This window comes from Nuphar pumila, chromosome 14, assembly GCF_984573655.1.
Source record: "Nuphar pumila chromosome 14, dmNupPumi1.hap1.1, whole genome shotgun sequence".
Lineage (NCBI taxonomy): Eukaryota > Viridiplantae > Streptophyta > Magnoliopsida > Nymphaeales > Nymphaeaceae > Nuphar > Nuphar pumila.
In genome coordinates, this window is record NC_143262.1 from 31110024 (window position 1) to 31171446 (window position 61423).

The window sequence follows — 61423 nt, forward strand, 5'->3', positions numbered from 1 at the left end:
GTTTACTGAAACGAGAGTAACCAATACCGTTCTTGTAAAAAGAAACTTTTTGAGAAGCTAGAAGTTTATCTAGGTTCTCTTTTCCTTTGGTAAATTTGAAAATCGTTTTCATAAGGCTTTCAGTTTTACTTTTCAATTCTGAAATTTCTATTTAAAAATTTTTAGTCTTTGAACTTGTGAACATAATTTCAGAAGCAAGCATGAGATTTTTCTTCTTTAAATCAGAATTTTCAATGATAAGTTTTTCATTTTTCTGAGAAAGATCTAAATTTTCAGATTTTAAAATTTTGTTTCTATGACTTATTTTTCTAGATTCTTTATATAATTCTTGAAAGGCATCTAGAAGTTCATTAAAAGAAAAGTTAAATTTAGGACTTACAGATCTTTCTTCTGCCATGAAGCACATGTTTGCAGTTTCTACTTCATCATCACTTGACTCTTCGCTAGAGGATGGCTCTGAGTCATCCCATTGGGCATAGAAGGTCATTTTCTTGAAGATCCTTTTCTTTGAGTCTTCTTCTTTCGATCTTCTTTTTAAAAGGGGACAGTCACATTTTACATGACTTGGCTTTTTGCATTGGTAGCAAATGATCTCTTCTTTCGGATCCTGCTTTTCTTTGAGCTTTTTAGACAACCTGTCCTTTCTCATAAATTGTTGAAATCTTTGGGTAAGAAGAGCCATTTCATATTCTTTTTTGGAATCATCTTTGGAAATGGCTGGGAAGGCAAGAGTTTTCTTAGATGGTTGTTCTTCTTCCCTTCATGTGGACTTCATAGGCCATAAGATTTCCTATTAAATCGTCCAAGGTAAGTTTGGATAGGTCTTGGGCTTCTTCAATGGCAGTGGTCTTTTTCTTTCAGTCGGATGTGAGAGATCTCAACACCTTTTTTACCTTGTCAGACTAGGAATAATTTTCTCTTAGAGATTTAAGATCATTGGTGATGGTGAATCAGGTGAACGTTTCAGTAATGGTTTCATCTTTGATCATTTTTAATAGTTTGTATTTTCAAACCAAAGATGAGATCTTGACTTCTTTTACTCTGTTTGTTCCTTCATGAATAACTTTCAGAGAATGCCATATATCATAAGCAAAATCATAAAATATAGATATTTTGTTAAATTCATTTTGATCAATGACACAATATAATGCATTCATGGCTTTTGCATTTAAGTTTGCCATTTTTCTTTTCTCATCAGTCCATAAAGTATAGTCTGATGTAGGAGAAGAATAAGGGCACTCTACGATTTTCCATACTGCAAAATCTACAGACTTGAGAAATATAGTCATTCTACACTTCCAATAACCATAGTTAGTACCATTAAAAAAAGGAGGGCGAGAAGAGTGTCGACCTTCAATGTCACGAGCATAAGAGGTTGATGTCATTTTTGTGCCAGAAGACTTGTTATGTCAAAATCAGCAAAACCTGCTCTGATACCAAATAAAATTCCACTAGAGGGGGTGAATAGTAAAATGTAAGCACATATCGAGAATTAAAAATAATTGCAAGCACCACACAGTCAACACAAGATATATACTGGTTCGATTAAGTCCCTGACTTACATCCAGTCCTCAAGTCTTACCACTTGAGTAAACCACTATTCACTCTTTGTTAAACCCAATAAAGATAAATAATATAAGCACCCTCGTACAAACAACCCTATAGAGGTTTTCTTCTCAAACCCAAGAAGGAATAATAACAACACCCTCGTACAGACAACCCTGTAGAGGTCTTCTTCTCAAACCCAAGAAGGAACAATAACACCCTTATACAGACAACCCTGTAGAGGTCTTCTTTTTAAACTCAAGAAGGAACAATAACAACACCCTCGTACAAACAACCCTATAGAGGTTTTCTTAAACCTGAGAAGGATCAAAAAACCGAAAAACAGAAAGTTACAATACTTTCCTATAGAACTTTCAGAATGATATGCAAAAGATGAATGCACATTTGAAATGTCACTCTTTTGAAGATTCTCACAGAATGTTCTCTCTTTCAAAAATAGGCAGAATAATCACTCAGGAGAACAAAATGTTCTTTTTGCTTTTTCTCAAACACACACTCGATTTTTTGTCAGAGAGGTTTTCTTGTCTTTTTCTCTTTCTCTTTCTTTTCTATGCTCTTTTTATGTGTGTCGTATAAGTGTATTTATTAGAATATTTATGTGTGTTTTGAAAAACTCTTGTCTAGATAACACCTTTTTGTCTATATATAGGATTTCAAAAAGTCATGTCTTTTTGAAATACCATTTGAATTGATTATCCTTTTTTATATGAGGTGCCTAGTCATCTCAAAACATCCTTTTTATGAAAAGTTGTGTACCTTTTAAAATGTAATAATGTGTGTACTATGTCACATTTTCATAAGTCATCATTTCTTAGATTAATGTATTTAAGTCATAAATGTTGGTGTAAAATAAAATAATGATTGTTTTCTCAAATCGTCATTTCTAAATTAAATGATTTGAGGTACATTAAATGTTTGAGTATTGTATTTTGTCATTTCTCAAATAAATGATTTGTAGTATATTAATTGTTTGAGTATTTTAAAAATAAGACTTATATTACAAGTTGTCATTTCTTGAATAAATACTTGAAAGTACAATTAATGCTTGAGTAATACTTATATTATAAATAGTCATTTCTTGAGTAATTGCTTTGAAGTACCATTAATGCTTGAGTAATAAGTAATGTTCTCAAATATAAGTCGTCACTTCTTGAGTGAGTGTTTTTGAAATTATATTTAATACTTTAAGTAATATATAAATAAAAATAGTCATTTCTTGAATTAATTGTTTTGAAATACAATTAATGCTTTCTTGAAAAATCGTCAATTCATATGTGAATGCTCTTATCTTATGAGCTAGTATATCTTATCACTTTGTCTTTTTCATAAATGCTTTAGAAAGTACAATGATTGTTCTAAAAGGTTTGATTTAACCTTATTGAAATAATTCAAAACATACTCAAAGATTACTTTGAAAAACTTGTCTTTTTGCATATAAATGACTTATATGTTTAATATGTGGTTTTAAAACACATATAGAAATATGAATTATGCATGCTTTTTGAAGGTTCTGTTACATATGACTGTAAGAAAAAAGAAACATTCTTGAGGTAGCTGATCATTTCCATCTTTGAGAGACTTTATGAAGATTTAGCCAATCAAGCTTTTCCTTTAGAATCCAAGTATGATTGCTTCAAATGTTGCACGTGATCATATAGTCTTCACTATTCTTTAGTGAAAGAACCTTGCATCAAATACACGTTAGATACACAGCAAATCATATCAAGTCATAATATAACATTTCTCAATATCATCATGTTAAGCATAAGCATATCATATTATATCAATATCACATCACATATTCATCATTAAAACATTGTTTCTCAATAGTTGTGTGGTTTCTTCAGCCTGTTGAGAAAGCACACACCAACTGGGAAACTGAAATCCCGCCTTCTTGATATTGTTATGGGTTTGTATCCGGTTATGAAGAATCAACCAAGCCAATACCTTGGTCCTCGGAGATGATCCCTTCGCCCATAAAGCAGTTTTGGGGATCCAACCCTGACCTGGAGGTAAAAGAGAACGGTAGACCTTGTGGATTTGAAAAACTCCCATGTTTGAGACTGCCCATTAAAGCCAAGATCTGTCTACCCCCACATCCAAATCTCTGTCAAGAAACAAACGTAATGCCTTAAACCACATTTTCCTCAAATGCGATGTGTATGGTCCACGAGCCCCCCGACGAACAACAAGCAAATCGATTAGACCATATTTCAGTCGAAGAAAGTTTGCACATGCATCCTGTGAAGTATGAGCCAACCAACATTGCTTCACAGCCAATGCCACACTCCTTTTACGCAAAGCAAAAATTCCTAAGCCAGCCATAGTCTTTGGCATAACGATGGAGTCCCATCCCACCAAGTTTCTCTTATAAGGTCCATTTACACCACGCAATAAAACCCTTGACAGGACGCGCTTAAGTTGTTGCTCAACGTTGACTGGCATAACGCAAATCGACATGAAGAATTCTAGAATCGCTGACAAAACATGCCTGATCAAACTAATTTTGCCTGCAAGAGACAAATATCTGGCACGACAAGACTAGAGCTTAAGACACAACTTGTCAACAACCGGTGCCCATGATGTTTTAGAGGTTGACTTGACTTGTAGGGGGAGCATCAAGTACTTGATCGACAACGTCCCTAAAGCACAGTTAAAAAAATTTTCCGCCGCCTTTTGACTGGTCGGATCACCATTCAGAAGCGTGACCGAACACTTATTTTCATTGAGCCTCAACCCGGACAAAGCTGCAAAAAACATGAGAATAAGCCTTACGAGAAGCATCTGCTATAGTGAAGCCCTTCCAAAGACTAGCATATCGTCTGCATATTGTATAATATGCCTAGAAAAACCTTGGATATCCAACGACTATATGAAGCCCCTTGTCTGTGCGCGTCTAAGAACCACCGCAAGTTCTTCTGCCACTGTATTAAACAAAAGCGGAGATAACGGACATCCCTGTCGTAGGCCGTGCGGCAATGAAAACTGCTCACCCTTTACTCCGTTAATGGACACCATGGCTTGTGCATTGGTAAGGAGCTCTAACACCCATCTGAAAAAATGGTTGCTGAATCCCATGTGATTCACCACTTGCAAAAAAAAAGGCCAGTACATAGAATCATATGCTTTATTAAAATCAAGCTTCAACACGAAGTAAGGAGTATGACTCGCATGCATGAAATGAATGACCTCTGAAGCCGAGATATATGCTTGTTAAACTCTCCTATTAGGAATAAAAGCAAACTGAAAACCAGAAAATAGATTAGATGCCACCAATTTTAGTCTTGATGCTAAGACCTTTGCGACTATACGATACAAGGCTCTCATTATGGAAATAGGATGGAAGCGCATAATATCTGTGGCGACGCTTTCTTTTAGAATAAGGGAGATTAAACCGACATGACACTGCCTAGGCAGTCTAGAGTTACGATGAAACTCATCAAACACTATACACAAATTACTCTTCACTACTCTCCAAAAAACTTTAAAAAAATCTACAGGGAAACCATCTACTCCCGGTGCCTTCCAACCCGACAAATCTTTAATTGCGCTCATGATTTCTGCTTCTGAAAACCTACGTTGCAAGGTTAAGACCTGATCCGGTTGAAGAGAAGGAAATAACTCATACCCAATATTACTCTCCGTATTTGGTGGAATAGAATGAAGCTTCTCGAAATAGTTAGAGATCACCGACACAAGATTTTGCCCTTCCCACAACACCCCATCAATTGTGATCGATTGAAGGATACTTCGTCTAAACAGATCGAAAGCAAATGAATGAAAAAAATGAGTATTTTCATCCCCTGCCGCCAACCATTTCACCCGAACACGCTGCATCCATTTCAACTCCTCTTTTATCCTCCAACGTTTCAATAATGTCATCCGATCAACAAGTCTACTTTGCAACCCCTTCAACTGCGCGTCCGACAATCCTTCGGTGGAAGATAATAGGGTGAACAATGATGAGATATATGCCTCTCATTCAGCCATCTCATGAAACTTACTCACAGACCGCCTTTGCAACCAAAGTTTAATATCCTTAGCTAGGCGCAAAAGCTTCTTTTAATATCGGATAGCAGCCCTATCTTCATGAACCCTCGAACTCCATGACCCCTCAACCACTGAATGAAACTCTGGTTCAGTTAACCACCACTGCTCAAAAGAAAAACGATGAACTGATCTAAAGCCTCCTCCCCATTGCACGATCACCTGACCATGGTCGGACACGGTTGAGGGAAGAATCCACCCCTTTATATCTGGGATGATTTCGAGGAATCCAGTTGAAATTAAAACTCTATCTAGCACCCTACAACATGGTCGTGCCCGTCGGGTAGACCAAGTAAACCTTTTTTCAGACAATGACATGGAGTATAATTGATTAGCGGCAACGAAATCTTGGAATCCTTTGATCGGCGGATTAGGCATCACTAAATTGTTCGAATCTTGAATAAACAATAAATAGTTAAAATCTCTCAATAAAATATGGCAATCACCAGCCAGAGTGAGCACTCGATTTAGATCCTCCCATAACAATAATCTCCTAGAAGCGCAATTTGAGCCATACACCAAAGTAAGCATGACCATACGGTTTAGAGCTTGTACAAAAAAAATGATGGAAATTGAAAACTGACCCAGATCCACCTGAGCCGCCCCCAATGAAGACTTCCACAAAATTAAAATACTCCGAGCATGATTAACAACAGCTTTAAAACAGAAACTCGCACCCCTCCACAGCTCTGAAATCGAAGCAATAGAAACCTCTTGCAGCTTTGTTTCACAAATAGCATAAACTAAAATGTCTAGCACGGAGGCAAATCTGATGGGGACGAAGCACAACATAAGCACATTTTCAGTTAATCCAACTTCGGTAGAGAAATGCAGCACAAAAATTGCATTAGAGAAGGGTAAAAATGTCTTTTTATAAAGGCTAACCAAAGTCTTACCATAAGTAAACATTCAAGGTTAGACCAGGTGGTTGTTTGAGAGTTATTTACTTAATTCACGACCTATTCGTAAATTTTCAAAACTCAGGTAGGTCTTTGTAATTACTTAAAAAAAGTGTTCATGAAGCGGCGCTGCATGCCCTGACAGCCACCCATCTTTGGCATCTCTCGAGAATGGTGTGTCTGGGTGTCTGTTAGCGGCGTCATGTATCACCGGTGCCGCTGCATAAAAAATGCGGTTACCTCCAGTTTCGGGTTTGGGTCCGATTGTGAGACCCAATTCAAATTCGGGTCTGATAGTTTCCCAATGAAGCGGACCCCAATTATACCCCTACTTTGCATTGCTGATTGGACATCGACTGTGTTTTCATACTCACCGCCCTAATGTCTGACTCTCGTGAGATGTCGTCCCAGTGGGGCCCACATACTCACTACCATCAATGGTTCAGATTCAAATATCACCAAACTATGGTGACGTTTCATATGACCAGATCTTTCCTGGAAGGCAAGACTAACCAACCAGCACCCGCTGCGTTCCTTTTCATGGGACAAGGCAAATTGCGAGAAGCTGCGTTTCTCCGAGCCATATGAGAAGATGGGACTCTCAGCAATCGTTTTCGATTGCATTCACGGCCCAACTGGCCTTCCAGGCTCTCAAGAAGAGGCCTCCATCATTCTCTTCCTCACCACCATGCCTCGGTCCTCCTCCTTCCCCTTCCCAAATCAATCGCCTCCTTCAGAGTTGTTGCAACTCAAAAGCATTAAACCAAGGAAAGCAAGTCCACCAACAGTTCATCGTGAATGGTTTTCACAGAAACTCACATTTAAGTATTGGTAGAGTTTTATGCGGGTTGCGACGATTTCGGGGCCGCACGCCAACTGTTCGACGAAATGCCTCATAGAAACGTCCTTGCTTGGACTGCCATCTATTTGAGGAATGCTATGTATGAAGATGTTATTGAGATGTACTGGAGAATGAGATCCATGGGTGTTTACGCAGATGATTACTTGTTCCCGAAGGTCCCCAAGGCTTAAGCCCAGTTGTTGGATTTAGAAGAGGGAGTTCGAATTCACCATGATATGATACAGCTGGGTCTGAGTGTAACGACCCGATCCGGGGCCTCTCGAGCCCGGGTTCGTGGACGTTAGTTCCCAGAGGGAAATTTCTCCATAATCTCAAAAATAGCTCAAAATCGTGCCAGATATTTTTTTTTTCTTTTATTCAATACTTGAAGGTCCATACATCCATTTACAATAGCATAACCATCCAAAGACAAAAGCAGAATAAAAAGTAAAGGAAAACTATACTTCTGATGTGGCTGATGTGGCAGAATCGTACTAAGTCCTGAGAGTGGTGGCAGCAGTCCCTGAACCTACAGTTGCAACCAAAAGAAAGGGGGTGAGTCTACAACCCAGTAAGATTCCATTTACAAATAGACACGACCGTTGCAACTGTAGTGAGCTCTAAGCTCCTAGTCTTAGTTTAGTTTGCTACTTATGCACACATGTTAGTTATGAGTTTTACCCCCTTTACCGCATCGCTATTATCATTTTCAGACAACTCTTCTACTCTAATCGGCTATTCCGGACATAGCCTCCTCGGGCGTAGCAACCCATGTAGACAACTCAGAGTCTACAATGTTGGCCAGACTTATGAACCACTCACAAACAACGTAGTCCAAACCGGCCCAGACTACGGACACAGGTGCTGCAGCAGCTCACCGGTTGCAAGCCGGGAGCGAAGGGACTCAAACGGTAGCTACCCGAAGAGCCAAGGTGGCTATACCTGCCCCCAAGGTGTCTCAAGGAGCTATACCTGCCCCCAAGGTTTTGTGGTCCATGCTACGTCCTACATGTGTCTAGTGGGCAATGTTTTAACCCCTAAGGGTCACCTAGAAACGTCTGAGATATTCCCAGGTTGCTTAAGAGGTACACACCTCAACATTGCCCCAGACCATGCCTCCTAGTAGAGTTCCCATCATACATTTGGTGGTCATCCAATAGACAACTTTTACTCGACATTCACACCTTGAATTTTGTGTGTTATACAATCCTCAATGTATATCCACTAATTACTTTTTAACCCATGTTTACATGTCTGAACTGTTAAAGATGGTAACCCACCATAGATTAATTCACGGCCCTTACAATGCCCCTTCCAAGGCATAAGCGTGACATATCCCCAAGGTAATAACTACCTTGAGACTTCGGAACTCTACCCTCAATTTTCACTTAATACATCAATCTCATGCATGCAATCATGTCATGCCACATTTATTTCATCACTCAGAAAATATGCATGATCAGGTTTAAGCATCACACTTGAACTTTATAGATTCCTAAGCATGCAAAACAGTGTCTATCCTCAATAACAGAACTAGCATACTTGAAGCATTGGAATCACATTAAAGAATGCCTAAACTAGCTAGCATGTGTTTTAATTAACTAAGGAAGAATTTGCAAATGTTCACTTACCTGGAACGCTTAAATTCCAATCGCAACCCTTGATCTGAAAACAACGAATAACTCATATAATCAAAATTACCAAAACACCCTTAAACTTAATTGTCGACTCTGACTCTATTCTTTCAGAGTTTGTTCACACATCCCCTACTAATAGACTCTACCCAAGCAGTAGAATCCATGGATTCAAGAATCACATAGATCTGACTTCGGGCACTTAGCTATGGCTTGTATATTTTGTGTAGACGTATCAAGGGCAAAATGGTCTTTTTGCTCTTTCAATAACTCCTATGTCTTCTTTACATCATGTTATATTAAGATCCACATCCATAATAGAATTTGACCACTTAGGTCATCAACTCAACTATGATTTGGATCATGGATTCGGTATTCTTGATCCAAACCTGCTTGAAAAGGGTTTGTATGGATCTAAACCAGGTCGTCTAATTGAATCCAATCTGAGTTTTGGGTACAACTGAGATCCAAACCCAAATCCAATTTGTAATGGAAAAATCGAGTCTTCGCTACTTTGATTTTTCCACCGCACTCGATAAACCAATCGCACACGCATCCGATTTGTCTCGGTCTAGACTTAGTCGGTCTGACCCATATTGGGTCTACCTTTGGTTTGGACTGAATCTTTCCCCCATCACAAACCCGATTCCATCTGCTTACTAGTCAGGACCCGACTTGATCCGAATAGACTGAAACAGTCTGTCACGGTATATAGACCCGACTTGGTTCGTTAAGACCGAGTCAGTCTATCAGAGTACTCAGACCCTAGCTCAGTTTGCGTCGATCTGGCTCGATCCGGTCATGCTCAAATCGGGCAAAATGGCTGACTTAGTCTGCAGAAAATGCATACCGATTCTGCCTTGCATAAATTCTGCAAAAGTACTGGCAACACCATTGTTGCCGAACTGTTGCATCTTCTGTAAATGGTCGGTGCACGTGGTGATGAGGGCGGCGATCGGACATACTGCCTCCATGCGACAGCCGATCCTCTCCTCCCCATTTCTGTCACCAACGAGAGGCAACGATAGAGGGGAAATCCCTTTGTCGTTCTCCTTCTTCTATTGCAAGGCTGGGACAGGGTTCTCCCTGTCCCTGTTTTTTGTTTTCTTCAACTCACCGACAACAGAGAGGTTGCCGGTGACCCCTCCCCCTGCATTCGGACAAAGCACGAGAAAGGGAGACTCACCTGACGGCGATCAGCGATGTCTGCTCCTGTTTCTCCTACGCGCTTCCTCTCTGCTCCTCTAGTGATCGAATGGGGAGATGAGAGGAGGCCCCCCATGGCTTTTATAGCCATGGGGATTGCTCGGTTACCCCGTCCCACCTTCAGAATTAAATGGGGGCAGCCCGCTTCCTCTCCCACGATCTGATTCATGGGAGAGGAAGGGGCGTCATCCCCCTCTCCTTCCGTAACCCCCCCACGATGGGGGGAGCGTTACAATTCCACCCTTTTTACAAAAAAATTCGTCCGGAATCTTTCTCGAAAATAATTGGGGAAATTGTGCGTGCATATCTGCCTCATTCTCCCATGTAGCTTCATCTTTACAATGATGCCTCCATCTCACTAGGACCATTGGGACAACCTTGTTTCTTAGCTTATGCTTCTTAAATTCAATTACTTCAATTGGTTCTTCCCGAATACTTAAATCTTCTTGGATGTCTAACACCGACTCCACTGTATCCAGTATATGCGAAGGATCTGGCACGTACTTTCTTAACATGGATACATGAAATACATTATGTATTCTAGAAAGCGATGGGGGTAATGCCAACTGATAGGCTGTAGAACCTATTCTTTTCAAAATCTCAAATGGTATGATATATCTTGGACTTAGTTTGCCCTTCTTTCCAAACCTCATTGCCCCTTTAAACGGTGATATCCTTAAGAAGACGTGATCACCTAACTCAAACTCCAACTCACGTCGCCTCTTATCTGCATAACTTTTCTGACGACTTTGGGCTGCTTGGAGTCTTTCACGAATGAATCTGATTTGCTCCTCCATTTGCTGAACCAATTCCGGTCCTAAGGTTTTTCTTTCACCAACTTGGTCCCAGCATAGCGGCGTCCTACAACGTCTCCCATATAAGGCTTCATATGGAGCCATCCCAATACTAGCTTGGAAGCTGTTATTATAGGCAAATTCAATTAGCGGCAGAATATCGTGCCATGAGTTGCGATACTCTAGTGTACATGCTCTCAACATATCCTCCAGCGTTTGGATGGTTCTTTCTGACTGCCCATCCGTCGGCGGGTGGAAAGCTGTGCTCATTTTCAACTGAGTTCCCAATGCTTCTTGAAAGCTTTGCCAAAACTTGGAGGTAAATTTCGAATCTCTATCAGAAACAATGGAGTCTGGCACTCCGTGCAATCTCACTATCTCTTTTATGAAAAGACGAGCTAATTGTTCAAAGGAACACGTTGTCTTGCATGCGAGAAAATGTGCAGACTTGGTCAGTCTATCAACAATTACCCAAATCGCATTCATTCCCTCTTTGGTCTTAGGAAATCCTATAACAAAATCCATCCTTATATCTGCCCACTTCCATACAGGAATAGGTAGTGGTTGCAATAGGCCACCCGGCCTCTGATGTTCAATCTTTACTTGCTGACATATTAGACACTTACTAACATACTCAGCAATATCTCTCTTCATTCCATTCCACCAGAAATTATTCTTCAAATCCCTATACATCTTTGTACTTCCAGGGTGAATGGAATACTTTGAATGATGTGCCTCTGCAAGCAATTGTTTCCTAAGTTCCTCATCCTTAGGAATACATATCCGATCCCGAAATCTCAGCATACCTTGGTCGTCTACTTTGAAATTTTGATCTTCACCATCGTTTATTGTTGACCTGATTCTTTCTAACTCTTGATCTAAGAGTTGCTTTTCTTTGATTTTGTCCCAAATTTCTGACCCTAAGGTTGTTTGGACAAACATCAGTCGACCCGGAAGGCATTGTACTTCTGCTTTTTGATCTACAATGCTCACCAGCAGACTTGATATGGATAGTCTTGTGACTGATTCTGCTTTTCGACTGAGTGCATCGGCTACTACATTAGCTTTCCCCGGGTGATACTTCAGCTCAAAATCATAATCTTTTAATAATTCTAGCCATCGACGTTGCCTCATATTCAGTTCCTTTTGGGAGAACAAATATTTTAAACTTTGATGATCAGTGAATACCTCAAATTGTTCTCCATATAAGTAATGTCGCCATATTTTGAGTGCAAATACTACTGCAGCCAATTCTAGGTCATGAGTTGGATAATTTATCTCATGCACCTTTAGTTGTCTTGAAGCATATGCGATAACCCTGCCATGTTGCATCAGAACGCAACCCAATCCTTTATGTGATGCATCGCTATAAACGGTAAAACCTCCAGTGCCAGAAGGCAAAACTAACACTGGTGCCGTGGTCAATCGCTTCTTGATTTCTTGAAAGCTTTTCTCGCACTTTTTATTCCACTCGAACTTCATTTCTTTCTTTGTGAGCTTAGTCATGGGAGCTGCCAATATAGAAAATTCTTCTACAAAGCGTCTGTAGTAACCAGCTAACCCAAGAAAACTTCGAATTTCTGTGGCATTCTTGGGTGTAGGCCAGTTGGTTACCACTTCAACTTTTGTTGGGTCTACCATCACTCCCTCTTTACTGATAATATGTCCCAAAAATGACACTTGATCAAGCCAGAATACACATTTAGAGAATTTAGCATATAGCTTCTGATCTCTAAGTATTTGCAAAACGATTCTCAAATGTTCTGCGTGTTGTTCCTTACTGGCCGAATATATGAGGATGTCATCCACGAACACCACCACGAACTTATCCAAGAATGGTTTGAATACTCGGTTCATTAAATCCATGAATGCAGCTGGTGCATTCGTCAGCCCAAAAGGCATGATTAGAAATTCATAATGACCATATCTTGAACGAAACGTTGTCTTGGCAACATCTTCTTCCCGAATCTTTAGCTGATGATATCCAGAACGTAGATCCAACTTAGAAAAACAGGCTGCACCTTGCAGTTGATCAAATAGATCATCTATCCTTGGCAGAGGATACTTGTTCTTTATTGTCACCGCATTTAATTTCCTGTAGTCGATACACATACGCAATGACCCATCTTTCTTTTTCACGAACAAGATCGGTGCGCCCCAAGGTGATACTGATGGTCGGATAAATCCGATATCCAACAATTCCTGTAGTTGATCCTTGAGTTCTTTGAGTTCAGCAGGTCCTATCCTATATGGAGGAATAGAAATGGGCGTTGTACCTGGAGCTAGATCTATCTGGAATTCGACTTCCCTATCCGGTGGAAGTCCTGGAAGTTCTTCCGGAAAAACATCCACGAATTCCCGTACAATCTCTACTTCTGTGACTGAAAGTTTATCATCATCCTCAGTTTTCATATAAGCCAAGTATCCAATCCAGCCCTTCTGTAGATACCGGTTGGCTTGAAGACATGATATGATTGTCGGTTTTGCAAGTTTTCTAACGCCTTGAAAAGTGATAGTTGAAGTTCCAGGGTGTTGAAAACTGACACTTTTTCCTTGACAATTAATCGTTGCATGATGGTTAGATAACCAATCCATGCCTAAGATAACGTCCACTCCCTTAAAGTCCAGTATTAGAAGGTCTACCGACAGTAGACGTCCTTCGACTTGTACCATGCATCCTTGGATGACTTCATCTATATACGCCGACTTTCCTACTGGTGTCTCTACTTGATATTTTATTTTTAGAGGTACCAGTGAAACAGGTAATAGTGCAGCAAAAATAGGGGTGACAAAACCATGTGTAGCACCTGAATCAATTAGAACATGTGCACTAACACCAGAAATTTGGAGTGTACCTTCCACCACGTCAGGGCTAGTCAAAGCTTCTTGCAGAGTTGCTGCATAAACTCGTCCTGGAGCAACTGGTTTCTCCCTGGGTTTTGTTCCTTCTCCCTGTACGGGCTGGGGACATTTCCTTGCAATGTGTCCCATTTGACCGCAATTGTAGCATTTAATATTCTTATCATCACAACGACCTTCATGTTTGAAGCCGCAAGTCCTACAGTTGTTGCCCTTGGAAGGCGCTCCTCGGTATCGAGGTTTCTTTGCTTCAGGTTGTTCAGGCTTCTTCCCCTGCTGCTTATTGTTGTTTTCTGCACTACTTCTCTCATGTGGCTTCGAAGATCTGTCGTTGCCTTGCCTCTTCTTGAAAAACCTTCGGGACGACGAACTAGTTTGTCCTTGTTGTACTTGCTTTGGTTTCTCTTATATCTCTGATTTTGTTGTTCGAGCATCCCAAAACTCGTACCGAGATGCCATCTCCACCAACCTGTCGAACCTCCGAATTTGCAGAGGTCCCACCATCCTCAGAACTTCAGGTTTTAATCCGCGCTCATATAGCTTGCATTTTTGCTTCTCAGAAGATACTAAAGCCTTCGCAAATCTGGATAATGAATTGAACTTTGCGGTGTAGGCTGCTACACTCATACTTCCCTGTTTGAGCTTTCTAAATTCTTCTTCTTTTTCCATCCTCTCGATCTTGGAAAAGAATTGTCTGTAGAACTTTTTCCTAAAGGTAATCCATGAAACAAACTCTCCACTTCCCAGGACATCTCTGATGGATCGCCACCAGTACTCAGCGTCCCTAATTAAGTTTGATGTCGCGACCCATGCTTTCTGGTCCTTTGGGCACTGTATCGCATCCAGTGCTTTCTCCGCTTGCATCATCCATTTCTCTGCTGCTACTCCTCCAGAAGTTCCGTCGAATGTGGGCACTCTCATATTCTTGAACTTCTCAGCCCAAGAATTGCTTCCTGATGCTACTTGGTTTTGACTTTAATGTAATGAATTTTGTAATAGCTCATACAAAATTCTTTCTGTGGTATAACCGGGAGGCACACCACTACCAACTGTAGCACGTTCGTGTCGAGGTGAAACTGGTGAGGCACCTCCACCTTTTGCTCCCATGCTTCTTGGAGGTAGACTATCTGATGCTTGTGGAGACACAGGGCCAATGGGGCTTGCCACACTTCTCCTTGCAAAGCCCTCACTCACATGCCTTGCTTGAGAAGGGCCTGCCTGTCTCTTGCTTACTTGAGAACCTCTTGACTGGTACGATGTTCCCTGACGAGTCCTCATACTGCAATATGAATAAAGTGATTACTAAAATTCATGCTTGCTCCCACACAGGTTTGCACATTTGACGTAAGAACTTACTATTTATTAATAATAACAACGTTTTTACAACTTTTCACGGGTTCTTCCGTAATATAACCCGTTACTTACTACTATCACTAGGCAACCATAGGCCTTTATTACACGATTTAAACAAAACAAACACTAAGGTGTCGGGGTACGAGGGGTGTAAGTAGGTTCTTCTTCTTCCTCAGAGTCTGATGGAACCCTAACTGGTGCTGGCACTGCCATGTTGCTAAGAGCACGTAAGTATGTGTGCCTATTCATATGTCCCCTGCCTCTCCTCAGTAAGGCCATTCCTCGAAGAGGTTGCACTGATTCTCTTATTTGTTCATTCTCCATGACATTAGTGCCTCTACCTTGTTGCGCCATCGACTCTTGTACACCCTCATGACCGGATGCACCGGGTTGCTCCTGACTTCTCCCGCTACTGATAGTATTGCTCGGTCCTGCCCTATATTGGCCGAAACAAGACCTGTCACAGCCCGAGCAACATGCTGCATCTCTCCTACCACCTCGATTTGCCAGTGAACCTCTTCGGACGTGCCTATATGGAGGACGTCCTCGTGACCCTGGCGATTCTCCAACGGATGGTTGGGGTGGTGCTACCTCTTCCTCTCGATCATTGTACCCCCAGTTGTTGATTATGACTGAAACTGGGGCTGGAGAAAGAACGGGAGGTGTCATACTCCCCATTGCCCTGGTGACGTCCATCATGGCTATCACGAAGAGCGAAAGAACGGCAACCATCTGATCCGTTTGGATCACATCAGGATGCCTCTGCCTCCCAGAGTTCCTACCGCCTCTACGGTCGCTCTCGTTGCCACTATCGTTGTTAATATTCATTCCTGCTAACAAGAGACACTCATAAGTTCAGGACCTTCCTATGACTCTTTTGCCACATATTCCTTTGGATGGTTGTAATTATCGTTCTTTTAGGACCTTCAACTTAATTCAAATTCTAACTAAATCTTCCTCTACAATTCAATTTTTCTCATTGAAACCTGTCTCTGATACCACTTGTAACGACCCGATCCGGGGCCTCTCGAGCCCGGGTTCGTGGATGTTAGTTCCCAGAGGGAAATTTCTCCATAATCTCAAAAACAACTCAAAATTGTGCTAGATTTTTTTTTCTTTTATTCAATACTTGAAGGTCCATACATCCATTTACAATAGCATAACCATCCAAAGACAAAAGCAGAATAAAAAGTAAAGGAAAACCATACTTCTGATGTGGCTGATGTGGCAGAATCGTACTAAGTCCTGAGAGTGGTGGCAGCAGTCCCTGAACCTACAGTTGCAACCAAAAGAAGGGGGGTGAGTCTACAACCCAGTAAGATTCCATTTACAAATAGACAACTTTTACTCGACATTCACACCTTGAATTTTGTGTGTTATACAATCCTCAATGTATATCCACTAATTACTTTTTAACCCATGTTTACATGTCTGAACTGTTAAGGATGGTAACCCACCATAGATTAATTCATGACCCTTACAATGCTCCTTCCAAGGCATAAGCGTGACATATCCCCAAGGTAATAACTACCTTGAGACTTCGGAACTCTACCCTCAATTTTCACTTAATACATCAATCTCATGCATGCAATCATGTCATGCCACATTTATTTCATCACTCAGAAAATATGCATGATCAGGTTTAAGCATCACACTTGAACTTTATAGATTCCTAAGCATGCAAAACAGTGTCTATCCTCAATAACAGAACTAGCATACTTGAAGCATTGGAATCACATTAAAGAATGCCTAAACTAGCTAGCATGTGTTTTAATTAACTAAGGAGGAATTTGCAAATGTTCACTTACCTGGAACGCTTAAATTCCAATCGCAACCCTTGATCTGAAAACAACGAATAACTCATATAATCAAAATTATCAAAACACCCTTAAACTTAATTGTCGACTCTGACTCCGTTCTTTCAGAGTTTGTTCACACATCCCCTACTAATAGACTCTACCCAAGCAGTAGAATCCATGGATTCAAGAATCACATAGATCTGACTTCGGGCACTTAGCTATGACTTATATATTTTGTGTAGACGTATCAAGGGCAAAATGGTCTTTTTGCTCTTTCAATGACTCCTATGTCTTCTTTACATCATGTTATATTAAGATCCACATCCATAATAGAATTTGACCACTTAGGTCATCAACTCAACTATGATTTGGATCATGGATTCGATATTCTTGATCCAAACCTGCTTGAAAAGGGTTTGTATGGATCTAAACCAGGTCGTCTAATTGAATCCAATCTGAGTTTTGGGTACAACTGAGATCCAAACCCAAATCCAATTTGTAATGGAAAAATCGAGTCTTCGCTACTTCGATTTTTCCACCGCACTCGATAAACCAATCGCACACGCATCCGATTTGTCTCGGTCTAGACTTAGTCGGTCTGACCCATATTGGGTCTACCTTTGGTTTGGACCGAATCTATCCCCCATCACAAACCCGATTCCATCTGCTTACTAGTCAGGACCCGACTTGATCCGAATAGACTGAAACAGTCTGTCACGGTATATAGACCCGACTTGGTTCGTTAAGACCGAGTCAGTCTGTCAGAGTACTCAGACCCTAGATCGGTTTGCGTCGATCTGGCTCGATCCGGTCATGCTCAAACCGGGCAAAATGGCTGACTTAGTCTGCAGAAAATGCATACCGATTCTGCCTTGCATAAATTCTGCAAAAGTACTGGCAACACCATTGTTGCCGAACTGTTGCATCTTCTGCAAATGGTCGGTGCACGTGGTGATGAGGGCGGCGATCGGACATACTGCCTCCATGCGACAGCCGATCCTCTCCTCCCCATTTCTGTCACCAACGAGAGGCAACGACAGAGAGGAAATCCCTCTGTCGTTCTCCTTCTTCTATTGCAAGGCTGGGACAGGGTTCTCCCTGTCCCTGTTTTTTTTTTCTTCAACTCACCGACAACAGAGAGGTTGCCGGTGACCCCTCCCCTGCATTCGGACAAAGCACGAGAAAGGGAGACTCACCTGACGGCGATCAGCGATGTCTGCTCCTGTTTCTCCTATGCGCTTCCTCTCTGCTCCTCTGGTGATCGAATGGGGAGATGAGAGGAGGCCCCCCATGGCTTTTATAGCCATGGGGGTTGCTCGGTTACCCCCTCCCACCTTCAGAATTAAATGGGGGCAGCCCGCTTCCTCTCCCACGATCTGATTCGTGGGAGAGGAAGGGGCGTCACCCCCCTCTCCTTCCGTAACCCCCCCACGATGGGGGGAGCGTTACACTGAGGCCTAACTTGCATAGTTCGAATGCGTTGATAGAGATGTACTCAAGATGTGGGGATGAGGAGGCTGCCCGTGGAGTGTTTGTTGAGATGCCTCAGAGAGATGTATTGTCATGGAACTCCATGATTGCAGGTTATGTTTATAATGGTATGTATGGATCGGCATTGGAGCTGTTTGATTTGATGCGGAAGGGTGATCTGCGACCAGATTTAATCACTTGGAATACTGTTCTCGCTGCTTATTGCCAGTGTGGACTCCTTGAGGAGGCGTTTGGTTTCTTCAATCAGATTAAGAAGTGTGGATATACAATGCCTAAACAGGTTACATGGACAACTTTGATAGTTGGTTACTCAAGAAACGGTCATTACCAAAGGGCATTGGAGTTTGTTCAAAGAAATGTTAATTGCAAATGTTCACCCAGATGCTGATACTCTTTCTTGTGTTATCTCAGCATGCAAGAATTTACAATCTTTTTTGAGTGGGCGAGAGGTCCATAGATATGTGATTAAAACCTGTTTTGGGCTCGAATTCTACAACTCTGATGGCAGTGCTCGTGTGACCCTTTACTCAGGGTGTGGCAAAATTTATGATGCAAGAAAAGCTTTCAGTAAGATGAATGAAAGAGATGTAGTTTCATGGAATTCTATGATCATGGGTCTTATGCAATCTGTCTGTGGTGGTTCGGCATTGAAGCTTTTGCATGACATGCAAATGAAGGGACTTAAGCCTGACCAATTTACAATAACCGCTCTTTTGCATATCTGTTGTAGCCAAGCTTCAATGAGAGCAGGCAAACAGGTTCATGCTCATGTGCTTAAGAATGATTATGATTTGGATACTGCAGTTTGGAATTCATTGATTCATATGTATACAAAATTTGGATGTGTGGAATATGCATATGTTGTTTTTCAGAGTATAAGAATGAAGGATGTCATCTCTTGGAATGCTATAATTGGAGGTTATGGTATGAATGGCCACAGGTCAGCACTCCGCCTCTTTAAGCAGATGAAGGAATTGGGAGTGGAACCAAATCATGTGACATTTACGTCGGCTCTTTCTGCTTATAGTTTTTTGAGAGAAAGTCAATATATTTATTAATGTATAGATAAAATAAGCAGTTGTGGGAGTGATAAGATATCACCCCACAACACTGATACAGCATAAGCAGGAAATACAGAAAACAAAATCAGTGCAGGCCCTGTTTTTGCACATCCTAACAGAGCATAACAGAAGAACCGATTAGATGCAGGCCCTATTTTTTCCAATCCAATTCAGGGTTTGACCAGACCATTTACAACGAGCTTTGTCACTGATTTTCCATCTCAAATGATGCAGTAACCCCTCTATATCAGTTAGAGAACCCTGAAAGATGCGATGGTTGCATTCTTACCATAGAAGCTTCCATGTTGAGAGGATCCACACCCTCCAAATAAACTCCGGTTACGGCTTGAATTTTAGAAGATAGTGCAGATCTGAGCTCCAGGATCCACATGCCTCTTCCTACAGACATTAAGGGTCATTCATGTCTAGGTAGGACCCATAAAAGTGTTGTGGTAGCTGACATGACTTTTCTAATGGTTGACAAGTCAAAGATTTAGAGTCTCAGTCAAAAGCAGGAGAAGTCGGACATGCGTCAAGCCTCGAATGCATGACAATTAAGGAGTGAGGTTTACCTAAGGGGCGTGTGATGCTGGAGAGTTCTAGAAAATGTCTCATAGTTATAGAAGATTAATTAGAGATAATTAAGTTAGTTAATTAATTATAGGATAATCTTTTATTTTATTTGTTCTTCTAAAGAGTTCTTTGCTAAGAAAAAGTCATAGTTTAGTTGGTTTCTTTATACAAGTAGGATTCAACCTAAGCTCTATCTATATAAGGTCTTGGAGAGTCCTATGAATCATTGATTAATGCATTGAATTTTCTTAGAAGGCCTAGTCGTCTCCCTTTATCTCTATCTTCTAACACCCTCTTTTCTCTCTCTTTCTTCTTGGACGACTCTACCGCTTTGACGTCTTCTTATCTTCTCTCCCTTTGGTCTCACCTGGCAATACGTGTGTGGTGGTAAATGCAGTCTACGTAAATGGCCCATCCCTTCATGTGTTTCTTTTCAGAGATCCAAGAAGACTATATTGTTCAAAAAAATAATACAAAAGCTTTTACATTCGTGGTTTTGTTGTACCGCCCTCTTCGAAGCCTAACTTATATAGTCAGCCCTCTAACCCTCTAATATTAGTTCTCTAAACTTTTCTTTTCATAGCCTTAGAACCAAAATCACTTCTACCTGATTAACTTGAAAAACCTTGTTTTCACTTATTAACCTTCCCAACCATCTAACAATCTATTTTACTATTTTCTGACCTATAGCATCCTATTCTAACCTTGATACATGTTCCTAAGTGATTAACAAGCCCTTGGTTCAATCTATATCAAATCTGAACCAAAACTCTCTCTTATTGACCTCTTAGGTTGTTTTTAGCTTACCTGATTTTTTTATTTTTGTAGGCCTTTTCTCATAACCTCTCAAAACTTTCACCACAGTTACCCTTAGACTACTACCTCATCATGTTCAATAGAGGTTCGTACCCTAGATACGTTCAGCCTAGCTTAAGAAGGCTAAGAACCTCATGTTTGATCATCTCACTTTCGTCGAGCTTAGACTAGAATACTCATTTTTTGATAGCTCGGGGCTTCCTTTGTATCCCAGTTTTGAACCTTCAAAACTGAATCTTAAGGAAAGCCTAACAACTTTCAACATGCTCCCCTTGTATCCAGTTGTGCAGCGATCAAGAGTTCCCTAGCAAAGTCATGGTTTTCCCAAATCAACTTGATGTCACCCTAAGCATGATGAACCAATGATCGCATAAAACTACATTCCCAAATCAAGTGAAGCGTCGACTCTTCTTTGCAAAAACATCTGCTTGCAAGGTACCTTCCTCTATGTTTCAGTCTAAGTTTCATGTTGAGTCTATATTGGAGGATGAGCCAACCTATAAAAAAACCTTTTAGAGGAAGATGCCCCCCCACCTCCAATGCCTTCTTTGGAAGCTAGGTCATCGACGAAGAATCCAACGCTCTATAGAGAGAGGAGGCACTAAAGGAACAACCAGTCAACATGTTCATGAGAATTATCCACTGTTTGAAGGTTGACTTCAAGGGATTTCTTATCGGCACCAAATCTCATGTGTTACCTTGTTGTGACCACACATCCCCCACCCAAGAATATTTCCTACGAGCTGCATCATATAGTGTGGGAAAGATGTCCCTGAGACACCGGTCTTCCAACCAGCAGCCATGCCCAAAGAGTGTCATATTTTCATCCCCAGCCTCAACCCTTATAGCTTGGCAAAATGCATCAAGACCCAAAACCCAACCCTTCCATACCCCCGAACCTATCTTCTATCGTGGTTTTCCATCAATTGCCAAGGCCAACCAATCAAGTCATATTATTTCTAGAATATTTTTGCAATCCTGCCTTCCTTCCTCCATATTTTTAGTTAAAAGAGCCACACTAAATCTAAACAAATTAGGGATTCCCAACCCACCAAGGTACAAGGCTTAGAAAATAGTCAACCACTTTACCTTTGCCTTGGCGCCACCCTCCAAAGCACCATTCCAAATGATTTTTTGGAAAATAGAGTTAAACCGTTTCTCCATTTTTTTTAGAATATTGAAAATTTGTAAGTACAACACCATACAAGAAATGTTGAGGCACATTGGCATTGGAGTGAAATTCTTCTGTTAACCGAAACAAGTCACTCTTAATGAAACCCCACATTTCCTTGAAAAACTCGATAAAAAAAAATGTATAAGCCTGAAGTCTTACCATTAGGTAAAGACCATACCATATATTTGATTTTTTTTCATTTTGAAACTCCCTGTGCATGCCACCCGACCAGCCTCGCCACAATGGTAGAGAAGCAACAACAACAACAACAACAACAACAACAACTACGCCTTCATCCCAAAACAATTGGGGTCAGCGATATGAACCAAAAAAGAAAATCATTCTGGGTCCTCCACATGAATCCTTCTTCTCCAATCATTTCTATCCAATGCCATGTCCTCGGTGAGGTTCAAAGCCTTCATATCCTTTCCTATCATCTCCATCCAAGTCTTCTTAGGCCTACCTCGACCTTTTTTGACTAATATATTTTTTCATTTGTCGGAGCATCATTAGGCTTTCGCCAAATATGTCCAAACCACCATAAATGATTTTCTCTCATCTTATTTTCAATGGATGCAACGCCTACCTTCTTACGTATCTCCTCGTTTTGAATCTTATCTTTTATTGTATTTCCACACATCCATCGAAGCATACACATATCAACTACACTCATTTTTTGAATATGATGTCTCTTGGCAGCCCAACATTCTGTACCATATAATAAAGCGGGTCTAATTGTCGTCCTATAAAACTTTTCCTTCAACCACAATGGCATTCTACGATTGCACAGCACTCCAGTTGCACTTTTCCATTTCATCCACCCAACCTTTATCCTATGGTTTACATCTTCATCAATTTCTTCACCATTTTGAATGATAGATCCCAAATATTTGAAACAATCATCCACCGATATTTCTTGCTCGCCAAGCTTCACTACACTCTCATCACTATTGCGTTGCTTACTAAACCGACATTCCATATATTCTGTCTTGCTCTTACTCAACGTAAAACCTCTTGCTTCCAATGTTTGTCTCCATAATTCTAACTTAGCATTAAACCCAGCTCTAGACTCATCAATCAAAACAATATCATCAGCAAACAACATACACCACGACACATTTTCTTGAATTGATTTCGTAAGCTCATCCATCACTATAGCAAATAGGAAAGGGCTTAATGTAGATCCTTGATATAACCCAACTGTTATAGGAAAATTGTTTGTCACCCCTCCACAAGTGCATACATTGGTTATCACTCCTTCGTACATATCTTTAATTATACTAACGTACTTGAGAGAAACACCTTTCTTCATCATTGTTCACCAGAGAACATACAATGGTAGAGAAGCGATTTTTAAAATAGCTAGAAGCACTAACTAAAATATCTGATCCCTCAAATTTTTGACCCTTGATCACCATTGTTGGAATAGTGTTTATCCTCCTTGTAGAGATACACATGTTAAAAAACCGCGTATTCAACTCCTCCGATTTGAACCAATGTGCCTTAGCTCGTTGCCACCATCTAATACACTCTCTCAATCTTCATTCGCTAATCCTACAGACTAGTTGTTGGCGTTCACCCCCCCCCCCCCCCCCACAAGTCAATAGCTTTATCCTCCTCCCTATGTTGGAGCACTCTAAGTTGAGACTCCCATTCATTGAGAAGATTAAACTTCTGTACTCCTCATGTATAAGACAACATTTTACAACAGATTTTACCACCGTAAGACGACCACACCTTTACATTTTAGCACCGTAACACCAACATAATAGTAACACAGATTTATAATTTTAGCTTCCAATACTCTCAGCTTGCCAAACTTGGTTAACGAGCTCAAACAAGCTTCATGCAAACTAAACTGAGCCAACCCACCTGTAGTTGGGTTCATTTACTGAATCTAGCCTTTAGCTTGAGATCCTAAGAATGTTTGGATTTAGTGATTTAAATTATTCCCTGTAAATGGTTATACGACTCATTGAATGGCGTGAGAGATGGAACTTGCACATTTGATAAAATTGCTGATTGTATAATCTATTTTCTTTTTAACACAGGGCTGCCTGGTTGTGATGTTTGGAGAATGTGATTAAGCTAATAAAGGTACAACTTAACAACAAAAGTAAATGTAACGAGAGACACGGGAAGTTCAACTTCCATGCACTCTAATCACCTAATTTTCTTTTCTTTTTTCTTTCTTCTTTCGTTTTTTTTTTTTCACATTAGAATTCAAACTTGAAAGCTCTTGGTTAATTATGATAGTGCAACCTAACCATCTAGTTATTTCATCCGACCCTTCTAATCACATAAAAGGATTTTAGATGCTACATTATGATTTTGATCTCATAGTCATACAATAGATTCCTTAAATGGGTGCTCCATTATCTCTAGTCTACCATTCGTTTCAGATACAAAGTTCTCAAATCCTTAGGATTGGCATTTCAGTCCCTTCGGTCTGATCTCAGAAAAGGATATCTACCTGTCCCACACAAAGTTCTAGGCATTCCATATATAAAGGAAGTCAAGTCCCTAAAGGGTGTATTTGGATTCAAGAAATTGGGGAAAAAAATTCCAATTCCATGGTACTAGCTTTCCCCTGTTTTGGTTTGTTTCATGGTATGTTGATTTGGAATCCGGTTTCACTTGATTCCGAGGAATAAGATCTCATAGTAAAGCTGGGGATTCAATTCTCTTTAGGAATTGAATTCCTTATTTTCTTCTGTGAAAGCCAAGGGGCTGAGGGTAATCAAACGCTCTCTAAGAGCTCGTTTTCTAGCATAAATAGACATTCATACGTGCACATATTCATTCATATCAATGGGAAAATAGCAGTAATGCCTTGTGACTTGGCGGATCGGACCGATAGCATGTGAACCTCAGGTCCATTTAAGACACAAATATCCAAATCCAAGTCACCTTTGATCATTCTCGAGCAACATCTGACCATGCATTGACTAAGTTCGCCGTGTATGGTATAATGGAACACATGGATCGGATTCAGCTGGTCCAATGATACGAATCTTATATTATTCTTGGATATAAGATCCAAACGTATACTTGGATTGGATGCAGACAATCAGATTTTCTGCATTTGGATTCAGATTCAGATCAATTTTTTCCATTGGATCTATTTTTGAATCTGTACCTCACAACATCCACTTCAAGTTATTATGTATAAAACTCTTATTTCTAATCTTTTCTTACTGGATTCAGGATTAGCATATACGTTTTAGATGCTGATGCAACTTTACTACTTTGAGTACAGTCCAAATCTGGGTTTAGATTCAGATTTATTTCTGAAAACTTGAACTCAATTATGCCACGATCCAGCCCATTTTTGATGCGCATGCACTAGTATGGTAGAACTTGGTGTCTACAAGATCCAAAACCCACTTAAGCCCCTCTTTGAGTTGGGAGGGGATTTCCCAACCAATAGAAATCTCCCATTCTGGATCCAGGTATGACACCATTATGTTGGCTCCATTCAAATCCACCAGGATCCAAACTGAGGTTGACCCATTTGCAGCCCGGTACGCGCGGACCCAATTTATGGAAGATTTTGGACTCAGATCACGAGACTCCAAAAATTTTTAATGTCAGCAAGGTTGAATAGAACCTCCTCGGACTGGGAACAGGCCGACCGGAATTCCGGCAGATTTTGGACTCAGGTCCATTAGACAGCCCTGGTGGATTTGGATCAGACAGGCTCTTGTTGAAAACCCGGACCGGCCGGTGGCGTTTGTACCAACCTCTCTCTCTTTCTCTCTCTCTTCGTGCTCCCATGTATTCTCTTGGATCTTGACAAGGTAAACCTCTCATTTCTCTTCCCAAATCTCAATCTTTTTCTTGATTCCTTTTGGTAACGATTGTTGTTTGTCACTATACACACAACCCACAATTTTTTATCTTCTTAATTTGTATTTGAACCGTAGTTTGGGTTGGTTGGTTGGTTCATAACCTATTTTTTTTTCAAAGAAGGTTCAGAACCTATTGTATATGCAATTTGGAGAAGTGGGTCGTCTTTGATCTCTCAATTCAGGAAGTTGGTTGTATTCCTTTTGTCGTTTTGGGGTTTTGATGATGGTTTCAGATTCAGGTGAATCATAAGGTTGTGTTGAGCAAGGATGGTGCTTGTGCTTGCCCTTGGAGATCTCCACATCCCACATAGAGCCTCCGATCTGCCTGCTAAGTTCAAGTCTATGCTTGTTCCAGGGAAGATTCAACACATCATTTGTACCGGAAACTTGTGCATAAAGGTAGCCATCTTGCTGCTATTCAGCCATCATAGTTATTGGTCCGAGTCGGGTCTGTAATTTATAGTAGTTTGATCAGTCGAATTTCTTTTGCTTTTTTGTTTTTTTTTTCATCTGCAATGATCTATAAGTTCTTTAGATTATTGCTTTTTCATGCAAAGGGTTGATTAATCAGAGAGTCTTGCTTCTTTTAAACGCTTTGGAGGGAGATTCAGTAAAAATTGCAGAGTCAGCAATAAGTGGTCATCTGCATATCCATTTTGGAATAGAATTGCCCCTTATGAATTCCTTCTTTCCCATGGGAACTACTTCTCTGTGTACCACGTATGTAGACGAGCATGACTTGAATGGATTAAGATATTTTCCTGGGGATTGGTGTGACCAACTTTAATGTATCGTTTGACCTGTCTCTTTGCAATATATAGCCTTGAAAAGTTTGTCTTTTTTTCCTGTCTATTTACATTATGTAGCCTCAAATAAGTTCCTTCATCTGATTATTGATAGGCACTCAAAATTGTCAGATGGATGTCATGTAACGGGTGGGGAAGTTAAAATGAAGGCTCGTGGAAACACAGAATCATAGTTTTTCTATCATGTACTACATATCTGGACATCTGGTCTCAGTTTAAAGCTGACTTGATTGATCATCAAAATGATCCATATGTAGCATAGGTGATGCAAAGGCAAAGTCTTCGTTTTTCTGTTTAATGAGATTGCAGATAGCCATTTATGATTATTGATAGGTACATTGTATTGTTCCCAAAAATATATCTATAGCTTCCCCAGCTTGTTTATCAGAAAAGAAGGAAAAAGACATATCTGCAGTTTGAAATGGATGGTTTGCAGTGGTGCATGCCACATACAGTTGCAGATTCGTGGTGTTTCTATGTGATGTTCTGCTATTAATCTAGTGCTAGAGTTTCAAATTTCGTCTTTCACATCCCTTTTCTCCTCTTATCTTATTTGTCCTGTTCTTCTCTATAAATCTTAAGTGAGCATTTTCATAGTTGAAACTATAAATTTCTGATTTCCATGTTTTTTTTTTGCATGATTTGGCATATCATTGACCTTGATGTTTTCTGAATTAAACAAATTTGCGATTTTATATTCTACAGGAAGTCCATGATTACTTGAAGAGTCTTTGTCCAGACTTGCATGTCACTCGTGGTGAATATGATGAGGATGCGCACTATCCTGAGACCAAAACCCTCACAATTGGTCAGTTTAAGCTTGGACTCTGCCATGGTCACCAGGTTTGTTTCTTCTTGTGGAACATTGTTTCTACTAATATTTTGGTTTCTTTCCCTATTTCCATCTTTTATGAACTTGTATATGTTGTAAAAATAGTTTCAAAATAATAAATTGGCTTGGTGTTGTTTTAAAATTTTATGTTGATTACTTGATGTTTTATGTATTTTTTGAAGCCTTCTATCTTTTGTCTTTTAGTGAGTTAGTATATATGTTTGACTTTTTAACTTAGCTTGATGAAAAAAAATGGTCTCCTTCCTAAACTATTTACAAAGCTAAAATGTTTACTTCCGAAGAATGAGAGGAAGTGAAAAGGGCTTATGTAGTCTTGGGTCAAGTTAGAGGACAATGTCCTTCGAGGGATAATCACATTTATTTGTACTTGCATTTTCATTTGCCTTTGCTTATGCTTATTCCCAGATCCAGGTCTTGGTCTTGGTCTTGGTCTTGGTCTTGGTCTTGGTCTTGGTCTTGGTCTTGGTCTTGGTCCTGGTCCCGGTCCCGGTCCCGGTCCCGGTCCCGGTCTAGGCCTTGGCTTTGATCTTAGTATTGGCCTTGACCTTGGACTTTGTTTTAGTCAAATTCTGGTCCTAGTCCAACTGCACGTCCAAGAGGTATGAACTTGAGTTCTACGAAACTAATACTAACTCTGGCTATGTCATGGTCAAGTGCTTGCCCCAATAATAGAAGAGTTGAGGCCATGTTAAAGGATATAGTTATAAGGCATATGGTTGTCACGAAATGGTATGAATCCCAATGCACTCCGGAATACGTCCCATGAGTCAAGAATACAATGTAGTTAAGCACTCGTTAACAATGAAAATACTGTTAAGACATATGTAATAATATGTAATAATACATCTATATATATATGTATATAAATATAGATGTATTTACCATAATACCCAATAGGGGTATTATGGTCTTTTCACAAGTACCCAATAGGGGTACTTGTTTTATTTCTTTTATTTTGCTGTTTTTTATTTTTTGTTTTTTTATTTTTTAAATGTATTTTGGGATACCGAAAAGGGGCCCCACAATGGAGTCGTTGGGCCCCCCAACGGTCACAATTGTGACCGTTGGGGGCTCCCAACGACTCTATTGGGAGCCCCCTTTGGTCTCCCTTCTCTTATAAATAGGGGGAACCCCCCTTGTATTTTGGATGGCTCTTAGAGAGCTCCTCTTCAATAAAAGAAATATTCGTTTATGTGTGTAGCCTTATTATAAGGCCCTTCGTATATCCCTTGGTGGATTTTCTCTCTTGTGCTTGTTTCATTTGTCCGTGTTGGACATTGTGAATGCTTTGGCATTCTTAAATTCTTCCGCATACTTCATTACATGGTATCAGAGCCATACGATCTTCTAAGGTAAAATCGTGTCTCTCTCTACTTCCTTTCTTTCTCACATCTTCATTTTGTAGCAATGGAAGTCAAGATCGATCTATCATTCAAACTCAATGGGAAAAATTACATGATGTGGGCATCCGCAATGGAAAATAATCTCAAAGGCAAGAAGCTTTGGGGTTATGTAATGGGAACCGTTCCGAAACCCCAACTTAAGCTCACAAAGATGGAAGGAGATAAAGAGAAAGCACTTGAAGGCGATGCTCGTCTCAAGGCCATTGAAGATTATAATCACCAAATGGAAGATTGGGAGAGCAACCATGCAAAAATCCTAGCATGGTTTATGAATAATGTCGAACTCAAGGTATGTGCAAATATTGCAAAATTCCGCCGGGCAAATGAAGCTTGTTTTTTTTATGAAGGGTATGTTTACCCAAAAGGATCTTGCAAGAGTTTATTTTTTGCAAGAAAAAGTAAGAACCACAAAACAAGGTGACATGAGCATACAAGATTATTATAGTGCTCTAAATCCTTTGTGGGATGAATTGACTCTTTTAGAGCCTAAATGGGTGGCTATGGAAGATGTGGTACTAAGACAAAAACAAATGGAACAAGATAGATTGTTTCAATTTTTATTTGGGCTTCGTCCCGAATTTGAACAAGTTAGATCCTCACTTCTCCATAGATCTACGTTTCCTCCCTTAGAAGAGGCTATTGCCGAGATTACTCAAGAAGAGACTAGGCATAGCATGGGTAAAAGCATAGAGGAAGTTCTTGCCATATCTAAACCCGACAATCATGTTAAAACATACAAACCACCTCATTTTGGTAAGCAAGGGAGTGGTGGAAGAAAAATGATTATATGTCATCATTGTTATGAGCCGGGACATATTAAACCCGTTTGCCCAAAGCTAAATGGGGCATTCAAGCCAAAGGTGGCTTCCGTTGAAGAATCATCCACCAAAGAAGATGACGGCAAGAACGGGGATCTCAAAGATACTCTTGGACAAATCTCCTTGGCTCTCCAACAAATTCTAAAGGCTACTTCTTCCACCTCCGGTGCCGCCATTGCCTCATCATCACCTCTCGGTACGTACTCTTGGATTTTAGATTCCGGAGCCTCTTTTCACATGACTCCTCATGAAAATGCATTAACCAATGTGCACACCAATTCAAAAATATCTTGTGTCTCTACGGCCGATGGAACTTTCTCAAAATAAATGGTATTGAAACTCTTGATTCTAAAAATGTTCAAAATTTTCTTGTTCCAAAAGTTAGAATAGTTCCTAAATTAAATCTTAACCTCTTTTCCGTTTTTCAAATAGCCGACCATGGATGTGAAATATCTTTCTCATCCCAAGGGTGCTTTGTGCAGGATCTCCGGTCCGGGAAGCGGATTGGGCAAGGCCATAGGAAAGGAGACCTTTATTTTATGGATAACTTAATACTTCCAAATACCTCATTTTGTACTTATGTCCAAGACAAAAATATTGAAACTTGACATAAAAGGCTTAGACATCCAAGTTACTCTAAAATGTATCTTTTTCCTTTTGGAAACAAGTTTTGTAAAGAAAAAGATATCAATTGCAAAGATTGCATTTTTGAAAAAATGAAGTCTACTCCTTTTCCTATTAGAACCTTTGTGACAACAAGACCTTTTGAATTGGTGCATTCCGATATATGGGGACCATCTCCGGTTCTATTCAAAGGTGGTTATTCGTATTATGTTACTTTTATTGATGATTATACTAGATATGTATGGATTTATTTTCTTAACTTTAAATCGGAAGTTTTTAACTTCTTCAAAGAATTTCATGCAAAAGTTCAAAATCAATTTCAAAGTCAAATATCCATTCTTAGATCCGATTCGGGTGGAGAGTACTTATCAAATGATTTTCAATCATATCTAAAACAACATGGCATTTGTCATCAAAAATCTTGCCCAAGAACTCCTCAACAAAACGGTCTAGCGGAAAGAAAACATAGACATATTTTAGAAACCACTAGATCCTTACTCATTTCTAAAAATATTCCTAAAAGTTTTTGGGCCGAAGCCGTGTTAACTTCCACCTATTTAATCAATAGGATGCCATCTTCAAAATTGAACAATATCTCTCCTTATGAAAAACTTTTCAATATGACACCCGACTACAATCGTCTTCGTATTTTTGGGTGTAAATGCTTTGTTCTTTTACATAAAAGAGATAAATTGTCACCTAAAGCAATAGAATGCGTATTTTTAGGATATGGTGAAAATCAAAAGGGCTATAGATGCTTTGACTATAAGAACAATAAATTATTTGTCTCCAAAGATGTGACCTTTTTAGAAGATGAAAATGGATTTGAAATTTTGGAAAAACCAAATGAATTTGATTATATGTTTATCAATGATCTTTTAGAAGACTCAAATGATGACCTTTTGAGTCATCCGGAATTTTTAGAAAATACTCATGATAATGGTGTATCACCAACTAATGGTGACAATCTCCAAGTATACACTCGGCGTGAGGAAGCACAACCTATTAGTGCTTTAGAAAAATTCTTGCGGCTTAATGAACCCCTAGAAGAAACCTTCCTTAGGCGTTCTTCTAGAGAATCAATTCCACCTAATAGGTTTGTCTCATATGAAACTCTCTCACCTAAATATAGAGCTTGTCTAATTGCCTTGCATTCTTACTATGAACCTTCCCACTATAATCAAGCAAAAAATATTCCTCATTGGGTTGAAGCAATGAAAGTTGAACTAGATGCTTTAAATAAGGCTAAAACTTGAGAAATAGTTCACCTTCCTCCAAATAAAAAAGCTATAGGATGTCGATGGGTCTACAAAGTCAAAACAAAAAGTGATGGTTCCCTAGAACGTTATAAAGCTAGATTAGTTGCTAAGGGATATTCACAAGAATATGGTATCGATTATGAGGAGACTTTTGCCCCCGTGGCTCGCATGACAAGCGTTAGAACTCTAATAGCGGTAGCATCATCTAAGAAATGGCCTATATTTCAATTAGATGTTAAAAATGCCTTTCTTAATGGTCAGTTGAATGAAGAAGTATATATGGACCCTCCGCCGGGAATTAATGTTAACCAAGGTCAAACTCTTCGGTTATTAAAAGCTTTATATGGTCTTAAACAAGCCCCTAAGGCTTGGTATGATAGATTTAGTGCTATCATGTTAAAATTGGGATTTCGTTCATGTTATACTGACACTGCTTTTTTTGTTAAACGTGCAGGTAATAGTATCATCATCCTTCTGCTTTATGTTGATGATATGATCATCACTGGCAATGATGAAAGTGGTATTCTTAATGTTAAAAATATGTTAAAACATAATTTTGATATGTCTGATCTGGGTTTTCTCAGGTACTTTCTTGGTATAGAAGTAGCATACTCTCCTCGAGGGTATATATTGTCACAGATGAAGCTTGCTGCAGACATATGTTCCAAATCTGGGATTTCAGATGACAAAAAGGTGGAGACTCCTGAGGTTATCAATGCTAAACTTCGACTGGAGGATGGAGTTCTGCTGGATGATCCTACGCCCTACAGGCAACTCATTGGCTCCCTCACCTATCTGACTATCACCAGGTCGGATATTGCTCATGTTGTGCACTCTGCAAGCCAATTTCAGCATGCTCTTACATCTGTGCATATGAGTGCTGTGCTCCGGATCATTCGATACATCAAAAATACTTTGACTAAAGGGCTATTCCTATCCTCACTCTATTCCTTAGACTTACTGGCTTATACTGATGCTGACTGGGGAGGAAACCCAAATGATCGAATCTCAACTACTGGCTTTTGTGTTTTCCTAGGAGATTCGCTAATTGCTTGGAGGTGCAAGAAACAACAGAAAGTCTCATTGTCTTCTACTGAAGCAGAATACAGGTCTATGACAACTACTACAATGGAGCTTGTGTGGCTTCGAAGTCTTCTTCAAGATATGGGAGTCGAAATTACCGGTGCTTCGAAGCTTTGTTGCGACAACAAAAGTGCCATCTACATTGCCAACAACCACACCTTTCATGAGAGGACTAAGCATATTGAAATGGACTGTCACTATGTACGTGATGAATATCTTCGTGGGACAGTTACACTGCCATATGTCACTTCAGAATATCAACTTGCAGATTTCTTTACCAAAGCCCTGCCTGCTCCTCGCTTCTTGTTCCTTCTTGGCAAACTTTCGGTCATTTCCCCGTAAAGTTTGAGGGGGGGTGTTAAGACATATGTAATAATATGTAATAATACATCTATATATATAAATATAGATGTATTTACCATAATACCCGATAGGGGTATTATGGTCTTTTCACAAGTACCCAATAGGGGTACTTGTTTTATTTCTTTTATTTTGTTGTTTTATATTTTTTGTTTTTTTATTTTTTAAATGTATTTTGAGATACCGAAAAGGGGCCCCACAATGGAGTCGTTGGGGCCCCCAACGGTCACAATTGTGACTGTTGGGGGCTCCCAACGACTCTATTGGGAGCCCCCTTTGGTCTCCCTTCTCTTATAAATAGGGGGACCCCCCCTTGTATTTTGGATGGCTCTTAGAGAGCACCTCTTCAATAAAAGAAATATTCTTTTATGTGTGTAGCCTTATTATAAGGCCCTTCGTATATCCCTTGGTGGATTTTCTCTCTTGTGCTTGTTTCATTTGTCCGTGTTGGACATTGTGAATGCTTTGGCATTCTTAAATTCTTCCGCATACTTCATTACAAATACTCATAGAACACAAGACTTAAAAATAAACAATTTCATTAAGCATGAAATTCAAATAATACAAAAAAAATGAAAATTACAAAAGAACCTCACTACAACACTCAAATCACTCAAAACCTAGAAATCTACCCATCACTCTCTCGCTTTACAATTCACACACACCCCCCTATTTATAGGGAAGAAGGAGAAAAGGAGAATGGGAGAACCCTTCTAGTCGTTGGAGAGGATCCAACGACTAGAAATATAACCGTTAGATCCTCTCCAACGGTTATATAGAGCCAACTTTGGTTGACTTAGTCAACCAAGTTGACTATATATATATATATATATAAGATTACATCCATCTTAACACCCCCCCCTTCAAACTTAGTGTGACTCATAGTAAGTTTGAAATTATAAAGAAGAACCCCATTACATAAAATGTCTTCATAGACTTCATAAAGTTCATCCATTTGGTGCTTCTTCAAAGGGTGTTCAATCATACGCTCCATTACACAAAGGATCTTCAATGTCACCAATGCTTGAAAAGAAACCTACAAGAAGATCTAACAAAAGCAATCTAACATGAAATAACTATACTTATATAAATTATGGAGAGAGGATGTCCAAACACACAAACATACAATATGTAAAAAAGATTTAATAATTCAATTTAATATTTTCAAAATACTTTAAAGTAAGAATTTATTTTGAACAGTCATTGACAAACTCAACTTAATAGATAATCAAAAGTTTTAATTTATAAGAGAACATAATTGTATTTTATCAAAGAGAAATGCATGAACAAAATATCTCAAAGATGAGCTCATAACTCATTAATTACTTTAAATATTCATAAAAACATGCATTATTTAATACACATATTTATCACATTGATGCATAATAGACCTGTAATATGAATTTTTCAAACAATCATTAATACCATGATGAAATAACCTACAAAAGAGTTTAAATCCCAAAATATTTTTACACAGCGAAAGATACAAGAAATGATTTTCATCATTTAATTATGAGAAGTCAAATACACAAAGATCAATTACATTTTTTAAAGCAATATCAGTCATGCAACTAAAAAAGTCACTTATGGACCAATCATAGGTGATAACAATAAACAAACTTTCAAGGGCACATGCTTAAAAATAAGCGAAAATACAAAAGGGATCCCAATAAGGATCCACACAAATACAATAGGAATGCACAAGTACCAATTTACCAAAAAGGAATACAAAGTTAGAATAATCTCAAGAGCAACCGGATGCACACAATAGCCATTATGGACATATACATAAGAGATTTCACTAATGAAATGCTTAGAAAAGCATGTAATGAAATATGCGGAATTACAAAAATAAAGTGCAAAATCACATACAAGTCTAAGCGTAGACAACACAAAGACATGAAGGCACAATACAAGCACAAATCCACTATGGGACAATACAAAGAGCCAACAAAGGGCACCACAAGTAAAAAAGAATATATATTTGTTTACTGAATACATGCTTTAAAAAACATAACCTAATGAAAATTATGCAAAACAATTAATCGTGGAGTAACTCATGCAACTAAAGCATATATAATGCAAAATGCATGAAAATATTTAAACAACCATTTCTCATAAAAGAGCAAAATGAATTTAGAAAAATTACGAAGAGATTTTAAAAATCTCATACATCATAATGAATGAATTTTGCAAATTAAAAAACACTAGTTTGACCACCACAAGCAATCACTTCCTAGGCCTCAAACATCAAGTCTATCAGCAACTAGAATAAGGGCATAATCATCATGCCACTAAAGGGCCAAAGACACATACGAAAGTGTGTATAAACATTTCTTGTTTACATATAATGACACTTAAAAACAAGTATATCAACGGCTACAACAAAAGCATAATGCCAACGAAAGGCTAAAATCACACACGAATGTGTGAATAAACATTTCTTGTCTATATATAATGACACTAAAAAATCAAGTGTATCAGTGACTAGATCAAGAGTATAATGCCAACAATGGGCCAAAATCACACCCGAATGTGTGAATAAACATCTCTTGTCTACATATAATGACACTAAAAAATCAAGTGTATCAGCCACTAGATCAAGAGTATAATTACAATGCCAACAATGGGATAAAAACACATACGAAGATGTGAACAAATATCTTATCTACATATAATGACACTTAGATAAGAGGCATAACGTGGAGAAGACACTCGAGGTAAGAAAGCTTGTAATGAAAACATACTAATGTTATCAATAAGAATATCAATTTTAACCATCTTTCGAAACACCATGATTTCAAAAATAGATAGTCATCACAGATAAACAAAATTATAAGTATCCATAAAAACAATGGCCATACAACAAATGAGTGATACAATACACTCAGATTCAGAGATCAAATAAATGTCAGTTAGAGCCAAACCATAAGTTAACAATCTAAACTGACATAAAACGAGGTGCACACAACTCACCCCAACATCTCTGAATCAACAAAAGCATATATGGATTCAGAAGCCAATCAACTATCAATCAGATCCAAGACTAGTGTCAACACAACACTCATAAACTTTGATAATTACAGATTGATAAGATGATTTGAAATACACACATAACTCACCTTAATGGCTAACCCTGACCCAACAACAAGGCCAAGAGATGATACATCATATATAAAATTCTGTGATGGACAAAAATAATGCCATAAGAAGGCAATAAATACTTTTGGAAAACAATTTCCAAATAAGTGAGTTCATATCAAATAACCGATTTGAAAAAAAAAATTCAAATCAAATCCAGTAAAGTTAGATCAAAACCTTATAATAAAAATTAGTGCAATTAGATGCACAAACAATATGTCAGTCGATGCAATCATATGCAATGCAACATAGGATGCCTTATGACAATTTTTACAAATTTGAATAAGTAAATAAGCATGCAAATACGATGCTTGAGAATCTTTAAAGGGATCATAAGTCCATTACTCAAGAAACAAGTGAACTAAGGCATATCTCATACAACTGATCCAATAAATCTCACTAAATAGACAAGAATAACATGTATAAGCTTTATATCTAAATCTATTATGAGGCAACATATAGAGATTTTAAAAGAGCTAAGTGCAAAATCACACAAATACAAAACCACTAGGAGCCAACTAAGAGCTATCCATAAACATAAAAATGTTGACATTATGGATAAAATGTTCTCAAAGAGCCATAAAGATTTTAATAACGTACATAACTATGAACCTACATATGATCTCATTAAACAAGAGATTTTTCCAGAGTTGCCAGTCGAGGAAGCGGGAGCGGGAAGCGATACGGGAAGCGGAAGCGGGAAGCGGAAGCGGGAAGCGGGAAGCGAGGCACTTTCAAAATTTTAGGAAGCGGGAAGCGTGGGACCACTTAGGAGCGAACCGGGAAGCGTCTCGGAAGCGACATAGGAAGCGTCTCGGAAGCGACATAGGAAGCGACCTAAGAAACTATAAATTTCTAAATTGTAAATTATAAGCTACAAAGTTCTAAACTCTAAGTTTAACCTTAAAATTAACATAATCCACTACTTCACTTCATCATGCAAGATTCAAAATAAAAGTATACCAAAAAAATATTATAAGACCATGACAAAAAAGTAACATAAAAGTTTTTAAGTTGGACTACTCCAACTACATCATCAAAAAAACAATTAATAATTCAAGAGTTCATTAATCTGTCATCTTTCTCTTCCCCTTCAAGTCAGCAATAGATCGTGAACTTTCTGCATCATCACGTGCGTCTTGTCCTCCACGACCATGTCTTCTGCTCCTTCCTTCATTTCCTATAATGAATACCTTAAAAAATTAAAATGTTCAAAAACCATAATTTAAAATATAAAAAACACAATATCAACATACCTTGCCTAGGTCTCCTGCTAAAGAAACGATCAATCCGACCTTGAGGAACTGATGGTCGCTCTTGTATATCTGTAGTTCTACTATTTCTGTTGGATTGATTTGTATCCTCTTCAACTTCATTTGTACGTATGATTATTGGAGGTAATGAAGCTCTTGGTTGTGCATCTTTATGTTTGGATTTGGAAATAATGCTTGATTGTTGTGCACTATCATCCAAATCTCTCCATCGCATATCCTCTAATCTCAACGTATTTTCTTGTACAATAGGAAGTTCTGGATTGATATCCCATTTTCGACTAGGCCCTTCTTTGTAGCGATCGTTGCACCTTTTATAACAAGAATATAAAATATGAATGTTAATAAACAATCAATGATAGAAAAAGAGAAAAAAAAATACCAAAACAAAAGTACAACACAGTTTAATTATACCTGTCAATCAATCGAAGATTGGAATGAATATACACTAAGGTATCAGCATGATCTTCATTGAGTCTATTTCTTTTAACATTGTGAATGTAACTATAGGTGTTCCACACTCTTTCTGCAGAAGATGTGCTAATAGGTTGAGATAAAACTTTAATGGCTAATGCTCTCAACTCAGGTGTATCACCACCATAAAAACGTCACCAATTAAGCACCGACATTGTAGGATTCAGTGCATCTATTCTTGCTGCATTTCGGCTAAATCTTTCACTTGATGCAAAAGCCATAAGTTGTGACCTATAAAGTGTAAATAGCTCTTCATTTCCAGAAGATATGACTTCAAGCGCGAGCATCGCACCGTCTAAGATATCATTATCCTTTTCTGCAAAAAAAAATGTTTAGTAACTATAACAAGAAAATGCAATTGAAATAATAAAATAATTAAATCATTAAACTTTATTAAATTGATAGAATAAAATTTTTACCAGGAGAAACTCGTTTGACCCCTCCTGCTGCTGGGTTTTTGAGATACTCCGACTCGTAATATTTTGGAGTAAGCATGTGGGCTAGACTATGGAGAGGCACATTCATTCTATCCCATCTATTTGAGACAATCTTATGAATCTTTTCATATAAATCTGGTTGTCCTTTTAGATTGTCTTTGATTTCCCCCAACATGTTGTCCATGCCTTCATACACTTCACCAATTATAGGGCCTTCCTGATCACAAAATTTAATCATCTTATAGATGGGTTTTGTAATCAATAATACTAAACGTACAGAATCCCAATATTCTTCATCAAGAACAGTTGTTTCTGTTGTAACAGCCCTTTTTTTTCATAGTGTCATCCGTGCATGATTGCTTCCAATCGCTCCATCTATCTGAAATTACTGTGAGCCTTAAGCTCTCCCTCACATCAAGCAAGCGTTTCAAAGTAGTATAATGTGAAGCAAACCTTGTTTTTGCAATCTTTATTAATTCTAATTTTTCATTACTTCTAAAGATTGCTAGTGCTTTTGAATGATTTGTGATATACTTCACAATTTCTTTACTCTGCAAATATGTTTCTCCCAACCAATGAAACTCATGTGCCAAATCCTTGAAGATCAAATTAAGTGTGTGCACAACACAAGGTGACCAAAAAATATACTTGTACGTTTGTTTTAATTCTTCACCTGCTAATTTGCAATTTGCTGCATTGTCTGTAATCACTTGCACTACATTAGAAGGCCCCACAAGTTTAAATCCGGTCTTCAAAAACTCGGCAATGTTTGCAGCTGACTGTTGCACATTAGAAAAATCGCTTGCATATAAGAACATCGAGCCAAAACAGTTTGAGGCAAGTATATTTATCAAGTGTTTGTTCTTGATATTTGTCCAACCATCTGAGACAATGGAAACTCCAAACTCCTCAAACTTTTCTCGAAATTCATTTAACTCCCTGTGAACACACTCTTTCTCACTGTCAAGCAACGTTGTTCGCGCTTTTTCATATGATGGAGGTTTATATCCAGGCACTTTACTAACTGCAGATATCATCTCTTCCCAATATGGTGATCGAAGCACATTGAAAGGTATGCCATTTGCACACAAAAATCTGATAATTTTGTGATCTACATCATCTCTTTCTACCTTTTTAAAGGTATCACGAATATCAACTGTTTGTCGGCTTCCACTAGATGATGTAGTCATACTAATAGGCTTCTTCGGAGTATCAATTCTTGATCTCCTCAACTCAAATGCACTTGATGAAACCTCCACTCGACGAACTTGCCTCTTAATTTTTTTTGCCAATTCTGCATTTTTTGCAACTACAGGGCAAAAGACAATCCCAACACTTTGTCCCTTTGGAGATCCCATGAGATGTGCAAAAACTCGAGTATATGACACATGATAAATATTTTTGCAGTGCCTGCACATAAAAACTTGGGTTCCACCTTGCTTTCCTTGCCCACTCTTCTTTTGTTTCAATACATGGCGCCATAGCACTGTTGTTTTATGCATGCTAGGTGGTTCATCATCTTGGTCATCTTCAGAATAGTAGTCATATTCTTCTTCATCTTCCTCATCAAAACAATTTTCATTTCTGTTCTCAAACTCATATGGAATCTTGCCTTTTCTTGCATTATCCTTCCCAACACCACTAGACGATTCATGCTCCAAATTGTAAAAAGAATCATCATCGTCATCATAATTATCGTGATCATAGCTTGTGATGGTCATTAATGAAGCAAAGAACAGGCAAATATATCTGCATCATAAAAGTATAGGAATTATTTTAGAACACTTTAAAAAAACTATTATTAATAGCAAAAGATGGAGAGTGGAATGCGAAAACAAAAGGAAAAAAAAGACTCAAAGTGAACCATGAACGCCCCTTGCAATCGAATTCCCGTAAAATACCGTGGGGTTTACTAAACTAATCATGCTCATTTCTTAAAATAATCCAGACAATATGTATCACACAGTTTCGCAGTCACAATCTAAATTTCAGAACTATGAAACCAATCAGATTTCCTTTTTCTAATAGCATTAACACCCGTAATGAATACAGAAGAAAGCATCAAGCCTTAAAATTCAAGTTTAATCAAACTAAATCTCAAACAAACATGACAGTTGAAACTTGAAACACCACAAATTTAATTTAACCCAGGAAATCACAAATAGGTAGAAGCTTGATAAATCCAATCTAAAAAGAACTGCAGACTTGTTCTATTTATTTTTATCAGAATATGCCCATCAAATCAAATTTAACGAATCAGTACATGAATCAGCCAAGAGTCAAAGACTCAATGAATATAGCAAAATTTGTGAATCAGCCAATTTTTTTTTGACATAAAATAAAAAATGGCTACAATTATTAATAAAAATCTATTTCATATGGACAAATCGAACTATTTGCTGCAGTCAGGGCTGGGTACTGGGCTGGGCTACAAAAATGGATAAAAATCTATTTCATATGGAATCAGGGCTTGGCTAGGACTGGGCTTTTAAAAAAAAATAAATAAATAACTGTTTCGGGACCATTTTTTATTTTATGTCAAAAAAAAAAATTCGGGGACGCTGCCCCCGAACTTCGGGGGCAGTGTTGTGAGAGGCGTGCGCCTCATTACCTACCTGAGGCGTGCGCCTCATTACCTGAGGCGTACGCCTCAGAGGCGAAGCGAGGTGCTTCGCCTCATTGATTCAGTGCAGTGGCGTAGCAAGGATTCATGTGGGGGGCAGTGTTGTGAGCCTCAGAGGCGAAGCTAGGCGTTGAGCCTGCGCATTTACAACCTTGCTAAGCAATGGAGGAGGTCGCCGGACGTCAGTGGAAGGGAGGAATATACCTGAACAGAGACATTGCTCGATCGCCGGTCGTCGGAGGTCGCCGGTCGTCTGTCGTCGGAGGTCGCCGGTGGCCGAGAGAGAGAGAGAGAGAGAGAGAGAGAGAGAGAGAGAGAGAGAGAGAGAGAGAGAGAGAGAGAGAGAGAGAGAGAGAGAGAAACCCTGCCTTCGCCCTTAAGTTTTCACGATTTTTTGTAAAATGTCTGTTTTACCCTTATTCAGATTTTTTTTTATTGTTTTTCACGTGTCAATTTTCGTTTTAAAAAAGGGTAAATTTGGTATTTCGTAAAGGCGTCCCCTTTTAAAGGGGGACGCGATTTCCTTTAAAGGGGGACGCGATTCCCTTTAAAGGGGGACGCGTTTTCCTTTAAAGGGAAACACGTCCCTTTTTAAAGAGGGACGCGTCCCCCTTTAAAGGGGGACGCGTCCCCCTATAAAGAGAAGCACGTCCCCCTTTAAAGGGGGACGCGCTTCTTCTTTTTTATGTGCGCTTCCCTGTGCGTTTCGGAAGCGCCGCGTTTCGCGCTTCCGAAGCGCGTCTCGAGGAAGCGCGCCTCGAGGAAGCGCGCTTCCCCTTTTAGCTAGGCGCTTCCGGTAACCCTGGATTTTTCTCATAATGCAATGAAAATACAATATCCAAGATGCATGATATAAAATATTAATACTCAAGAAAGAAACCACTAAGATAAGCACACAAAAAAAGATTTGAGTATACGATAACAAGTCATGCTTATGTTATTCAATATAGACTATTTGAAATATATACCTAAAGATGCCTTAATTCAATGCACATTTGAAAATAGTCTTAATAGAACAATGTTACTCATACATGAAATAACATATTCACATGATAATAGAAAAACCTTATGAGAACATAGAAAACACGTCTATATTAAAAAAGGATCATACAATACATCTTTTTAATCTTTATGCTTGATCACATCACAAAAAAAAGAATTCCAAAAGATAGTTCACACATACGTTAAAAGACATTCAATAACGAAATTTAGTATTTTGCAAAAATATGAAACACAAGATTTTAAGAAACCATATATTTTGCAAAATATAAATTTTCACTACACATATCATATATTTCAAAAATATTTAATTTTATCATAACCCTTTTACAAACACTTACCATTCATATGAAAATTGAAAAGCTAAAGATACATACCAGAATACACAATTCTTAAATTCATACCATCCATTAATACAAATCTTTCTCAAGACTACAAACCTTGCTCTGATATACCATGTCACGAAATAGTATGGATCCCAATGCACTCTGGAATACATCTTATGAGCCAAGAATACAATGTAATTAAATACTCGTTCACAAAGGAAATACCCATAGAATACCAGACTTAAAAATAAACAATTTCATTAAGCATGGAATTCAAATAATACAAAAATAATAAAAATTACAAAACACCCTTACCATAATACTCAAAACCTAGAAATCTGCCCATCACTCTTTCACTTTACAATGCACACACACCCCTATTTATAAGAAAGAAGAAGATAAAAGGAGAAGGGGAGAACCCTTCTAGCCATTGGAGAGGATCCAACGGCTAGAAATATAACCCTTGGACCCTCTCCAAGGGTTATATAGAGTCAACTTTGGTTGACTGTATATTATATACGTATACATACATATATCAATATATTAAAATATTATATTAATATATATATATATATATATATATATATATATATATATATATATATACATATACATATAAGATTACATCCATCTTAACAATGGCATGGGTGCCTTTTCTGAACCATGAATAGCTAGGCCACCTCCAACTTGAAGAGGGTTGGCAGTACAATAGAGACACCCACATACATACATGCAGAAGAGAGAGAGAGAGAGAGAGAGAGAGAGAGAGAGAGATGCAACTTGCGGGTACTATAGGATGTAGAAAATTCTTAGGGTCTTTTGTGTTGAGTGCACTTACCTTTTGTGACACTTGTTGGGTATTAAGTTTCACTGATTATGCCAAAAATTTAGGTTAAGCATAATGTTGTTTTATGGCTTTATCTATTATGCAGGACCAGGTCTTTCAATGCAAGGTGTCATTGAATTCAGGCCTACACCCATATCTTTTAGCCGTTTAGGAGACTTTTTATCCAAATAAGTTCAGAAGTTGTAGTAGCCATCACCCGATATTTTGCTTCGGTTGACGATAAATATATTTTTTGTTGTTTCTTGCACCTCCATGATATCAATGAGCTTCCCAAAAAGATACATAAGCCAGTAGTAGAATGACGATTATTAGGATCTCCTCCCCAGTCTGCATCAGTATATACAGTGAGTTCCAGCGATGATAAAGAAGACAAAAGGAGCCCCTTTGTTAGAGTATGTTTGATATATCTGACAATGCGAATGACAGCTCCCATATGAACTGTAGTTGGAGCATGTTGAAACTGACTGACCGTATGCACAACATGAGAGATATCTGGACGAGTGATAGTAAGATATGAAAGTGCTCCGATGAGTTGTCTGTAAGGAGTAGGATTGGATAGTGGTTCCATATCATTAATCTTCATTTTTACACCCAAAGCTTCAGGGGTATCTACAACTTTATCATCAATGATTCCTGAACGATCAATAATACTTGACACAAATTTAGTTTGAGATAGGAGGTAGCCTCTAGGTGAGTAGGCTACCTCAATACCAAGAAAATAAGTTAGGAAACCTAAATCTGACATATCAAATTTTTGTTTAAGAATATTTTTTATTTCAGTAATCTCATGTTTGTCACTTCCAGTTATGATCATATCATCAACATACAATAGTAAAATTACAATTCCTTCTTGAGATTTTTTAACAAAAAAAGCAGTATCAGTGTAACAAGATTTGAATTGAAGTTGATCCATTATCTTACTGAATTTGTCAAACCAAGCTTTATGAGCTTGTTTCAAACCATACAGAGCTTTCTTAAGTTGAAGAATTTTTCCTTGAGGAAGATTCATACCAAGAGGAGGTTTTATATAAACAGTTTCATTAAGGTCTCTATTTAAAAAGACATTTTTAACATCCATTTGATAAAGAGACCAACCTTTAATGGAAGCAATAGAAATAAGAGCTCTAACAGATGTTATACGGGCTACAGGAGCAAAGGTTTCCTCATAATCTATCCCATATTCCTGAGCATATCCCTTCGCTACAAGTCTAGCTTTATATCTCTCAAGACTTCCATCACTTTTAATCTTAACTTTATACACCCATCGAGACGCTATGGGTTTTTTGTCCTTTGTAAGGTTAACAATCTCCCAAATTTTACACTTTTCAAGATCATTCAATTCACATTTCATAGCTTTCTCCCATTCGGGTTTGCCTTTGACATCATTGTAATTAGTGGGTTCAACAAATGAATGTAAAGCTATAAGACAAAGATCTATGTTTTGGAGAAAAAGAATCATATGAGACAAATTTTGTAGGTGGTCTAGTCATTCTTTGAGATCTTCTAACAAACTCTTGTTCATTTCTAATAGGAGAAACACTAGTAGACTCATTCAGATCAGAGGGATCATCAATGAATTCACATCTGATAGGTAAAATCTCTACATTTGTGGTTTCTTCATCAAATGGATCATCAGTATTAGTATCAAAGTGATCATTAGTCAATACAAGTATATTTAGAAAAGAATAATCGTTGGAGTTTTGGTAGATACTCTTATCAAATCCATTTTCATTTTCAAGAAAGGTCACGTTTTTAGATACATAAAGTTTGTCATTTTTTAAATCATAACATTTATATCCCTTTGCCTTGTTAGAAAGCTTGTCATATTGATATGTTAGGACAAAACATTTACATCCAAATACTCTAAGACGATTGTAATAAGGTTCTATTTTCAAAAGCTTGTAAATAGGAGATATATTTTGAAGACATGAGTAGGTCATTCTATTTATTAAGTCGACAGTCGTAAGAGATATATTTAATGAAAGTCATGCTTAGGATCTTGGAGACTTTTCCATTCCTTTTCATGAGATGAATCGTGACTTCATGCGCAAGATTCAAAAGAAAGAAATTGCAAAGGCTTTCAAGAAAATGAAATCAAGAAGGGCAGTTGGCCCAGATGGTATATCTATCGAGGCTTGGAAATGCTTGGGAGAGAAATGTTTAGAATGGTTGACAAATCTTTTTAACAAGATTTGGCGGACAAATAAGATGCCTAATGAGTGGAGGAAGAGTACTTTGGTGCCTCTATATAAGAATAAGGGTGATATACAAGATTGCACAAACTATCGTGGTATAAAACTCATGAGTCATACTATGAAACTTTGGGAGAGGGTGATTGAGTCTAGGTTGAGGAAGGTTGTCATGATATCGGAGAATCAATTTGGTTTTATGCCTGGAAGATCTACTATGGAAGCTATACATCTTCTTAGACAACTTATTGAGAGAAATAGAGAGAGGAACAAAGATTTGCATATGGTTTTTATTGATTTGGAGAAGGCTTACGATAGAGTACCTAGGGACGTTCTCTGGTGGACAATGATGAAGAAAGGTGTTTCTCTCAAGTACATTAGTATAATTAAAGATATGTATGAAGGAGTAGTAACCAATGTCCGCACTTGTGGAGGGGTGACAACCAATTTTCCTATAACGGTTGGGTTACATCAAGGATCTGCTTTAAGCCCTTTCCTATTTGCTATAGTGATGGATGAGCTCACGAGATCAATTCAAGAAAATGTGTCGTGGTGTATGTTGTTTGCTGATGATATTGTTTTGATTGATGAGTCTAGAGCTGGGGTTAATGATAAGTTAGAATTATGGAGACAGACATTGGAAGCAAGAGGTTTTAAGTTGAGTAAGAGTAAGACAGAATACATGGAATGTCGATTTAGTAAGCAACGAAATAGAGATGGGAGTGTAGTGAAGCTTGGTGAGCTAGAAATACCACTGGATGATTCTTTCAAATATTTGGGATCTATCATTCAAAAGTATGAAGAAATTGATGGAGATGTAAATCATGGGATAAAGGTTGGGTGAATGAAATGGAAGAGTGCAACTGGAGTGTTGTGCGATCGTAGAATGCCATTGCGGTTGAAGGGAAAGTTTTATAGGACGACTATTAGGCCCGCTTTACTATATGGTACGGAATGTTGGGCTGCCAAGAGACATCATATTCAAAAAATGAGTGTAGCTGAGATGCGTATGCTGAGATGGATGTGTGGAAATACAATAAAAGATAAGATTCAGAACGAGGAGATACGTAAGAAGGTAGGTGTTGCACCCATTGAAAATAAGATGAGAGAGAATCGTTTACGGTGGTTTGGACATATTCGACGAAGGCCTAATGATGCTCCAGTTAGAAGGATGGAGAAATGGGAAAATATATTAGTTAAAAGAGGTCGGGGTAGGCCTAGGAAGACATGGATGAAGGTGATAGGAAAGGATATGAATGCTTTGAACCTCACCGAGGACATGGCATTGGATAGAAATGAATGGAGGAGAAGGATTCATGTGGAAGACCCAGAATGATTTTCTTTGTTGGTTCATATCGCCGACCCCAATTGTTTTGGGATGAAGGCGTAGTTGTTGTTGTTGTTTGTTACAGTCGTAAGAGCAGCTTCTGCCCAAAATTTTTTAGAACATTCCTTGAAATAAGTAAAGTTCTAGTTGTTTCAATGATATGTATATTTTTTTTTTCAGCTAAACCATTTTGTTGATGAGTTTTAGGACAAGACCTTTGATGAATAATTTTATTTTCTTCTAAATAATTTTTAAATTCATTAGAAAGATATTCTCCTCCTGAATCAGTTTTTAGCATAATAACATTAGCATCAAATTGATTTTGAATCATTTTGTGAAAAATCCTGAAGTAACCAAAGATTTCAGATTTAAACTTGAGGAAATATATCCAAGTATATCTAGTAAAGTCATCAATAAAAATTACATAATAAGGGAAGCCTCCTTTAGAGACCACGGGTGCCGGTTCCCATATGTCCGAATGAATTAATTCAAGAGATTTAGCAGAAAGAAAATTCCTTGAACCAAAAGGTAGAGCTTTCATTTTTTCCAAAATACAATCATTACAGACAAGACAAAATTTTCCTTACAAAATTTCTTAGCAAAGGATAAGGTAGATAGTTTTTCTATGTGGGGATGCCCTAATCTTTCATGAAGAAGATTTATATCAACTTTCTTCATGGAATTACAAAAAGCTTTTTGGCCTAAGTCAAGAAAGTCCATGTAGTACAAATCTCCTCTTCTATGGCCTTCCCCAATCCGCATCCCGAACTGGCGATCCTGCACAATGCAATCTTTGGATGAGAAGAGGACATTGCACCCATGATCGGTTATTTGTGAAACAGATAAAAGATTTAAATTCAATTTGGGAATGCATCTAACATTAGGAACTTTAAAAAGTTTGAAATTTTTGAATGTTCTTAAATTTGTTTTATCGGCCGTAGAAACATATTTGTCCAAGTAGATGGGTTTACATTCGGAAAGAATAGTTTTATTGGGAGTTATATGAAAAGAGGCACCCGAGTCTAGAAGCCAAGAATTCATACCTTGATTGGACGAGATGGTGGCTCCGGTGAAATAATTTCCGTTGATCAAAAGTTGAAGTGCTTGAACAAGTTGAGAGATAGAAGCTTGCATCCCTCCCATAAAGGCTTGAATGTCACTTAAAGAAGATTCTTCCTTACTTTCAATGGTGGCAACTTTCTTTTCTTCCTTCTTTAGCTTGGGACATTTAGGTCTAATATGTCCCGTTTGTTTGCAATAATGGCATATAACATTTTTGTAAAAATCTTCATTGCTTTGCTTGTTGAAGTGCGGAGGTCTATAAGGCTTCACATTATATCCCGGTTTAGACATGGCGAGGACACTATCATTCTTGAGATTTTGACTTGTCAACCTTGCTCTTCCATTGTTAACTCGACAAGTGCTTCTTGAATCGTAGGTGGTCGTTCTCTATGAAGAAGGGCTGTTTTTACTCCATCAAACTCCAGTCAAAGGCTATTAATGAATTTAAAAAGTTTGTCTTCTTCTAATTGTTGCCTTCGAAGAGCTAAATCGGTTGTCCATTTGGGTTCACATAATAAAAGTTGATCCCATAATTGCATTATTTCTCCATAAAATTCTCTAATAGTTTTGTCTCCTTGTTGTGCAAGCATAATGCCTCTTTGGAGATTGGCCTTGTGAGCAGCATCCTTTAAAGTAACGGTTTCTTTTATATAATCCCAAGCTTCATAAGCTAATTGAAAATTGGATATTTGAGCTTGTGTGGCCGAATCTACACCCGCTTGAAGCCAATGAATGACCTTATGATGACCACACTTCCAAGCTCTCCATTTCTTATTGTATTTCTTATTATATTCATTGAAAGCCTTTTCTTTTTCTTTTTCATTTAACTCCACTTCTTTCCCTTCAACTTTCTTTGTGAGAGATAGTTGAGGTTCTTCATAGGATCCATCTATATATCCCCAAAGATTTCTTCCCCAAAAAATATGTTCCATGGAAGAGGCCCATGTTCTATAATTGGTAGAAGAAAGCTTGGGAATGCTAGACAAGAAACCAAATTCTTTCTCTTCCATTTCAACAAAACAGATTTTAAAATAAGAAGAATCACACCTTATAGATTTGAAGAAGAGTACGACTTTTGAATACAAGAATGCCTTTGAAATGCAGCAGTCTTCAAAATCTCAGCAATACACCAATGATAACAGCACAAGAATCTTCCGCAGCAAAGTTGGTTGCTGCAGCACTTCAAACAGCAATCTGTCGCAGCAGATTTGACAGCAACAGATTATGCCCACCGCAGCAGCGTAAGAACAGAATCAGATCAGAAACTGATCTGCCTTTGATCAGAGGCAAAACCCCAAACCATTGGTGTTCAGAAACCAGCAAACCGAGGTGCTTCAAAACAAGAAATAGTTGTTTACAGGGAACCTGGATCTGATACCATGTAAATCGGCGGATCTTCAACACAATGCAGATATAAATCTGTATCTCACTCAAGACAAAGGAAATAAGTGCACTAAGGCACTGTGTATTATTAACAAAAAGTAGAAAAGCTTCAAAGAAGCAATAATTTACAAGAAGGCCAAGAGGCCTTTAAATAAGAACAACATGAGATAGTTGTTGGAGTCCCCAATGGCTCCAACAGCTCCTATAGCTGACACAGTCAGCAAAGGAAATACAAAAGAAATAAAAAAGAAAAAATACAAAAAAAAAGAGATACAAAAATACAGGACATATATATATTAACAAATTTTTAGTACTTATTTGAGATTTTCTATTTCTTATTGGTTGTTATTTCATCAATAAAGCATTTCTTTATTTATTTGTATTTTTAGATATTTTTTTAAAGTTTTCAAAAAAAAATTTGAGGCTTACGCTTTACGCCTCGCCTCGGTTTTTGGTAGAGTGCCTCGCTACGCCTCAACGCTTTTCACAGCACTGATGCAGGTGTTTCAATGCAAGGTGTCATTGAATTCATTATCATTGTTCTCAAATTTTATTACTGGTCTGCAGAATGAACTTAATGGAATGATTACATAATTCTAAACTAATATGATACTTGGATTTGGGAGATATTTATGTGTGAGATTTCAACATTAGATTAATTGTATCAATTGGACTTTGATTGTGAACAATATAGGACCTTGATGTCAATTCTTTCTTTCTTGTTGTGATTTATTTTCATGTAGATTTAATAAGTACATGGTTTTCATAAGCAAAATTTGTGACACCATCTGCCTACTGAGGTTGGTTAGAGTATCTCATCTTCGGGGCACTGCATTGACTGGAGTGCTCACTGTGTTAACCACACAATTCATCACACAAAAGCTGTTTTTACTTTAAAACAGAAATTTTCAAAAGTAAATTTAGGCTAAGTTAACCTAGTATGAATCTCTTTAAACTAGTATTAACAATAATTATTTGACTAATTTGATAGTTTTTTGGTGTAGTAAATCCACAAATTTGTTTGGGTGGTCTCAAGCTAGAGCTACTTCCAAGTTTTTCTCCATTTCATAGAGCACTGGCTGAAAGTTGGAGGGCCTTCCAATGCCTAACAGATTCCTTAAGACAAACATGTCCTGCCCTTCACAATTTCTGATCGCTTCGCAATATCCACCTCTGGTTAGGACACAAAAGAGTGGATTTTACGTCTAAGTTCTGAATGAAAAACTTTGATCGATTTAGTAGGCATAGAAGCTTAAAAACTGTAGTAAAACTATAGATGAATTGATCCAGTATATCAAGAAGTCGCTAATGGAAGGAATTCAATAAAATAGACAGCAATTTCTTTTCCGGCTTACGCATCATGGTTGTTGATTCTGAAATGTTGGAAATCTATGCCTGTGGACAGGAAATTAATGTCACATGGACATTTCACTTAGTGTGCATATCCTGTGTCGACATGACACGACACTTGGACACTCCAAGATACTTCATAGATTAATTAATATGCTTAGCCAAACAAAGCATCAAAATGTGATATAGATCTAGTCAAAGGCTGATAGCTGTAACCGTGTAACGTTGTCTCCCATTGACTAATAGCTGAACGATTAAGTGTAGATGCAAGAAAAGGAACTTCAAGTAGTTTGAATTAGAAATTTTTTTTTTTTTCTTAATACTGGCCTGTTCTAAAAGCACCAATCTTTTATAGGAATCAAGGATAACACAGGATATTGTATAACAAATGATAATATGACCTGCTGAACAGGATGTCTAGGTCATTATTGGCTGTTGTAGATTGCTCTATTTTAACTTTGTAACCAGTTTTAAACTTGATCAATTTGCACTATCTTATTGCTTATGTTTAAAGAATAGGATGCAGATGGTCGTCTTTTACAGACTGTCAGGAAAATTTGTTTTTTATGACCAGTTTTTGAGGGGCATTACTCTTTGATTCGACACTTGGTCTGTAATGTTTCTAACGGCTCCCCTAATTGATGTTTTTCTTCTATTTAAATTAATTCACTGGTTACTTGAAATGAAGGTTATCCCTTGGGGTGACTTGGATTCTCTAGCCATGCTTCAGAGGCAATTGGACGTGGACATTCTTGTTACTGGCCACACTCATCAATTCAAGGCCTACAAGCATGAGGGTGGCGTGGTCATAAACCCTGGCTCTGCAACAGGTGCATATAGCAGTATCACTTATGATGTTAATCCAAGCTTTATCCTCATGGACATTGATGGTCTTCGTGTTGTGGTCTACGTCTATGAACTGATTGATGGAGAAGTGAAGGTTGACAAGATTGATTTCAAGAAAACAGCCACCACGCACTAAATCATCTCTATGAAACTGCTGACTACTTCTTGCAAACATAGTAATGTACAAAGTTCATAGGACTTGATTCAGTGCAGTTGGACAGAAAATTGGAGAATTTGGGAGTAGGCTACTTCATGCAAGGGCCATTGTTTTTTGTATTATTCTCTGTATGTGTGGATTTTTCTTTTTTCATGTTTATCCATGTGTGCGGCTGTGTGTGTGTGTTGGGGGAGACCCCATTGGAATGGAACTGTTGTTAGCATTACTTCTGGATAAGAATGCGTTCACCTCATTATTTTTGCTTGTAATTCAAAGAGAGAGGGATATCCCTAAGGTGAATTGCTTCACTGAACTCACAATCTGAGTGATATCCCCAATTGGTTGGCGACTCAGGTGTCGTGCACTTAGCCCAAATATCTTAAACTTGCCAAGAACCATGATTTCTGCTAGCTTTCTTGATGGCTTAATCTTGCCAAGACTGTCATGATGTGTCATTAAAAAAAAAAAGAGACTATCATGATGTCACTACCACCTCAAGGGGAACTATTTCACGAGTACCAGTTGAATTTGAACAATGTCATAAATCTCGATTTGGGGACTTTCTCGTTGGGGAGAACGTTGTGTTAAATTGAGACCTATTTTTGGAAAGGGTTATTTGCATTTTGAACATTGCCTTATAGCCGATTTGCAAAATAGTCTCTGCCTTATAGCCGATTTGTAAAATAATCTCTGCCTTGTGCCATTTTGCAAATGGGTTCCCCAATTTTCATTAACCCTTGCAAATCAGTTCTTGAGGTTATTCAAACGATAACTGTTAAAAGGCAGACAAATTAGCCGTTATGCCCTTACAGGAGGGCTAATTCGTAAAATGTGAATAAGGTAAGGACTCATTTATAGGGCATTTTGGTGACCAGTTAACCATGGTCAAGCTAAACTGTTGAGTTTATAATAAACGGTAAGAAAGCCTAGTATGGATTTGCAAAATGACATAAGACAGAAACTATTTTGCAAATGGGCTATAAGACGGACCAATTTGCGAAAAAACTTTTTTGAAACAATAAAAAACACTTATTTTTTTCTTAAGATTTGTAGACAGCTCGGTGGTATTGAGACCCTACACCCTTCGGTTATACTAGTGCGGCCTAACCATCGATCTACATCATTTGACCTTCAATTTCAGGTAAATATTGGTAATAATTTATTTTTTATTATCCAGATTTTGCCGAAAAAACCCAAGATTTATGAAAATTTTCAAAATCTCCCGAGTCTTTGACTGCCGATATTTTGCCGTTTTAAACTTTTGTCACTATGCCCCCGCCTAAGATCCACGTAGATCTTGAGGAGATGGGATTCTCTTTGCACTTTCTCTACTTCCAACTCGTATTTTTAACGGTAACATAAGCATCTGCGGTTGGCACAACATCACTGCTCATGAAATCTTTTCTCACGAGAGCTGCTCGTGCGCTTCCTCTGCCAACCAGACCTTCCCAACCTCACCTATCGACCCTACCATCAATCACCAACCATCCATCCCTTCACTCCCTTCTCTCTCTACTCCAAGGATGCAAAGGGCTGGACCAGCTCTACCAAATCCACACACAAACAATCGCCTCCGGGCTCATCCACGACCCTTTCGTCGCTACCAAATTGGTCGAATTCACCACCAATCTTCATCTTCCGGAGGGCATGAGCCACGCCTTCTCGATCACCGATCGCATTGAGAACGCACACCCGTTCACGTGGAACACAGTTCTTAGGGGTTATTTGGAGACGGGCAATGCACTGGAAGTGATTTTGGTGTATGCCCATATGAGGAGAAGGGGAGTTCACGGTGATAGTTTCACTGCTCAGTTTTTGATCCGGGCTTGTGTGGATTTGTCGAGGTTTTGTGAAGGCAAGGTGGTGCATGCCCATGTTCTCAAAATGGGTTTCGATTCGGTCTTGATCATACAAACTGCTCTTGTGAATATGTATGGCTCTTTCGGCGAGATTGAGTGTGCGCGCCAATCGTTTGATGAAATGCCTCACAGGGATTTAGTGTCATGGAATGCTGTTATTGCTGTGTATGCTCAGAGAGGCCATCCTCTAGGTGCACTTTCTCTGTCTGGTGCTATGATGAATGGAAATTTTCGAGCTAATGCTATTACAGCTGTTAGTATGCTTTCTGCTTGTTCTTGTCTTGGGGTATTGAAATTAGGCAAGATGGTACATGGGTATGCGATTAAAAATATTGTTAACATGGATCTTTTTGTCTGTAATTCTTTGATAGATATGTACTGCAAATGTGGCCAGTTATGTACTGCTCGCCAACTTTTTGATCAGATGCCAGAAAGAAATGTAGTTTCATGGACCGCCTTGATCAATGGTTATACAGAAAATAATTTGGCTCATTCAGCACTAAGCCTTTTTAGAGAAATGGAGTTTAAAAATGTAAAACCTGATCAGGTTGCCATGCTTGGGATTCTTTCTACATGTGCAAAATCTGGTTGTTACTTGCTGGCAGAATGGGTTGATAACTATGTAAGGAGAAAAGGGTTTGAGGACAATACCATCATGGCTAATGCACTAATTGATATGCATGCAAAATGCGGAAACCTGGAGAAATCCTGTCAGGTTTTCAATAGAATGAGAACAAGAACACTAATTTCATGGACTTCAATGATTCAAGGGCTAGCTATACATGGGCATGGAAGGGCTGCTCTTATTCGTTTCATTCAGATGCAAAGGGAAGGGTTCAGGCCTGATAACATTGTCTTTCTGAGTGTCTTACGTGGATGTAGTCACGCAGGGTTGGTCGATGAGGGGCATCAATGTTTTAATTCCATGGTTGAGGAACATGAAGTTGTACCTTGCATGGAGCATTATGGGTGTATGGTTGACCTTCTATGTCGAGCTGGACTCATAATTGAGGCATTTGAGTTCGTGAGGTGTATGCCTGTTAAACCAGATGTTGTGGTCTGGCGGAGCTTGCTTGGAGCGTGTAAAGATCATGGCAATGATGCTTTAGCAAGACAAATTATGCCTCTTATACTTGAACTAGAACCAACGTACAGTGGAAATTATGTACTGGTATCAAATATTTATGCAACAACTGGTCAATGGGACAATGTGTTAGAACTAAGGGAAGAGATGGGTGTTAGAGGAGCCATCAAAAGTAATCCAGGTTGTAGTATACTTGAGGCATAAAATGTCTGTCTAGAAAAAGATACTGCAACTTATCCATTCCAAAATAAACAAATTATATAACTCAAACAATCATCAATGGAAATTCAGATGGGTTACTTCGCTTGTGCTGATATTCCTTTGATGTGTCAATGCTCAAAACTTCTGTGCTTCATCATCTTTATTTGATTAGATTCCACTTATGTTAGTTTGATTACATTTTAATGAGATATGGATGTCCTTCAAGTACTAAACTCAAAGCTTTTCCATATGGAAGTTTTTGGTGGATATAATTGGGCCTGAACTTTTTTGAAACTGATTACGGCTTGCATCTATCCATCTTTCTTGCACTATCGGAACAACTTTCAGAATCACAGGTGTTCACATGATGAATATCCCAAACTGTACATTTGATGTTAGAGATGCTGTGAGCACAGTTCTTGTTGTTTTAGACTGGTTAGCAAAGTTTGCCTGCACTGACAAGGAATCGGGGTATGTTTGGAAGGCATGACAAGTTGTCTTCGATACTTTGATGTTGACTGTCATGCCATTGTTTCAAATGAATATAAGCTATTGACTGGTTCTTGTAGAAGAGAGAATGAAGGTTATCTTTGTAAAAAATGTGTTGATTTTGGAGGGTGGTAGTAACAAGAGAGGGTAATAGTTACCATATCATCTGATGTAAATGTGATAGTGTTATATTGGGCAACATAGGAGCAACATGGGAGCTGCTTGAGTTTTATTAAATGCAGGCAAGAGTGGTGGAGCAAGATTGATCTGTAAAACCCGAAATTTTTTGTTACAAAATATTTTAAAATATGCAAATTGGGCCTAGATCCAAATTGCAGATCCAGAACCCATAAAGGGGTATTTATGCTTAAATAATTGTGTTATATTAAAATAATTTTAATATTAGTATTAAAATAGAAATATACATATATATATTAAGCGAACTCGAGGATCCATAGTTGGATCCACTTGGATCCAACTTGCGGATCCATATTGATGGGGGTTAAACTATATGGATAATGTTAATTTTAAATTTAAAAGATAATTAATATTAATTATAAAAAAAAAAGAGGAGAAAATTTTGGAACAAGGGGGTGGGTCGGATCCACAGTTGGATCCACCCGGATCCACTAAGGATCCGTTATATTTGGCAAACCGGGTCCATTGTAATAATGGACCCAGCGTCGTGGGTCACGGGCTCGGACCCGGACCCGACCCTCTCGATTATAAAGGGGTATAGTTGGGTTTTATTAAGGCAACCCGATAAGGGTTGCCCGATAAAAACCCTAATAGAATCAAGAAAAGGGGAAAGGGGGAAAAGGGGGGGGGGGGGGGATTACGCAGGGCGTAACCGACCCCTGCATCTCGGTAGAGGAGGGCTTGGGGCCGATAAAGGGGGAGTGGAGAGGGGGTTCTTGCCCTCTTCACTCGGGCTCTCTCTCTTCCCTCGTCTCTCTCTTTGTCTGCGTGCGCATCGGAGGAATAGGGCACGCCGGAAAAAGTTGCGGCAACCCACAGCCACCGCAGCTCCAGCGAGCACCCCTCCTCACGGCAGCAGCGTGGAGCGACACCAGCCGACCGTGCATACGCGCCTCCAGTCTCCGATCGCCGGAAAACCAGCGAAACAGGTACGGTGCTTCTAACGAATTTGGGTGAGGGATCGAACATGGGTTCGATCCCGTGTGAGGGGTTTGAGGGGAGCATCCAGGGAATGCTGTCGATGGAGGTATTCCCTATGTAAAAAAAATATATATATATACTGTGCATTAAGGGGTGACAGGCCCAGCCGACGTCGGTTGGGTGCTGTGCACCTTTTGAACCGGGCCATAGCAGGCCCAACTAACCCAGTTAGCTGGGAGCTGGCCTGTAACTCGATTGAAAAAAAAAAAAAGACCCAAAGATTTCGGCTTGTGTAGATCTCTTCCTAGCTGTGTTATTAATTCTTGTAATGACATACTGTCAGATTCGCTCGTGGTTTGGTTTTGTTACATTTGTGTGTTAACATAATCTTTCTCTGGGATATCCTTGTAATCTTTGTATGACGTTATAGTAGTAACTTTTATTACGGTTGTTTCTTTTCCACTAACCATTCAATATTCTGTTTCTGGAGGTGTATTTGGATTTTCTCTCAATGATCTAGACTGTTTTGTATGTGGCTTGAAATAGCGTACCGACTTCTGTATTTCATTTAGAGCAGTTCCCTCTTCTTCTTCTTTTTCTCCATCATATTCCTTGAGGCCTTGTGGCAAGTGATTTCTGGTTTTATGTGGTAAATTGTGTAAATATGTCTAGATTTAAGGCAGATTGTATTTGCAGATGCTGGTCAAATATTTTATCATAATCTTTTGATTCAGTAATTTAGTTCTGAGAATCAACTCGTGTAGAAAGTGATAAGTTTTCTTATTACCAGGATTGCTTGGTTTGGATTTTGCCGCAAGATAGCATCCTATTATTGAATATTCTGAGAACTGGGGTCATCCCTGTTCATACAGTAGGTTAGGTGTATAAAATTAGCATGTAGTATTAGAAAGGATCGAATATCCTGGCCGAATGAATAATTGTCATCTGTATCTATCTAATGTAATTAAGTCAGAACTCTTTACCTTTACACTACTATAATGCTTCAGGCGTATTGAAATTTTGTTGAGCAAATGAAACCTTAATGGTCAAAGAACTATATAAATATATATTCACTTAGGTAAGGGATTTATTAAGACCGTAAGAGGAAAAGTTTCTGAAATTAACTGCACATGGTATTGGGTAATCAAATGCATATTGTACTACATTTCTCTTGTATTCAAAACCTTGCTATGATGCATGCCTTACTGTTTCAAATGTAGGAATGAGCCGTATGCTTGAAAGATTAGTTGCCTAGTAAAATACTTGCATTCTGAAATAGTTTGTGACTGCGTAAATGTGTAAATTCTGGAATATGTGTGGGTATTGAGGAAGGGGTATATAACCATGCTCTTAAAAACTTTTGTAATCGGTACGGCATACTCTCTAAGGAATCAATGGGCTGTAATTCTCTAATTGCTTATGAGAAATTTAGACACATGCCTTGTCGAATGGACAAGATGGATTAGATACCCGAGGCAGGTATTTGAAGATGATAATTTATGCACATTGAAAGATAAATCTAAAGATAAATTTAAACTTAATGGTTGTGTGCTTACGGGTTTAAAGGTACCGGGGCATCGGTGTTTGTGCTGTACAATTTGTAACATGGGAAATAGTTGATTTTTGTTAAAATGTATTGCTTTGGTACAAGTGTATACATGATAAGAATGTGAGCATGATCCAGTTATTGATAATTCTTCTTAAAATGGTACATGTACACTCATACACTTAAAGAAACCATGGATTTGGTCAATGCCCATATGTGATGTAGGTAACACTCACATAGGGGAAATGCATATGAATGAGTAATGACATGCATATATATATATATATATATATATATATATATATATATATATATATATATATATATATATATATATGGGTTTATGATTTTCAAAAGTGCACATGCTTTTGGCACTTTGGCCTAGGGTTATGAATGAAACACTAATTTGGTTTTATTATGTGATGCACCGATGGCCTAAATGGGACCATCATCGGCCTGGAGAGCCGTGGGTGTGGTTTTCTTTTATTTATGTTTCTAAATGTATCACTTGAACCACATAAGATGGTTTGGCACATTACTACACTGTTCTAATGGTTGATACGGGCTGGAGTCCCGAATGGGTCCCCGCAAGGGAGGATGCGGGTTTTTCACTTTACTTTTGCATATTATGTTGCAAACTTAAAGAATGGAATTAAATAAAAATATAATGAATAAGAACAGTGTAATTTACATTCTGGGATATCTCATCTGGAGTATGAGAATCTTGGATATCCGGTTTTGGGGAGACTGTGAGGATAGAAAACTCCGTGTGCGTTGTTGCCCCTGAACCCGATATTGAGGTTCTTCTCCTGGCCACGGTTTTAAGAAGAGTCCGCCACTTTACCCGGGAGTGGTGTGTTAGTCACAGCTGTGAGTTTATGGTACCAAGGAAGTGGCACTTGTGGGCGTGGGGTGTCCCTTGTGTCCCCGACATTAGATGTGGAGGTCTAATATTCCGATGGATGGTGATGTTTCCTGATATCGGTCGAGGGCTAAGTTGAAACCCAGTAATAAAATACAAATTGTGTGTTAAGCTACCCTGGGAACCAACTTGACCTCGGGGTTTGTACCCGTTTGGTGTATCCGCGGGCCACGCTAATTAAAAAGAGGAACTTAAATATGTGTGCATTTAATAGGGCATGCATATGGAAAAATAGAACTTAAATGAAAGATAACAGAAGAAATCATGCATTGCACATAATCATGCATTTTTTTTCTGTTATGCATTAGATCATGCATGCTTGAATCATTCTTGATATCATGACATCATTTGGTGGTAGCATATTATTTACTTTGTGAAATCATGCTGAAAGGTTTGATTATTTAGTTATTGATATATGACACTACTTTACTGTTCTTAACTGGTGAGTATATGCAAGTATTGGTAGTTATGGATATTTGAATGTTGCAAATTTTATATCTGCACTCACTCAAATCATTGCATGAAATCTTATCCATGTTCTTTATCTCACCTGGTTTCTTTAGAAGTAGCTGTGCTCAGAATTTCGGTTCTGACACCCTACTTTGTTGGTTTTTCACAGGAAATGGTGAACAGTGAAGTTAGACATGCATCTGGGGATGGATAAGAGTCATATTTGAGCTTGACGGTTTCAGTAGAGGACAGAGTGACTCTATTTTTGCTTCTTTTAGTTCTTTTAATTTCTGCAATTGTTACTTTATTTTCAGTTGAATAAAACCTTGTCTTTGAAATTTTCTTACTCATTAATAAAAGAGTTTTAGTTGGTTGATATGGATGATGATTGCAACTTCGTTTGTGGTGGTTGGGCTATCCAATGGAAAGTGGAACTGTGAGGACCCCAGATCTCTGGGAAGGTTTCCGCAACTCTTAGAAAAAAAAAATTCGCATTTTTAAAGGGTATGGATTTGGGTCGTTACATGTTTGGTATCAGAGCCCACCACAAAGATTTGCAATCTTGTCATCTTTTAAGTGTTAAATTTTTAGTTTGGTTTGGGAGCCCTGTCCTGAAGCGTCGACAAGTGTGACTCGTCCTCCAGAGCAGTCCTCTTCACTGGTAAGGTTATTTAATACTTTTACTTAAAGTATGCGAACTTTGTATGATTGATTGCAATTATAGTTTAATATTCTATTAGTATGAATTTAATAAGTCTTGGTATGATTACGTGAACGATTATTGTTCGTGATCAACCTTAAGGGGGTAGGATAAGTAAGAGTCTAATTTGTAGAAAGGATGTGCGTTATAAATGTCGCATTATACCCGTAGAGGTGCTTCGTCATCTGCTGCTGCTCCCGCGAACTGGCAGGAACAGAGAGACTTTATGATGGAGGCCATTCATACCTTGACCGAGACCATGACGGCTCAAGCAACTCAAACAACACAGGCGATGCAAGCGGCTCAGGCTATGCAGGCGGCGCAAGCGGCACAGGCTGCGCAAGCGTCACAGGCTGCGCAAGCGTCACAGGCTGCGCAAGCGGCCCAGGCAGCTGCACAAGCAGCAGCTCGTGATCCTCCTGTCATTATTGCTCCAAACGCGGGTGGCGTTTCCTTCGAAAAGTTCCTGAAGTTGGATCCACCAACTTTTTCTGGAGAGGCAAACCCAGAGGCAGCGGAGAACTGGGTTGAGGAGTTGGAACGGGTGTTCGATGTCCTGTCTGTTCCTGAGGACAGGAAGACATCTTTTGGCACGTACCGTCTGAAGGGCGATGCCAAGAAGTGGTGGGATACCCTACGAAGGGTAAAGTACGCCGATTGGGACGAGATCCCCTGGGAGACGTTCAGGGAAGAGTTTCTGGACACATATTTCCCCGCGTACGCCGAGGAACAGATGCAACGGGAGTTCCTTGATCTGACTCAGGGAATCATGAGTCTGGTAGATTACACTACCAAGTTTCGGAGTCTCGAGAAGTATTGTCCGAACCTCTTCAAGAATGAGAAGGCTAGGGCGTCAAAGTTCGTGCACGGATTAAAGGATGAGTTGCAAACTTGTGTCCTGACAGGTCGGCCTCCTACCTTGGCCGATGCTATCGAGTCAGCCACTGTTCTGACCAAGGACTGGGAGAGGTCTAGGAACGTATCACAACAGGGAGGCACAAATGGAGGTGATGCTTCGGGCGGAAAGAGGAAGGACCCACCTACAGGCGGAAAGACTCAGGGTGGCAAGAAGCAACGGACCTATAATGGGCAACAGCAAGGAAAGGCCCCACCAACATGTCGTAGGTGCGGCAAGAACCATCCACTAGGTTTTTGCCCGTTGTTCAAGGGAAATTGCTTTTAGTGTCAACAACCAGGGCACATTGCTCCTTTTTGTCCGAACAAACCAGCAGCTCAGGTAGGACAACAACCACTGCAACAACAATTGAGGCATTTGAGTTCGTGAGGTGTATGCCTGTTAAACCAGATGTTGTGGTCTGGCGGAGCTTGCTTGGAGCGTGTAAAGATCATGGCAATGATGCTTTAGCAAGACAAATTATGCCTCTTATACTTGAACTAGAACCAACGTACAGTGGAAATTATGTACTGGTATCAAATATTTATGCAACAAC

At 38.7% G+C, this 61423-nt stretch overlaps 3 protein-coding genes and 1 pseudogene across 4 annotated transcripts; 3 read left to right on the forward strand and 1 right to left on the reverse strand.

Annotated features, from left to right (window-relative positions):
* Window positions 1-14251: 14251 nt before the first annotated feature.
* Window positions 14252-14767, reverse strand: LOC149816720 (uncharacterized). The gene has a single exon (XM_089986953.1). It carries the CDS (start codon window positions 14765-14767, stop codon window positions 14252-14254), a length of 516 nt encoding a protein of 171 aa, XP_089843079.1.
* A 3720-nt stretch (window positions 14768-18487) lies between these two features.
* Window positions 18488-19547, forward strand: LOC149816721 (putative pentatricopeptide repeat-containing protein At1g17630). The gene is made up of 2 exons (XM_089986954.1): window positions 18488-18809; window positions 18901-19547. Exons 1-2 carry the CDS (start codon window positions 18488-18490, stop codon window positions 19545-19547), a joined length of 969 nt encoding a protein of 322 aa, XP_089843080.1.
* Window positions 19548-25770: 6223 nt separating this feature from the next.
* Window positions 25771-51839, forward strand: LOC149816722 (vacuolar protein sorting-associated protein 29-like). 2 transcript variants are annotated; one of them, XM_089987462.1, is made up of 4 exons: window positions 25771-25913; window positions 26204-26363; window positions 27476-27613; window positions 51288-51839. In XM_089987462.1, exons 2-4 carry the CDS (start codon window positions 26232-26234, stop codon window positions 51579-51581), a joined length of 564 nt encoding a protein of 187 aa, XP_089843588.1. In that variant the 5' UTR covers window positions 25771-25913; window positions 26204-26231; the 3' UTR covers window positions 51582-51839. The 2 variants fall into 2 exon arrangements, with proteins under 2 accessions (XP_089843588.1, XP_089843589.1); XM_089987463.1 differs by having other exon boundaries at window positions 25855-25913; window positions 26198-26363.
* A 1410-nt stretch (window positions 51840-53249) lies between these two features.
* On the forward strand, window positions 53250-54749 carry LOC149816723 (pentatricopeptide repeat-containing protein At1g08070, chloroplastic pseudogene; annotated as a pseudogene).
* Window positions 54750-61423: the final 6674 nt, after the last annotated feature.

Bases quoted from the DNA above. Each gene is read 5' to 3' on its own strand.
- LOC149816720 (XM_089986953.1), bottom strand. From the start codon at position 14,767: ATGAGAGTGCCCACATTCGACGGAACTTCTGGAGGAGTAGCAGCAGAG.
- LOC149816721 (XM_089986954.1), top strand. From the start codon at position 18,488: ATGTACTCAAGATGTGGGGATGAGGAGGCTGCCCGTGGAGTGTTTGTT. The intron at 18,810-18,900 runs GTCATTACCAAA...GTGTTATCTCAG, and splicing joins AGTTGGTTACTCAAGAAACG to CATGCAAGAATTTACAATCT.
- LOC149816722 (XM_089987462.1), top strand. From the start codon at position 26,232: ATGGTGCTTGTGCTTGCCCTTGGAGATCTCCACATCCCACATAGAGCC. The intron at 26,364-27,475 runs GTAGCCATCTTG...TATATTCTACAG, and splicing joins CCGGAAACTTGTGCATAAAG to GAAGTCCATGATTACTTGAA. The intron at 27,614-51,287 runs GTTTGTTTCTTC...CTTGAAATGAAG, and splicing joins GACTCTGCCATGGTCACCAG to GTTATCCCTTGGGGTGACTT.